This window comes from Carya illinoinensis, chromosome 6 (genome assembly GCF_018687715.1).
Source record: "Carya illinoinensis cultivar Pawnee chromosome 6, C.illinoinensisPawnee_v1, whole genome shotgun sequence".
NCBI classification, from domain to species: Eukaryota; Viridiplantae; Streptophyta; class Magnoliopsida; order Fagales; family Juglandaceae; genus Carya; species Carya illinoinensis.
In genome coordinates this window covers 27,377,762-27,448,904 of record NC_056757.1, presented here as the reverse complement: position 1 = coordinate 27,448,904, position 71,143 = coordinate 27,377,762, and the positions used below count along the sequence as shown (strand labels likewise).

Here is a 71,143-nt window from a genome sequence, read left to right as displayed (position 1 = left end):
GTTTATACAATCGATTTTGAAGAAATTACCTCACAATATGCTATTTGCTTTTCAGATCAAATGAAACTAGTTGGCTATGGCATAGAAGATTAGGTCATGCCAATATGGAACTTATTTCCAAGCTTTCAAAAAATGATCTTGTGAGAGGTTTACCAAAAACAAATTTTCTTAAAGACAAAATTTGTGATGCATGTCAATTTGGTAAACAAACAAAAACTTCTTTTAAAACTAAGAAACATATTTCCACTACTAGACCATTGCAACTGATACACATGGATCTTTTTGGACCAAATAGAGTTGCAAGTCTAGGAGGAAAATATTATGCATTTGTTATTGTTGATGATTTCTCTAGATATACTTGGATCATCTTTCTTGCTCATAAAGATGAGGCACATAATGCCTTTACCAAGTTATGCAAGAGAATTCAAAATGAAAATGGTTATACTATTTCAAGTATCCGAAGTGATAGGGGAAAAGAGTTTGTTAATAAAAATATTGAAACATTTTGTGATGAAAACGGTTTTGTGCATAATTTTTCTGCTCGTCGAACTCCTCAACAAAATGGGGTAGTAGAGAGGAAAAAATAGATCTCTTCAAGAGATGGCAAGAACAATGCTCAATGAGAACAACTTGCCTAGTTATTTTTGGGCCGAAGCGGTAAGTACTGCATGTTATGCTATAAATAGAATTATGCTAAGGTTTAAGTTAGATAAAACCCCCTATGAGTTTTGGAATGAGAAAAAGCCCAATATTGGTTACTTTCATGTATTTGGATGCAAATGTTTTATTTTGAATGACAGAGATAATTTAGGCAAATTTGATGCAAAATCTGATGAATGTATCTTTCTCGGGTATTCTACTAATAGTAAAACTTATAGAGTATTCAATAAAAAGACTTTGACTGTACAAGAATCTATGCATGTAGTATTTGATGAATCTAATTTTTCACTCTCCAAGAAATCTATTGATGAAGAAACAGGAGGTATAAATAATACGGAAAGTCTCAATCTCAACAAAGAGAAAACAATAGAGGAAGTTCAACATGGAGTTATCAGGAAAGATCATCAAAATTTAATACAAGATGCAACCAAACAGTGGAAATTTGTGAAAGATCATCCAGTGGAACAAATTTTGGGAGAACCTTCACAAGGTGTAAGTACTCGATCATCTCTTAGAAATATTTGCAATCATACTGCTTTTCTATCTCAAAATGAACCCAAAAATATTGATGACGCACTTCTTGATGAATCTTGGATTCTAGCTATGCAAGAAGAGTTGAATCAATTTGAAAGAAATGATATTTGGGCACTTGTTCCTAGACCCAAAAATCATACTATTATTGCAACAAAATGGGTTTTTAGAAACAAGAAAGATGAGTCCGGAGTCATTACTAGAAATAAGGCTCGACTTGTAACCCAAGGTTTTAATCAAGAAGAAGGAATCGATTATGATGAGACATATGCACCTGTCGCAAGATTAGAAACTATTCGAATGCTACTTGCATATGCTTGTTATAAAGATTTCAAACTTTTTCAAATGGATGTTAAAAGTGCTTTCTTAAATAGTTTTATAAATGAAGAGGTATATGTTGAGCAACCTCCAGGTTTTGAAAATCATATTTCCCCAAATCATGTTTTCAAACTCACAAAAGCACTATATGGACTTAAACAAGCTCCTAGAGCTTGGTACGAAAGACTTAGTGGTTTCTTGATTGAAAAAGGTTTTTCAAAAGGAAAAATCGACACAACTCTTTTCATTAAATATGAAAATGATGATATTTTTTTTATTCAGATTTATGTTGATGATATAATATTCGGTGCTACTAATGAAAATATGTGTCAAGTTTTTGCTAAGACTATGCAGGAAGAATTTGAGATGAGCATGATGGGAGAACTTACATTCTTTCTCGGATTGCAAATTAAGCAAACAAAAAGTGGGACATTCATCAATCAATCAAAATATATTAAGGAATTACTGAAAAAGTTTGGGATGGAAAATGCTAAGGAAATTGGAACACCAATGAGCCCATCAACTAAACTTGATAAAGATGAATCCGGTAAGTCAGTTGACTCGAAGATATATCGAGGTATAATTGGTAGCTTATTATATTTAACAGCCAGTAGACCAGATATTATGTTTAGTGTGTGCTTATGTGCACGCTTTCAATCATCTTCAAAAGAATCACATTTAATTGCAGTTAAGCGCATTCTTAGATATCTTAGTGGTACAATTAACTTAGGGTTATGGTACCCTAAGCACACATCTTTCGATCTAATCAGCTACACAGATGCAGATTATGTTGGCTGTAAAATAGATCGAAAAAGCACTAGTGGAGCATGCCATTTCTTAGGTCATGCATTAGTTTCCTGGTTTAATAAAAAACAAAATTTTGTTGCACTATCTACTACTGAGGCAGAATATGTTGCTGCGGGTAGTTGTTGTGCTCAAGTTCTCTACATGAAGCAACAACTTGAAGATTTTAAACTCAAGTATAATCACATTCCAATCAAATGTGATAATACAAGTGCTATAAATCTTTCAAAGAACCCAATACAACATTCTAGAACTAAGCATATTGAAATAAGATATCATTTTCTTCGAGATCATGTGCAGAAAGGCGATATAGTACTAGAATTCACAAACACACACGATCAGTTAGCAGATATTTTCACAAAGCCTTTACCAGAAGATAGATTATGTATGATCAGAAGAGAAATAGGTATGATGCATGTTATGAATATCTCTTAAAAGATAGACTAGAGTCAATAAAAATAGAGATAGATTTTTTAATACTTTTACATAAACTTGAGATTCTTAGCCTCATGTTTGAGACGCTCATTCTCTTCATACAATATCATGTCGTTCTTATCCATGGGAACCGGCAAGCGGAATGAAGAATCTAATAAAGATTTCAACTGTTTATTCTTCTGCCGAATGATTCCTTCCCTTGTGTGAGACTCTTGAACAATTTGTTGAAATACAACAATTTGTTCTTTGAGCTTTTCAACTTCGTGATTTTTGGCTTGTAGCCGCTGAGAGAAAGCAACAATAGAGGAAGAGTAGCGAGTCCCAAGACTCACCAAGTCATAAATAGCATCAGAATCTGACTTATTAGTCAGATTATTATTTTCTTGCTGCAACATGGCACCAATGGCAGCTGCAGAAAGGACAGGAGGTTGAGGTGCAGAATGCCTCATGGATGGATCTAGAGAAATGTTAGAAGAATGAGCCATTGAGAAAAGAATAGAAGGCTTAAAACGAGAATGCTGAAAGAATGCAGATGAGTTATAGAGATGAGATGAAAACTTGATGCGGATTGGATAAACTTCATGATTGATTTTATAGATATAGCATAAAGAATAAGACAAACTATTGTCTCTTCAAATCTTATTTAGTCAAAAGAAATACAAGATATGCTGGACACACATTGTCAAAAGTTTTCTTACTAAGCCAGCGAGATTAACAGTAGATTGTCCATATTTTTCTAGTAAACGATGAACCTCTGCTGTTATATGCCGATGTTGACCTTGTATCTGAACCCTTTCTCGTTCCAGCTCCTCTATTCGTGGTTGCAGATCATGAGCATACCAATCTGTAAAATTTTTCAACTCTTGGTTTTCTTGCTTTAGCCTTTTATTCTCACTATCCTTATTAGCAAGCTTCTGTCGTAACTCAAATATTTGCATGTTAAGATGATCAATCTCACTCACCCTCGCCATTAACCTCCGAGACATGATCGTAACAGAGGCAGCATATTGACTACTGAGCATTCTTGATTCTGCAATAATTTCAGAATCAGCCTTACTAGAAAAATGGTTCACTGCTCCTATCATGGTATTGACGGCCTCAGGAGAGAAGATTGATGATTGATGCGTCAATGGTTCCTGATTCAAGTCTGGAACATTAGTGGAAGAGAATTACTCAACCATTCTATCGTTGTGGAAAAACAGAACTCAGGTCAAGAAGCGATTATTTTTTTGGCATCCGATAGATGAAAATGATCATTTTTTATAGAAACTCGGAGCCTTCAATCCCGTTTGTCAACAACATCAGGCGATTGTTTAAATCTTCAGCCGTATTAAATTCATAGAGTTAGGCCTCGAGGCTTTGCAGCACTTGTCGAGTCACGGACGGCTCCATTTTTTCAACTATTTATAGTATCTACTAACGCACCGTTTTATTCAGTCTATTTACTTGTTGCGGATCCTTTTTAATGATGCCAAAAGGGGGAGAAGTTTTAGACTAGAACATTAACGTTGTTTAAATTGTTAAACTTGTTATATATGCTTGAAATTATATTTATATTTTTGCTTGAAAAACTAACGCATATTTTCAGGGGGAGCTTAAGTATTAATACAGGTTTCAAGTTCTATCAAGTATTTGTCATCATCAAAAAGGGGGAGATTGTTGAACTCAAGGTTTCAAGTTTCATGTGATTATAAATCTACACATGGATTTTGATGATAACAAATGAATTCAAAGAATAAAGGAGTTTCAAGCTCAAGTTGTTCACACAATGGAATCAAGCACATCAAAGAACCAAGCATGAGCAAGAAGGAAACAAGTTCACACTAAAGTCATAGAGTAATGTTGTAAATCTCTTAAAATTCGAAATTAGGATTAATGCTCAAAATTAATATTTTATCATAAAGCATTAAAATACATTTTCCACATGTGCATGAATATTTTTGAAAATTAAATTTGAAAATTTTGAAAGATGATTGATTGTCATCTTTTGCATGTGCATGCCTTGATTAAAGGGTTGAACTTTGAAAATATTAAAGATGATTGATTGTCATCTTTCATATGTGCATGTTTTATTTGAATATTTTCAAAAGTGATTGATGCTTTTTTAGACTTATACAAAAGGTAGATGATTTTGTTTGAAATATTTGAAAAGTAAAGTGTGCTCATTTTGTCATATGCAAAAAGTAAAAGATTAGATTTGAATTTTTTGAAAAGGAAAGTGTGCTCATTTTGTCATATGCCAAAAGTAAAAGATTAGGTTTGATTTTTTTGAAAAAGTGAATGATGTTATCTTTGACAATTGAAAAAGAAGAACCTTTTATTTGAATTTTTTGAAAAAGTGAATGATGTTGTCTTTGACAATTGAAAAAGAATAACCTTTTATTTGAATTTTTTTGAAAAGTGAATGATGTTGTCTTTGACATGTGAATCTTTTTAAATTTGAATATGAAGTCTCATATGGCTATAAATAGATCATTTGAGAGCTTCACATTCACAACATCCAGAGCATACAACATTCATTCAAAGCTTTCATTCTCTCTTCTCTAAGCATTGAGCCTTAATCCTTATTCATTTTGAGAGATATAGTTTGTGCTGTATTGTTCTTATTTCACTCATTGAGGAGTGTTTTCTGATAACCTACCCACTATCAGTTTTTGTATCAGAAAAATGGTGTGTATAACCCTTGTACATGTAGAAAGTATTCTATACGGGAAATAGTTGAATCACCACTTGTAAGGTGATTGCAAGTGTAGAGGGTGTTCTACACGGATCCTTTGTAGCGTTGTTGTTCAAAGGTGTAATAGGTTTCTATCTCCACCTAAACGAGGTTGAATAGTGAATTTGGGAATCCTCAAGGGGTAGCTTGAGGCGAGGACGTAGGCAGTGGGGCCGAATCTCGTTAACATACTGAGTTTGCTTCTCTCTTACCCTTACTCTTTATATTTATTGTTATTTCATATTTTGTTTATATTTTATATTATATATTTAATTTATAATTGTTATTTTTTTTAATACAACTCAATTCACCCCCCTCTTGTGTTAGTCATCTGGACAACAAAATATATAGAAAGGTGGATTTTGCGACTATGGAGAGGAAGTGATCAAAGGAATGGGCTAACGTGAGGACTTTCAATCGATTAAAAAGATGCGTGGGGCTCGCTTTGTTGCAGCGTTTTTAATCCTTTTACTTGCAAATTCAGTATTGGAAGAGATATATTTTTATTATATACTTATATCTTAACATTTCTTATCATGTGTGGGTTAAGCTCTTCTTAATGAGTGGGTCCAAAACAAAGAATATTTAATTAAATGTAATAGAGTATAGAGTCAAGATTCGAACAGAAAAAAATTCTACTTTGATACCATATGAAATCACCATTTATTCTAAAAGTAAGAACTGTTAAAAAGAGATAGATTTTTTATTAGTTAAATTATATCTCAACAATATAATCATGGGTCAAGTCTCTAATCTTCTTCTTACAAAGAAAACACATACAATTAGATGACAACAAAAACCCATAAAAGATCTAATAATATGAATCCAAATTCACATTGGCAGGCCTTTAAACAAAATCTAAAGCAATTTATGTCACTTCTTGTGACAATGAATCGGGGATTTCATTTTTACTTTTGTCTTTCCAATCAGCAAATTATATATAGATTATTCTATTTTATGTCTATAAGCAGCGGGCTCCTTCTCCTTTCTTAATTTGCCTCCTATATATATATATTTATATATTTGTCACCTTTATGTAGCATATTGCTGGGTATCGTCTCTGAACACACTACTTCACATGCTATGAATCTATATATGATATTGGCTGGTCTTTTTTTTTTTTCTTTTTTTTTTTATTTGAACGGTACTTTACCATATATGCATCTAATTAACCTACCTCACTATATTTGCACTTCAGTTTAATATATATATATATATATATATATATAAAAGAAGAAAGGAGAAATGAGCTTTAAAACTTACCATGCTATTTCAAATCACATCAATTTATAAATTTATTTTTATGTCATCTCTTTATTTTTAAATTATTTCAGAAAACATATTTTATCAGATATTGTTGAGCAGATGGGTGGGCCCATTGCAGGAAAACTTTACTTTCTCAAAGCCCTAAGTTTTCAAGCACGGCCCAAATCTTCTTGTTTGCGTGCTAGCTAATGAGGGTTACGAATAATATATTATTGAGATTCTGAGAAGCTAGCACAATAATGTACATGAATGGCAATGGGCTACGATGGGCCATATGTGGGCCAATATCTATTTCTGTCCTATTAACTAGACCTTGCCCAATTAATGTTGGATCCAAAAGATATATAGCCGGCTAGCTTTATGCCCTTTGTCAACCAAAGAACGTACATGAATGGCACACAAAATGATGGAAAAGCTAGCTAATAATTTATCCCCTAGTACAAACCTTGTCACGTTGGTTCAATTAATTAAAGTTGTAGAAAGCTGACCCTTTTATTTAAATCCACACTGATCTGATCCAAAAACCTGCGGATTTTCAAATCCAAGTGATTAACATTATATTAATTATGAGAGGCTTAGAGGAATTAAACTATACATTAAATTAATGTTGTTGGTCCATCTTCATTAGTTTGGTGTGTACAAAGACCATTGAATAATAAATCGTGATGGGAAATGGTCCATCCATGAAGTTGCATTTATGTTCCAAGACAGACAACGTTAAAAAACCATTCAACATAATGGGGAGCCGAGCCTTCCAAAGTCTTTTGATATATTATATATAATTATTTTTTAATTTAATTATTTATTTATTTGTGGGACAGAAGGGCCATCAATTAATCCTTGATCCATGCTGAAAGTGAGATTTCGTCAATATTCTTTCAAGTGAACCCACCATGATCTTGCCGCCTTGTCGGCAAGTAGTGCTGGTTGGAGGATTCCTCTATTTTCTTCTTTTTATTTTTCAATTTGTTTTTAAAAAAAAATTTGATTGGGTCATTCAATTTCATCATTAAGCAACTATTTTTTATATTGACTAAATAAATAATCTGGTTGTTGGGGTTGGTGTAATTAGAGTTGAATCTAATTGATCAGCAGTGCTAATTAGTATTTGAATGATATTTATAATCGTGTAATGCATAAATATCACATAATTTTTTTAAAAAAAATGAGTGAATGCAAGACTTATATGATAAAAATTTAATTTTTTAATAACAAATTTTATTCTTTTTTAAAAAAATTACACGGCGCTTACGTACTCTATAACTATATTCAGCATTACTCTTGAGTTGGTTAATTTGTTGTTTTTTTAAAAAACTACTAATTGAGTTTCAACCCATTTTCGAGCTATATTTTATATATACTATAATTTATTTATTTTTAATTTTGAATGAGTTTAAAAGATTTATTCACGAAGTTATTTGATTAATTTATTTTTCTTCAAAATAAAGGAAATATCATTACTGAACAGTGAACACTTATGTCTTTTTGCTAAAATTCGTATTTATAATTAGTTGCTTAATTATGTTAAGATTATGTCATTTAAATCTTTAAACTTGTTTGTATTTGAAGTTACTAAAGTTAAATTGACAAACCTTATATTTATAATCGGTTATTCATGACTTTTTTCATCTTAAAATATAATATTTTTAAGTTATATCTTATGGCTTTATTCATAATTATTTAATTGATATCCATCACACATTATAAGTATGATTTTTCTTTTTCTTTTTTTTTTTTGTGAATGAAGACTTAATTTGTCTATTTCTCGGGCCATCTCAATCCGTTTGAATTAAACTCAAAATAGACATTTGAAGTGAGTCGGTTATATATATAATTTATTAGGTATTTAATGTTTTTTGACAAATTTACTCTGACGCTATAAATAATAAAAAATGATTGATCTATAAAACGAGAGAAAACTTATAAAGTTATAACGGTATCTTGATGAGATACGTCAAATAGTAAAAATGGTAAAATAGATAAATAATCATATTTAGAAGTCTTTACATTACATTCTATGCACGTGACAGAATTTAACGCATCACATTAATACATCAATTTATAAATTTGTTTTTATATAATCTTTTCATATCTCTATATATAATAACTTTTATGTATCTATTTATACCTAAACTCTCTTAAATCTAATTCAAACTATTTAAAAAAAGAAAATTATTAAATTATCTTGAAGTACAATTATATAGTAATTTCAATCTACCATAACATGCTATGATATTAAAATTGTTTGTATAAATATTAATTTTGAATAACATAACACCTTATGATAAGTTAGAGTATCGTGTGTACATGTTCCGAAACGGTTTAAAATTAAGGATAATGTCACGATGCTATTTAAATATGAAAAAGTCTACTTGTACCCGGGGTTGGGGAACCCCGGCGTACTGTCCCTCCAAATATACAATAATAAAACGGTGCGTTTCAAATTTGGACGTGTGGGTGCTTTTTTCTCTCGAGTCCTTCTCAACTCCATCTTTCTCTCTAACCATCTCGTAGCTGTAATTGAGCTTCCCAATTTGGTGCTTCCTCATTAAGAAAGAAACAACTTTGGTGCTTTCCCTCATTTTTCTCGGGAAAGTCTTATATTCCAAACCGTCATTTTTCTCGAGAAAGTCTTATATTCTAAACCATCAAACTTCCTAGACAGAAGAGACGTAGTTATGTTTCGGATACAACTTTCATTATTTTCTTAATGATAATAGAGAGTGTTTGCCTCTCCATCCGATATACCTGGGATAAAGCTATGGATCGATGTTAGTCTTTTTCCTTGTCTTTCCAATCCTTGGGCATAAGCTCTCCAATTATCTGTCATTTTCTTTCCATTTTTCAACAAGACAAGCATATCTTTTGAATCTTCCCCCTAAGGGGGTTCTTTCGTGGATTTTGATATTTGGGAAGTGGGTTTCAGCGCGGAGATCTTCTCTGTATCTGAAATTGGTGATGTTGATGGTGATAGCATATAAAATTGTATCTAGCCCATATGAGCAAAAGAAAAAACTTGTAACTTGCTAAATTGTATGCTTTTCAGTGATTAGTGCTGCCGCTTATCGAAGGGAAAGATATTTATGTTCTGAACTATTCTTACCAAATCTAAAACTTCAAGTTTGAGGAAGTTACTATGAGGTATTTTTGAAGACGTAATACCTTTGGATTGTTGAAGAGGGAACTTCAAGTTTGTGGATTGTTGAAATTTCTTCTAGACCCAAACGACACTCTCTCTCTCAGAAAAAAATCTTCGACACCACTGACGCTAGTTGTTTTCTAGGTTGGGTTTTTTTTTGTTTTTTTTAATATATCTGCTCACATCAGCCGATTCTCCCAAAGGTACACAACTCCAGGTACATGTAGCAATTCTGTTTAAATATGTATTCCAAATATGCACATCAGTAAAAATAGATTTTTTTTTCTTTTAAAAATTTTTAATTATTAAATAAATAAATAAAAAATAAAAATTTATTAATAGTCACCTTTTTTATTACTGAAAAAATTGAAAGACATTGAAATACACAATTGAACCCATTGGATAATCGCACCATCATATTCCTTTAATTAATAGCACTGTATATAGATGGAGCTAACGTCACACAAGCCTCAATAGACCAGACCGCACCATCGTTGCATGCGCCTTCAACCGATCCACCGCAAGCTGAAGTATCCCGGTCAATGAGATCCACGACCCTCCATCACCACGGGCACTGGCCAGTGAGCAGCCCCATGGTCTTTGGGATGGGACCCACACGCAGCGGGGGCTCCCAGCTAAGTCACTCCCATTGCGCGTGGGTCCAGCCGAAACCCAGTTGGGTTGCATTAAGCAGCAGGACGGACATACGCAGTATATATATATATATCATGACTATAAAGGCAACCCATGTTAATTACCTACTTGTCGTGGAACTACGAAAAACGGAGATCCTCGTCTCGTACTGTGTGTCTGTGGGGGTGTCTTCTATGCTTTAATTTACGGTGCATGATCGTAACTGTGAAAAGAGAGAGTGCGTGATCTCTCGTAGACGCTTCCTCCAAATCCATCCACGTACGAAGTTCGTCTGCAATATATTGATTTTTGGAAGCTGTTTATAGGGTTTGCTGGGGTTTTATCAACACGTCCCACAGTCATTGCATCCCCCACTCTTTATCATTGTTGTTGCTCCGCAAAAGCAACCGAAAAAAAGTGGCAGCGAGATTTTGTTTTGTTTTGTTTTGTTTTTTTTTTTTTCCAATCTCCTTCTTTGTCGTCTCTGATAGGTCTGCCAGATCTTTCCCTGCTTTTTCGTCTCTTCATGCTATTGGTAAGAGATCTCCATTTTTATTTTGGCGCCATTTTTTTTGTTTTCCTTTTATGCTGCACTTTCTTTTTGTTGAATAAGAGTCGGATCTACTTCCTGGTGTTATGATATTGTAAAGGGATAGAGAAGCTTCTCTGATTCGTTTTTTTTTTTTCTTTTCATAATTCTATAAATTTGCTAGTTTTGGATGCTAACTCTGAACAAAATTATTTTTGATGTATTGTTAAGCTGAATGGAGTAGAGGGTTTTGGTTCTGTTTTTTTTTTTTTTTTGTTTTTCGGTTCTTCATTGGTGGATAGATTTTTAGAATCGAAACGTTTGAGAATCGTAATTTCCTGTACCATATAATATCCGAAACCAAAAGGTATCTTCATTAATGTAAAACATGGATGTTTATTTTGGAGCCAAAAGGAACGCTAAAACAGAGTATCTAACGTTGCTCAAACAGTCAAACTTGGACCACTTCCCTCTTCTCGTTTATCAGCAACTCAACGATTTTTTATGCTGGTCCTCCCCCTTCATCACAAACCCACACACCCCCCCCCCCCCCCCCGGGGCGGCTTTTTTTTTTTTTTTTTTTTTTTTTTTTTTCTCTTTGCGCCATCTGAGACAGTAGATCTAAAGCTATCTTTTTGTTTCATCTGTTTGTGTTTTTCGGAACACTTGCTTTACACCAATAATTAGGGATGATTAGAAATTATTGATGTTCTCTGAGATATCTGCTGTTTCAAGGTTTATTGCACCTAGCTGACGGTTCACTGATTAAATTGGCAGTTTACTCATCTTTTTTTAGTGCATTGGTCTTGAAATAAGTAGTTTTAATTTCATGGTCATTTCCGTGCTTTTGGGAGTATTATTATTGAATATAAGTCCTCTCTTGTGGATTTTATTTTTACCTGTCAATGGTTTCTAATAGTTCTTAATTCTTTGTGGTAAAAGAAATAATTGCTAGCACACATTTGCAAGCTTTTTGTGTCTGGAAGACATGCATATTTACCTTCATGTGGGTGTCTGGTTGTGCTGTTTCGAATTAGCATTAAACTTTGTGGGGACTTTTCATTTTCTATGGTACTAAAACAATGTGGGCACTGTTTCAGGATCTATATGGCAATGAAAGCAAATTCTACTGATGGTAGGACTAGGAGCTCTATACAGATTTTTATTGTAGTGGGTTTATGCTGTTTTTTCTATATTCTGGGTGCATGGCAGAGGAGTGGTTTCGGGAAGGGAGATGGTATAGCTATGGAAATCACTAAAGGTGGGGCAGATTGCAATATAGTCCCAAATTTAAATTTTGAGACTCATCATGGTGGTGAAGCTGGGAGTGTTGATGAATCTGAATCAAAACTCAAAGTTTTTGAGCCATGTGATCCTCGTCACACTGATTACACGCCCTGCCAAGATCAGATGCGTGCCATGACTTTCCCCAGGGAAAATATGATTTATCGAGAAAGACATTGTCCTCCTGAGCAAGAGAAGTTGCATTGCCTAATCCCAGCACCCAAGGGGTATGTAACTCCATTCCCCTGGCCAAAGAGTCGTGACTATGTACCCTTTGCCAATGCACCGTATAAGAGCTTGACAGTTGAGAAGGCTGTTCAGAACTGGATTCAGTACGAGGGAAATGTATTCAGGTTTCCTGGAGGAGGGACACAGTTCCCCCATGGAGCAGATAAATATATTGATCAGCTAGCTTCTGTAATACCAATTGAGAATGGAACAGTTAGAACTGCATTGGATACTGGTTGTGGGGTATGTTAAGTTCTCAAATTTCTATTCATTGTGTCAACCATTACATCTTTTTCTCTGTTTCCTGGAACGCAGATCAACTTTTCATGTTTAACTGTGTGATTTCTAAGATTCCAGCAATGGTTTATTTTGCTCAGGTTGCCAGTTGGGGGGCATACCTTCTGAGTAGAGATGTTATTGCCATGTCATTTGCACCAAGAGATTCACATGAAGCACAGGTTCAATTTGCTCTTGAAAGGGGTGTACCTGCAGTAATTGGGGTTTTAGGTACCATAAAGCTACCGTATCCATCTAGGGCCTTTGACATGGCTCATTGTTCCCGTTGCTTAATTCCATGGGGGGCAAATGGTGAGAATTATATGTTACAAAAGACTTTATGGAGCATTGAGTTTTACTAGAAATGACTTGCAGTTTTTCCAATTTGTGTTCCCTTTTTCCCTGCATCCTGTCCTACATGGCCACCTCTATAATGTACAGAAGAATGATAGCAGCTGTCTGAAATTGGATCTGATATTTCTCTCTCTCTTTGCAGATGGAATATATTTGATGGAAGTTGATCGAGTTCTTAGGCCTGGTGGTTACTGGGTCCTTTCAGGTCCTCCAATTAATTGGAAGAATAACTATAAAGCATGGCAACGTCCAAAGGAGGAACTTCAGGAGGAACAAAGAAGGATAGAAGAGACTGCCAAACTACTTTGCTGGGAAAAGAAGTATGAGAAGGGTGAAATTGCCATCTGGAGAAAGAGATTAAATGCTTATTCATGTCCTGGCAGACAAGACGATTCACAGGCTACTTTTTGCAAATCTGTTGAAGGAGATGATGTCTGGTAAGCATGTGTTTAGAGAATAAATTTTGCAACGCATCCATGTTAATCTTACAAATAATTTTGGCAGTAACTCAGGTCTCAATATAAGCCAAACTAATGGCCTCAGATTTAAGAAAGAGACATTTATGGTCTCTATAGTTTATGGCTAGTTGGTTCTTAGTCCCCAAGGTTTACAATAATCAAATCCTTAACATTTAAAAATAATTGCAATGTCATCCTTGGGTCAACAAAGCTTACTGATGTGGCATGATTTCTGTTGACACCTCAATAGAAGCTTATGTTGTATGAAAAAATTATGGCTATGTGGCTTTGGCAGTAACTAATGAAAATGTTTTAAATATAAAATGTTACCTAGAACTTATCGTGTGTTTTATACTTACACCTCAAACTATCAAAACTTACACATTATACCCACAAACTATCACCTGTTGTCAAATGGCACCCTTCATTAAGATCCAACAGTCAAGATTGTGTTTCATTGCCCTTTTTCTACTGTTTTGACAGTCAGATTTGCGGGAAAAAAAATAAAAAATTGTCCCAGCCTCAAGTTCAGTGGAGCAAAGCATAACGTTATAATAATTTTTAAATAGAAAGGATTTGATTTTTAAATTTTATGATTTTAGGGACCAACTTGAAACAGACTGAAATTATAAAGATTATACTGCTGAAGTAGATGATGTCTGACATGCATGCCTTCAGAAAAATGCTCAAAAAAAAAAAAAAATGACGGTAACCCAGGTTTCCCATTACCCAAACAATGCTGTCTGGATTATTCCTAGCAAATATCATTTAACTTTTTCTGAAATTAAGTTTCTGAACATTAGTAATTTTGAACTTTTGCTTGGTCATTCGGAAGTTGAACAGAAATCTTTAACCTGAGCCATTCTGATGTTTTTGACATACATACATTATTTTCTAAAACTCTCTTTGGCAATTAATAGGTACAAGAAAATGGAACCATGCATAACTCCATATCCTGATGTCAGTAGTCCAGATGAAGTTGCTGGTGGAGAAATAAAATCTTTTCCAGAAAGGGTTTATTCTGTTCCTCCTAGAATTACTAGTGGATCTATTCCTGGAGTTTCCGTTGAGACATACCAGGAGGAGAATAGTAAATGGAAGAAGCATGTGAATGCTTATAAAAGGATCAATAAACTTATTGACTCTGGAAGGTATCGCAACATTATGGATATGAATGCTGGTTTGGGAGGTTTTGCCGCTGCCCTTGTATCTCCCAAATTGTGGGTCATGAATGTTGTGCCTACTATTGCTGAGAAAAACACATTGGGTGTCATTTATGAGCGAGGATTGATTGGCATATATCACGACTGGTACAACTTTCTCTGCTTTCTGGTCCAGTTCTATCATTTCAGCTGTGAATCATTATTTTAGCCTGCTTACTGATTTTGTAAAAAATGGACGCACTTCTTGTTCTAATATCTTTTCTTTTGCTCTAAAGTAGATTCCTTTTAGAGTACTCACTAGAAACTGCTTAGTCGCTTATGGGGGTTTATTTTACTACGTGTTCATTTTGGGCCATCTTGTGTTGGGATTCTAATCCACTGATATGTACCCAGTGTTGCAGAGTTGTCCAACCACAGCTGAATTTTGTTTCTCTTATTTCTTTATTTTATGTCCTTCTAATGATTACTACTATCTTTTAATCATCATCCTGGTTCAGGTGTGAAGCTTTCTCCACATACCCAAGGACATATGACCTCATTCATGCACATGGCGTCTTCCATTTGTACAAGGACAAGTATGTAATTCTTCACAAATTCTTCACATATTTGTTCATTTGAATCCTATATCCAAGTCTTCTTCTTTTCTTTGTACGCCGTGGGGGGGTGTTCTCTCAAGGTGTCATTCCGACCTTCATTGTGAATGATTCCCCATTATGATAAGGATAGACGATGTATGGGATCCCACATTGCTTGGAAAAGAGAAGTTCTTGCTCTTTATATAATATTTAAATGAAACTCTAATTGTATCATTAATTAGTGTTTTTTAAGTATAGGCCATGTGGTTCAAGCCTTCCATTGGAGTGCTACAAATGGTATCAGAGCCAATTCCAATTAGAAATGTGGAACTTGAGCCGTGCCCACCTACGATAGATTGACCCGATGAGGATATCGAGAATATAAGAGAGAAGATTGTGATACCCCATTCTGATAATAATAGGTGGTGTATGGGATCCCCACATTGTTGGGAAATAAGAAATCCTTGCTCTTTATAATGTTTCAATGGGGTTCCAATTGTATCATTGACTAGTCATTTTGGAGCATAGACCATGTGGTTTGGATTTTCCATTAGACCGTTACATTCATTCTATTAGAATGATGAAATACTTGGCTCATTTATAGTTAGCACAAATGATTTTCCCGTCTAGATGAGTCTCTTAGGCCTCGTTTAGTTACATAAATGAGATGAAAAATTTGTGAATAGTTTGTGAATAATAGTGAAATGGTTTGATTAGTTAAGATGCTTTATGGGGCTTTGGGAAATGAGAGAGGAAAAATTGAATAAAAATATTATAAAGTTAAATATTGTTAAAATATTATTTTTTTAATATTATTTTTGTTTTGAGGGATTTGAAAATTTGAATTGTTTTTATGTTTTGTTTGGAAGTTCAGGAAAGTTGTAAGTAATGATTAGATGAAAAAGTTAAAAATATAAAATTGAAAAGTATTTGTGTTTGAATGATGTTCAGATGTTGAGATGAGATGGGTTAAGACCATCTGTGAAACCAAATGGGACCTTAATTGAGCTGAAGGTGGGCTGCTTCCTAGCAACATTGTGCTTAGTGCATATCTCCAGTTTGGGGCTGTAGTAGTGTTTTTTATAGATGCCATATAGCTCAACATTTTCATCTATGTCTGCGCTTCGATAAAGAACCATTTAAAGAATTAATTATGATGACACTGAATTTTCCTGCTCAACTTCTGGCACCTAAAAAATCTCAATGATGATCATTGATTTCCTTTTTTCCGTATGCAGATGAGTAGTACTTGGTCTTTGTAGAATCAACTATTTTAGTTCCAGATTTGATCTGATCTTAGAGTCACTTATGTAACCTGTATGTACTGCAAAACAAATGCAGATGCAATGCTGAAGACATTCTCCTGGAGATGGACAGGATTTTGCGACCTGAAGGAGCAGTCATATTCCGGGACGAGGTCGACGTGCTGATCAAGGTGAAGAAAATAGTTGGAGGGATGAGATGGGATACTAAAATGGTGGACCATGAGGATGGCCCCCTCGTTCCTGAGAAGATATTGATTGCTGTGAAGCAATATTGGGTTGCAGGTGGAAACTACACATCCACGCAATGAATGAATACTCTGAAGGAAAATCGGACTCATTGGCGAGGTTTATGCCGGCAATGCTCTTTATTATACAAATCCTGACACAAATTTGTTCATTTTACGATGGGCACGCCAGCTGCACAAGATTCATGTTTCACTAATCTTGACCTTGCCCAATGTTTCTTTTGCAGTAATTTATCAACAGACAAGCTACAAAGCTGTGTTTGTAAGGTTTCTGGCATTGTTCCTCTTTTGTCGAATGTTAAAGTAATGTATGATGTTGTCGTACACAATGAATTATTACCATCACCTAATGTCTAACTGAGATAAATGCCCCGTGAGATATTGTGAGCGGCCCTAGGAGTGGTTGTAAACTTTTGTTCGTCAATCACTTCTCTCCCTTATCTTTCTTCAATCACTTCTCTTCCTTTTCTTTACGTTCTCTTCTCCAAGACCACAAATTTTGAAGGGAAACCATGCATGCATCATTGCATCACCAACACCATAGAAGCATACTGTCTACGTACATCCCCCAGCTCCTACCCTGCATGGAAGGAAGGACGAGAAATTGATTAATCGTTTAAACGAATATTTATGGCAGATGTAGAATAATCAGTATATGTTATATATAGCACCTAAGCCAACCAAGGCCTGTCTAGAACAGACCACCTTCTAAGCCATTCACCGACAACTCTTATTTGACACTCAGATCCCACGTACGTACGTCCGACCTACTCAGGTCCCATTGAGTCAGAAAACAAAACCCCATTAACATATATAGTTGAGAGTTGAGCCGCACACTGGGAATGTTGTCGATCCTATTAAACTGATGTGTTTTAATCCATTAATTGCCTGTCTTAAAATTTTGAGAGGCAGCTTGGTTCTGTGCATGCAGGTAGGGTGAGTTTTTTGTGCGGATTAGATTAGATCAATTATCTCTTTAATTAAAAGATGCACAAAGCACAAGCTGGTAGATTTGTGAGATATTGGTCGATCGAGATGGAGATGGGACATTGGAAAGGTTTCAATTATGTGAGCCAGCATGAATTCAATGCATGTCTACTGTAATATTCTCGCCGCCATATTTTTTTATCTACGAGTAATGCTATTTATTATCTTTTTAACTATTTTTTTATTATTTGCTGATTTAATCACATTCTGATTAGAAAATAAGTTGCTATTTTTTTATTTATCTATCAATCATTTGATGCCATATAAAGAAAAAATGATGAAATGATAATAGTCAATATAATTGTAAATAGTATTTTTCTTCTTTATTAATGTCTTTGTTGATATAGGTACTGTGGAACCAGTGTATCTTGCCAAAAAGAGAGGCAATTTAAACACACTCTAGCAGCTTGTCTGTAATCTTTCAATTGGATAAAAAAAGACCGTCGTTGATTAGTCTATATGGGACTACATGGATCTATGAGGATCACATGATTAGCATTTTAAAGTTTTGCTTGTGTAACCAAACCGTATCATATATACAACTCCAACGTTAGAGTAATACTATATAAAGTCGTGAAGTGTTTAAATACCTTATAATTATTTTTTTTTTAAAGTAGGGTCTATTATTAAAAAATTAAATTTTTTTATGTGAATTCTGTATTTACTCATTTTTTTCAAAATGATTGTACAACGCTTACGCACTCCACAATTATAAATATCATTTCTCTAATTAAAAATTCACTTTTTATAATTAAAAGTTATACGAGATTTGCACACCCTAAATTTATATTTGGCATTACTCATATATTATTGGAATTGTGATGGTGACTGCACATACCCCATCTTATATATATCAAAAATTCTATGTACAACCACTTTTGCATACTCCTTACATACTCTATTAATATGATTGACTGCAACATCAGTTATATAACTATGTATATGTATATAAATTACGTAATCTTCAATCCATATGATAATCATCCTTTCATGAAGTTCTGTTTTTTGTGATAACCCATATGAAAATTACCAACCCAATAATATATAATTATTGGTGTTGCGCATGCTATAAGGATGTATGAGACCGATGATTAATGTCCAGGGGGAAATCACGTATTAAATCAATCATGTGGACCATCCATTCCATACTTTCCTCTCCATCAGCTTGTCAAAATAGCAAACTTTAGAATTTACTACAAATATATATTATCCAATCAAGATGGTATTGATGTTGTCAATATCCATACAAATTTTCAATTAGTTTCTTACCACTAGAGATTGAAGAACAAGAAGGTCAAAATGATCTCATATCGGCTAATATGGGGAAAAAAATGCCATATGTAAGGATTGTTATAATTTAAAGTATAAAAGTACTAAAGAAACTTGAATGGAAAATTTCACATCTTTCTTGTTAAGTATCACCAATTTGGTCGGTTTGGCCTCAAAGCATATGGCCCTACATTATTAACATCTTGCATGCTCACATGCCTACTTATAGTACGAGTTATCAATGAGGCAAGAGGCTGTAAGAGCTAATTCTGATCAATTCAAACCCTAATGATCTTCTTCTTTCCAATTCTTCATCTCCCTGATCTTGTTTTGATAACTGCATCAAACCCTTTTCAGGTTTAGTTTCTTTCGTATAGGTATTATAGGGGGACCCTCTGGCTTCTTCGAGTCCAAGTACTTGTCTCAAGGAAGTAGCTCTTTTATATTTTCCCAGGCTCTGCACTTGAATCTTCTGCTACAAAATTTTGTAGCGTTGGTTCTTTCTTCTTTTCTTTTTGCACTTTTGTGGTTTCTTTCTAAGTTTTTCGACCACTTTTGAAACTCTTGTGTGGTCATCTACTCTTCTTGTTGGTTTTGTCCTGCAGAAGTATTTTCTTTAGTGATAGAGCTATGGCTATTTTTACCTTAACCTCAGCTTGCAATACCAGTCTTTCGCAAACTTTGTCATCCGGAAACAACAACGGGAATCTCCGTGACGCCTCGTTTTCTTCATATCTGAACGGTGTAGAGGAAACATTTGTTCGTAAACTTACCGTGTCAAGTGGAAATCTGGGGCCTATCATGACCACTGAAGATCAGAAAACTCACGTTGGAAGAACAAAGGAGGATGAGGAAGAAATTGGAGTATTTGGTGCCGAGAAGTACTTCAAAGGAGGAATGGATGAGGATACCCCAATAACTACCAGCATGAGTGCAAGGAAGTACCAATACAAGAACGATGAACATGTTAATCTAGACACCAAGAAGTGCAGAGTTCAGCCTGGAACTCCGAGTGTTCAGTCTGAATCAAGTTGGAACAGCCAAAGCGCGTTCCTGCAGAGTGGTGTAAGAAATCCTTCAAGGGCTAACACGAACAAGGCACGTGGAAAGAAGATTCTTGCAGGTCTTGGCTGCTCTACATGTTCTGATAAAGATTCTGTCGAAATTAAAGAACGTGTTGGAGAAATCAGCTTCAACAAAAGTGCTACCTCTGATGCAGTCCAAGGCAAAGTACTAAGCAAAAAAGAGCCCAGGAAAACTGGCCTAGACCTTGTTGAAGCAGCTCGAGCACAAAAATCTCTCCTGGACTATAAGGTCAAAGAAGATATTCATTGCCCGAAATTGGATAAGTTGGGAGCTGGATCGAGCAGAGAAAACTGTTTTAGCTTCCCAACTTCAAATTCCGGGGCGAGAACTCTACCTACAAAGTTGCAATTTCCACAAGCAGAAGAAGAAAAGCAGCGAAAGTCAATAGACGTGTTTGGTTCCCCCGTAATGGGAAAGAGAAACAAGTCATTACGCATTGAAAGGAGGCTAACAATGTTGTCTTGGGATGCCACTCCAAGAATGGAAGAAATCGAATTTCCTGCACGATCGGGTGGAACCTTGTACAATGATAGCGAGAGTGATGCAAGTTCAGACTTGTTTGAGCTAGAAAGCATCACAGGAAAAGCCAACCCATTTCTTGCAAGACAACCTTCAGATGCCACGTCGGGCTGTGTCACCCCTACAAACTGTTATGCACCAAGCGAGGCAAGCATAGAGTGGAGTGTAGTCACAGCCAGTGCTGCAGATTTCTCGGCGATGTCAGATTGTGAAGAGCTGAGGTCAACGACCATGAAAAGTCCAAGAAAACCGATTTCAACAGTTCCTAATGCCAAAACTAATGCTAACAAAGAGATACAGCGCCGCCGTTCAGGTATCTTGTCTGGTTGCAAGAGTCACAAAGCTGTGAGAGTTGCTGGAGATGTCTACAGGACAAATCATGAAAATGCAGATCATGTTTACCCACAAATAAGTGGCAGGTCAGATTCCTTCATTCCTGTGACAAGGTTTCAAGCTGAGAGTAAGTCGAACAGTTTTAATTCCAACTCCTAGTCAGGGCAACCTGCCTTTGCGGCACACTCACTCCCCCGGTCACAGTCGCCTCGCGCTTCACATCCTTCGTAGATTCAGTGATCTAGTTCTTCTGTTTTTTCACAAGTATGCTTTAATTATATGTTTTGTACTGTGCACGAATCTCGTACCATTAGTGATAAATTCTGTGGTGTGTGTAGAGGTTTATGGAGTAAACCTTTTTTTTTTTCTTTTCTTTTTTGGTTTTATTATCTTTGTGGATCTAAACGTAAGGATTGCAACAATCTACTCTCATGCCTTTGTCGATATTTTGAGTGCGGGCCATCAGTAGGAAACATGAGAAAAGATCCGGGACTCTTCACTACTTCCATCGAGTTCCCGGCTGAAACGGTGCTTTCAACTCCGATAAAAGTGACCGACACAAAATACATAAATGAATAAAAAAGCACTTTCAGTCAGTAGAGAAATGTTTTGACTTTAGTTTTTACCCTGCAAAATCATGTGAAACTAAATACAAAAAGGCCGCATAACTGTATTTTGTGAAAGGTGAAAACTCTGCTTACTGATTACCGTATTTAGTTCTCTTCTCTTCTGCACTTACATATCACTCACTAATTACAAGACAAGTGCTTCATGCCCATAAGAGGGGTCACAAGAGGTTCCATGTGTCCCTGAATGAATGTCAGACTTTCTACTACGTGTATAAATAAAGGGTGGTGAAGGACCATTTTCTGTCCAGCTGTTTGGTGATGAATTTTCAATTTTCAAGAAAGGAATGTCGGTTGGAGAACATCAAGTTCTATTCAAAAGCACAAGGAATGTCCTGTAAAATGACAACCAACTTGCCAAACTATTCTATACTTCAAACAAATACTGGCTGCTCAAATCAATTTTGATAACCACCTTATAAATAAGGTGGTCCATGATCTTATCCTATTTCATGAAAATCCTAACCCAGTAAATTGTCTAAGCATATTCGCTTTAGTCAGTGCCAGAAATCATTTGGATTTGATACAAATCCTGAACAAGACAATCTTAATGAAGGACAGAGTAATAACTGCTGCTGTTTTACATTAAGAGTAGACTGCAAAATAAGAAGCCAGCGATGCAATATCTCTACTACATTTTAAAACAGCTTCACTACTCCTAATACCAAATGGGAATGGGATCTAATTGTCAAGGGGTTTTGTGGCAGCATACCGTTGAAAATATGTCTGTCTTGTAAAATCAAGGAGCCTAGAATGAAGAGGTTTTCTCAGATATTCTATTTTTGCAACAGTCGCGGTATAGAGCCTATCTTACCAAGAAAATGAAGAACAGTTGGGAGAAACTGGCTGAGAAGGCAGCCCTGCACATGATGGGGTCCAGAAGTAATAATAGAAAACAAAAGTGGGTGAGACTTTAATGATATAAAATGGACAAAATTGATACAAAAAAGAAAATCTATTTCCGCAGAACTGATAGCTAGCTGGGGTAGACCATTTTGTGGTGAAGCCTGGCGGACTATGCAAAGGGTAATCTGAAACCAGAATATTCAGAATAGACGGTAATAAAACTGTTAGGTATCTATCTGCAACATAAGATGAGGTTCATGTGTTGGACCACTGCACAAGACGGCACTTAATGCATCAGTTAGGTTACTAACGCCATACGTGGAGGGAAGATGAGCCATTCAACTACCTAACGATTTGAAGAACATGCATGGAAAATTCGACCAGAGATATATTTACAACCGTCCTCCCAACTTTCTTAACGGATTTGAGAAAAAACCAAAAAAGAAGGAAAATCAAGGCCTGAAACATATTTATAACCGTCATTTCCTAATGTTCGATATCTTCATGACTCAAGAATTAAATTATGTATTCCTCAGAGAAATATGATGGGGACCTAATGGTCCCCACTTGAACTTCTAACAAATCAATTTCTGAATAATTCATTGTTTCAACATGTTCTAGATGAAGAACCATCTAACCTGCCTCTAAACCTGAGAGACGCAGTGGGAGTACTAGTTTAATTTGAAATTTTTTTAAGATATCAATTTTTTTCCATAATTATTACAATTTAGTTTGACGCCTTACTCCATAATTCCAGTCAGAGGGACAAATCTCTTGTAAAATTCAGGACTTGTAATCAGAGCATCTCTAAAGAATGTTGCTAACCTGACATCTCTACCCCAGTTGTGTGCATTGATGTTAATAATGAAAATGTGTTTGCATCGATGCATCTTTAGGAACTTCCGGGCAAGGAAGCATGCTTCTCAGCCTCATGATTAAGGTTATGGATGCCCAAAAAAACCTTGAATTTCAAAATAGATTTATCTGGCGGTACACCGTTCCTTGGATTCATAAGAGCTTCCAAACTATATTAACAAAAAGAAATAGACGTATAAAGCACAATAATATATGTACATACAAATAATAACATAGGAAAGGTGGCTCTTTAAAGGAAAAAATCATAATCGTACAAACGATGAATGTTTATCACTCAACAATTAATCATCCTTGTAGTCTCTAGTAGGCCGTGCCTCAAAGCCACCAGCTGCTCTTTTCTCTAACGAGTAAGGCATATACGTACCAAGAATTCTATCCCACATTATGAAGAATGGCTGTGAGAAGTTGTACTTGTTGCCATAAAGCTGATGGTGGACATCATGATAAGCAGTATTGTTTTGAAAGAACGTGTGAAAGAGATTCCCAGGAAGCCATAATCCGCAATGGTCATCTACCGTTTTGATGGTAGCAAAGGAGAAGAAGAAGATCGAGGCTCGAGGGGACATACCAGAGAGAAGAAAAGATAGGGCCCCACCAATTGTGTCAAGGAGAAGCCCCTCCAACGGGTGATTGTACAGAGCTCCAAATGCATAGGGCACAACAAGACGATGATGTTGAGAATGAATATGCTTGTACAAGAACTTGTTGTGATGCATGTATCTGTGCATAAAGTATTGCCAAGTATCCAAGACCAACATAGCAGTTATGAACTGTCTAGCTAAAACGAATAAGGAAGACCTTGGACCATCAACAGCCCCTACTTCATCTCCTGTCACCTACATAACATCCATACATTATATATTGATAGCAGGGTCTAAGCATATCTACTGTATAAAACATATCAGCTGGGAGTTAGAGCCCAATAGCTGCTAGAAAGATATGGACTTACTGGCTTAACAGTCATCAATATCATAGGAAGAAAAATGACAGGAGAAGGAGAATGATAAAATAGCTCAACGAAAACCAAAAAATATAGACTTGGAAAGGCTGTAAAAAGCAAACACAAATTCCACACAAGCAAAAGTATCCATGTGAGCATAACTTCAACTTTAATCATGGTCTTAGTCACCATATTCCCAACCAATTTCAACGTCAAAATCATCTAAAATATTTCACACTGACGGCAGTTTCCATGATTACTTTGCCCATGTTACTTCATGATATGAATGCCTTCTCCATTTCAATTAATAAAATTTAATTATTACTCATTTATTCACATACCATACAACAACATACGCATAGGGATGCACAACACACTTTTCAACTGGTACTTTATGATCTAAAAGTTACACGGGACAAATCTGGAGGTTAGTTGGACAACAGGGCACCCCCAAAGTGGCCCTACGCCAGATCATGCAATCATGTAGTGACTAGTCAGAAAATTTTGCACCCTCATTAGACAAAACTAGACCAAATGCAATATTTATGACCACATGTAGACCAATGGTAAGCCATAACCATTTTTCTTGTTTGCACTGGATTACACCCATACCCACCCACCATAAATCGATGGTTTGAACTAAATCGTGTCAACATGGAAGCGATGCAACTAAAACTGTCCATCAAAGATATTTCTAAAGAGAGACACATTTCAAATCAAAATTTCACCAAAACCACCTCATGCCAAATGTTTAAAAAAGGAAAGGCACAGATGTATTAGTAATTCCTAACTCAAGGAATTATGGCTGACATATCAAGTTGTGGACATGCCTCAAACAGATGAAAAGGATCTGAAATTGGAAAAAGACCTATACTACCACGTATCACGGTATCAGTGCATTCTGCTCCGGGGACACACATTCATAAAGTCAATAAGTTTTCTTGAAAAGTGAAATTAAGAATATAGGCTTACAATAAAAATAAATAAATAAATAAATAATAAAGAAAGACGAAAAAGGTAGAAAAGATAATAACTCTAACCAAATGTTATATTCAAGATGGCATCAAACCACGCTATAAAATCTTGCAGTTATAAAATATTATAGAAAGCAAAACAACTATTAAAGGAATAAACTAGTATTGTACCACTACATCTGACTGATCAAGCATGACAATCACGGAGTCAAGGATCATGCGTGTAAAATCCGAAACCAAATTGTCTATAAAAAAGGAAACATTAAACACGAATAAAAAAATAACTTTTCAGATAACTGAATCGAATGTCCCATCTATAACCTATCGGTCCCATATTTTTGGCCTAATTGATCCAAAATTCGTTCCTAAAAGAAAAGGGCAAAACTCAATCCAAAGTTAGCCACCCAAAAAATAGACGAACTTCTAAATACACTCACCGTGAACAATAGGATTGCGACAATAGCCTGAACAATCTGTTGAAGAAGGACCCCTTTGACCACGGTACCCTTGGACACCAAGTTCTTTTCGTCCTCGTCTTTCTTAGAGTGCAGCCGGTAATTCTCAAAGTATCCCAACAAAACATATATCCCGGAATAAACCCAATACACCACGATTGGTGCAAAAGTGCCTAACAACTCGTCCGAAATCGAAATACCCATCTTCTAAAACGTGGAGAAGTTTTCAAGTTACAGAAGTATTAGAAAGTGAGCAAAGGTCGCGAAATTTGCATTAGAATCGAAAACCCCACAAGAACAGAACAATCAAATGTCGGAATTGGAAGCCCCACGCCACTATAAGGGGAAAGAGGGAACTGACCTTCCCTGGTTGCTTTTCGGTCTACGTTGGAATTGGTTTTTTGTGAACGATAGTATTCCCGAAAACGATTGGTGGGGAAATATATTCCGAAAAGAAACCAAAATTTATAGATTAATACGGGTGGATGATGGAATCAAATTAGGGTTCGAAAAATAAGGCAACCCGATCCGAAGGGACTCTCTAGAAATTGGAATCATAGGGGGGAGAGAGAGTAGAGAGAAGACCCGTAGGTAGGTTTTACGTATAGAGGATGGAGACCCAAAAAAATCAAAGCGGGTCTCTTCTCCGGATGGCGAAGAAGGGGGCCGGGGGTGGGAGGTAGCTAGCTGGGTGAGGCCGATTTTATATTAAAATTGATGGACTCAGTACGTGGCAATTTGTGGGTTACAGAGACGTAGATGAAGGGTATAGAATGATTGGCAAATAAAGCCATGGAGATTAATCCGTCCTGATTTATTTATTAATTTATTTATTTTCGGCGTGCGTTTTGATTCTGTGGACGATAAAAACGCACTGGTTTTGACTGACAATGACTGACTTTTGAATATCTGAGGGATGGTAGGCAGAAAAAGTAAACAAAGATGCGCGCGGACTTGGCAACGTTGCTTGTAACCCAAGGTAGCCGCCCTCTTTGATTGAGCACACGTGACACACATCAATGGGCTGGAATTCACGATATTCTCGATGGCACTGGGTTTTATATTTATGTGATTTGGAATCAAATCCTAAGAAACATCGACTATTTTTCTTACTATTTTTCCGTATTATTTTTTTAAAAACGCTACAAATTGAAACTATTTACTTATTCTGCCTTTATTTTGCCTTATTTGTGAAAGATATTTTCTAAAATTATTCTGAGAGATTAAAGTCTGGTTGTTTCGGATAAATGAATTAATTGATATAGTATATTTTGAAGGGTAATGTGTGCCCAATAGGTTAAATACTACTTTTTAATTTTTTTTTTCTTTTATCTTCTCCATATTTTTTAAAAATATTTAAATATTTTTAAAAAATAAAAAAATACATCAATATACTAATATTCACTTTTTTAATTATTAAGTATAAAATAATAATAATAATAAAAGTTAAAATACATGAGCCGTTAAAATAAAATAACAAATTCGTGGGACGCACAAGCATTTTCCTATTTTGAAATGAGTTTATATATATCAATAGCTAAAAATATGCTACCTAATAAGTATATTTATAGGTGGATGGTTGTCCACAATTATTTCATCATTAAGTTTGGGTTTTAAAGTCCATTAGGTTGTAATCACTCCGAGCCAAGTTGAGCTTTGGAGTTATTTCGTCGAACTAGACTCAAATAATTCAAGCTCAAGCTTGTCGAGTTGAGCCGACTTCGAGCTCAAGTCGGGTAATTTATCGATCTTTGTTTGTATTCTTTAACGAGCTTGAATCAAGTTGAGCTGAGTCAAGTTATTACTCGAGTTTTGTTTATACTCTTATATATGAATTTTGAATGAACTAAATAATTAAAAATACCAAATTGCAAAATAAAATATTAAATCTAATAAAAGTTTTACAATAAAATTATAACATTTTTATGAATACATTTCTTAGGTGGTTTTACATTGTAGTATATAATGAAACTACCAAGTCCTATATGCTAACTATTGCACATTATAAAATATATATTATAATTGATCACTTAAGTACTTAATTAACTAACATATAATTATGAACTATATTTAATATATAGGTGTAAATGACTATCGATAAGTAATTAGGTTACATACTACATATTTAATTATAAAGGTAACTACGCTTATGTTACTAAATTTAATATATATATATATATAGAAGCATATGTGTGTGTGTAAGAATACTAACATATAGAAATAAATTATATATATATATATATATATATATATTTAATGATTTATGGACTATCTCTAATCAAGTTAAACTAACGAGTCGAGGTGGGTATGAATAAATTATATATATTTATAGTACTTCTCCCATAAATATAAGGAACCAAGGGTGGCTCTAGAGCCACCGTAGGGTTGCTCATTATTACCATCCTCTCATCATCTCATAAAATAATATTAAATAATTGAAAAATTGTTTGTTATATTTTACTTATTAACCAATTATCTAATATTACATCAAGAAATGCTAAAAAGATGATGATTAAAAAAATAATGAATAACATTTTTTTATCATCCAAAAAAAACTTTTAGCTGACTATATAATTATTGTTATTGATATTATTAAAACTACAGTTATTATTATGTCGTTGCTTATAATATAATGTCAATGTTGCTTTGCTTTTTTGCCGTCGTTGTTGTTTTGGTACCAACTTTATTACTACAAGGGATGGCTGTATTTTCTATGGATTTTTTTTCAGCGAACACTCGCAGGGAGATGCCAAATTTTCACTTTGACCTGTTTAATTAGCTTTGTTTGGTTTCTAGGACTGCCGAATGGAGGTTGTCACCAAACAACTATACAAGTATTAAATAAATAAATACATGTTACCTCTGAAATTACATAAATGCCATTCTGTTGCACAATTCAAATTATTTTAAAATTTTGTTATATACAAGTAAAGTCGCGTACTAATCTGCATACTAATATTAATTTATTCGTATTTAAAATTTAAATTAATACTATTTTTAATAAAATCTAATTTTTAACCAATCAAAATAAATTAATGTATATATTAATACATAATTATCCCTGTAATTAGATTTTTTTTTATTATTTTATAGCTCACGTGTTGCGCGCTAACATAATTTTTTTCCCATTTATTGAGGATCGCTTTAAGAGTTATTAAATGAATATATTTGAATGTTTTCAGTTACCCTCTTATGGGTATGAATATATTTGAATATATATATATAATATTCAGAGTGGTACTACACCTACCACACGTTGTCTTGATAAGTGTATTTTACTTTTTTTTTTTTTTTTTACTTTTTTCATGTATTAAAATTATAGAAATGATCTCAGATATTATAAATATGAAATAAAGAAATGATATTTGTAATACTTAAATATGCAGGTTTGGCATATTCATTTTGAAAAAAATAAGTAAATATAAAATTTATATAAAAAATTATTTTTTTAAATAGTGAATTGTATTTTTTTAAGAAATAGTACATAAAGCTTGCATATTCTAAAATTGTATGTAGCATTGTTCTATTAAATAATAGTTAATAGTAGTAAAAAGTAATGAAAAATATGTAAAAAATAATGATAAAATAATAAATAGTAGTAGAGTATTCTCAAAATATTTCATTACCCAAATATTTTTTAGAAAAAAATTCACATAAAAAAAAAAAAATTTAATCATTAAAAAATTCACATTATTAAAAAATATTCCTTAAAAAAAAAAAAATCAGTCGAGACAAATTGTGTAGACCCCCACATCCTAATATTTACCCTAAACCCTAAAAATCTGGGGGGGGGGCCATACAAAAAAGTCAAAATTCATGTTAATCGGGAATCCATTTGGATCAACCATAAACGGATTTGGATTATCATCCATCCAATATTTAATTCTGGCTATAATATTTAAGTTTTTCTTAAGTACATTTAGCATTTTCTTACATTAAAATTCAAAATATTCAGTGGACTGGTTAGAAATTGTAGATTTGCATTTCATATTCCTAGTAAGTATTTCTCCTTGAAATCCCTGCAAATCACCCACACTTTAAGATTAAATTTGTTTATTAATGGACATAAAAATCAACGGTAACCAAACGATCCCAAGACAGCTGGAGATCAACGTTCATGAATGAGCTAAATCCACGGCAAATTTAGGTTAAAAAATGGAGCTACGTATCAGATTCTCTGCAATGGTGTTTTTTCCATGCTCCCTTCCTAGTATTACAAGTTACAAGTAACAACCCTTTTCTGAGGTTCATTGATGCGTTTTGCCATATAGGGTGGCTGCTAGAGTTGGCTTTGTCTATTTCTTTTTTCAGCCAGTCTTTAAGGCCCATTTTTAAAGCAGACAATAATGCTAATGCTTGCCGCTTTGTATAAAATGAGTTGTTGCAATAATGTATGCCAGTCAGTCATTTCCCTTTATGATCCAAACTGATAGGGCACATGAAACGGAATCTCTATGCATTAAAAAAATCTACTATTAAATTATTTTCTTAATATTAATTAATGTGATATCCAATTGTGACGCGCGGTCTGCATGTGTCGCCACTGTTAGTAACGCCCCTCGCCAACGATTCATCACAATTTTCAATTGCTACACTATATTCCCACTTTTCCTAACCAAGGATAGAGTAAAAGTGGATGTGACAATTCCTTCCAGTCAGTCTAGACCAGCACGTTGCAGTACACCCCTTTGTACTTCAGCTTCTAACTACAGTTTTATATTTTGTTCATCAAATTATTTAAAAGTTGTTGCTAAAGAGTCCCCCCTTGTGGAAATTGGGTGGGAGCCAATTTATTTTTACTCCGATTACCCCATTTGTTCTTTTGTTTTTGTGTTGAATGCATGTTAGCTAATTTGTAAATTGTAAATTGTATTCGCTAGTTTATCTATAAATGCCTTATTGGCTAAGAAAAAAAAAAATAATGTGATATTAAGTGATTGGTAGATAAATAAAATTTAATAAATACCCTTCCAATCATTTAATATCACATCATAAAATAATAATTGAGCAGATCATGATTAACACGTATAAGGAACCAAGCTTGACACCTTACATGACCAAAACCATGTCTTGAGCTTTTCTTCCCACGTGAATTTCCATCACAGCATTACCAGAAATTTCTCTTACATAGCCTCCTCCCAACTGTTATGTCTCTGCAACTTTGTAAAGTTAAGAGTCCACTTTGCTTGGTCCGCTTGCAAAGAACTGAAAAATGCAAATAGATAAACAAAATTAGTAAGGGTGACATTCTTTGATGTGTGATGTGGCACTGCAAAAACCGAGAAGGGAAGTGTTTGTCAAAACCTTTGGTGTTGTTTTGGTTGTTAGATGCAACGACAGAAGATTTCCACTACAAATAAGCATGTTTTTCGGTTCTTTTGATCTTCTTGTAACTTGAAAACTGCAGGTGCATTATATCGATTTCATTAGACAGAACATAAAACTTATTTCAGGAGTTTGACTTTAATCGCCATAGCAGATAAATCTTCAAGGTGAACACAACGCTTCACACCATAATATTGGATAAGGCAAGATGACTACGCTATATAGCAAAGCACAATGACAGCCTCAATAAATGGGTGGTAGTGGGATTTTTGCAGTGATTCACTGTCCCCTATTTTCTATCTTGGCTCATACTTGCATATAAAGCTCAATTCAGATGTAAAACACTGACATTTCCAAGAGCATCTATCTGGTCATACAACAAAAAGTGAATCTATTAATTAGAAATCTCGTCTAACACCCTACAAATCAACTAAGGCCAGTGCCAGAGCCTTCTAGAATCGGATCCCAACTACATGTCATCACAGTCCATTGAGCTCGAACTGATCAGTGGGAACACATACTCCCTCTATTTGGTGAAATTTATTATTTACCACTCATTAAGTGCTGATTTCATATTTCGTACATATTATTGTTAAGTTACGATATATGCTAAGCACTCATCTCACTTCTATCCTACTGTGTTGACGTGACAATACCCATCAACCATTTTATATCAATTCTTGATTTTTAAAATGACAAATTGAAGATTTGATGGATAATGCCACATCATTATAGTAAGATAAGAATATGATAAGAGTATAATATATAGTATTTTCATATTATTATGAACTATATTAGTATGCTGCCTCTACACTTTACGACAATAATCTAGCGGTGCCCCGGTGAGATTATTAGGAACATAAGCACGCAAATTTTATACAAGAATTCAGAAAATAACCCAACTCGTACAAATCTGGGAAACTAAAATGTGCTGACTTGAAGCAGAGAAATGCAGGCCTTAACAATCTCTCTAAAAATTGAATAAACTAGAGTTTGCACCCTCTAAAGATGGGTAACCTGCAGCCCTCTAGATAATGTGATCCATTTTAAAAACTGGAGCAAGAGGAAAAACATTGCAGCCATATTAAATTCCAAAACGAGATCAAGAGGTCAATATGAAAGTCAATACAGTAATGCTAAGGCTAATGGCCAAAATGAGTATCAGAGCTGAGAGGACTGGATACATCTCTACATTTGATCTTATCTAGAGCCAAACAAGAGTGACTCACGTTACCTGAAGAAAAGAAAAGAAAAGAAAAAAACTGGACAACAATTTGTCATGCTGTTATAGTACCTCTGGTTCATCATCAGATAAATAACCACCATCCTCCATTTTCCTTTTTCCAGGTAATACGTCCAAAAGTTCTGAAAAGGAAGGAAGATATAAGGTGCTTAGCAACATTGACTGACTCAAACATAACGCTACAAAGTGACAATCTAAGCATCTATAGGGACATACCTCGATTCCCCTTTACATCTCCGGCATCCTTCTTCTCCTTTGCAACTCCAAAAACATCATGGCACAAGTCCTTCATGGATGTAGAAACCTGCAGAAGGAAACACTAATCGTTATCAGACATATTAAAAGCCAAGAACGAAAGTTATAGCTGGCTACACATAACAATCATGCATAATTCGAAGTCGCCTGTCTTACATTAGAGAATTCAGGTTCAAATGCACCACAGAGCTCGATCAACTTGAGCTTGTCTACCTTTAGCTGTAAAATAAGCAGGAAAATATCATAATTAGGTCAAAACACTATAAGGGAACTCATTCCCCTTCCTATGTATGGTGAAGAAGAGACATGAATCATTATTATTTTAATAAGTAGAGATATAGGCTATTAATGAGGTACCTTATGCTTTTTAGCACACAAATAGAACGCCACAGAAGTAAACAAGGGGCGAGTGAAGTCAGCACTCGCCCGCCGAGAAGCTGGCAATGAAGCCAGAAACCGTTCCTTATAACTGAAAAGCAAACATTTTAACAAACGTTCACATATAGCATCTCAACAAAATCGGAAAAGGGCCAGCGACTATAGACTTCAAACACTTTGAAATCCAAAAGAAAAAGAAAAAAACACATTAACCAAAATACCTAAACTAAAATGACCACCAACATTGTGAAACATTTAGCATTTTGCAAAAGTAATAAATTTCATACTCGGAAATGCTGACATTGTGAAAGTAAATGAGTCTTACAGAGATAAGCCCTTTTTCACAAAAGGGATGAGCCTCACACATCCGAACTGAATCGCCAACTCCCTTACATCCAGGTTGTTCCTGCAAATTAAAACATCACAGCATTGCAACACTCCAATCCAATCTAAGCCCCATTTCACCACCCATACCAATAGAATAAAACTCAAACGTTATAAGTAAAACGAGCAAAAAGGCACGCACTTGACGCCAAGTCCGTTCTGCAACGAATTGAAAGACCTGCTATAAGCCTTCTCCGACATGCCACTCAGCCTTATAGCACTTTGCCGATCAAATAAAACCCCTAACCTATAATCATTGAATCCAATAATCGGAACGATAACACCCTTATCCAAAAAGAAAAACGAAGTTTTCATCGATTAAGCAATAAGATCAGTACCTTGTCGCGGCGATTTCTAAGCAGATTATAGCTTTACAAACCTCTCCCTACAAGTAACAACCCAATATTCAATTATCACTAAATATTCATTTGCCCATTTCCATATATTTTTAAAAATGTACTTGAATGAAGATTGTAATGAAACTCACGACGCCGATAATGGAGGAGTCGAACTGGACGTCACAGAGGCGACGGAGCTCTGCGGCTTTCCGGATCAAGTGCTTGGACTCAGACAGGCCCAACTTTTTGACTACCTCCGAGAGGTCCATTTTCAACAAATCGGGGGGTCTACGGGTTTATCGGGTAGGGAGAGGGGAACGGAGGTTTTGCATGTGAAGATAACCGAGAGAGATTAGGCAAACTAACTGTAGGAGTTGGCGGGAATACGTATTTGATCTTCAATTTTTCTTTTCCTATTTTTGAATAATTCCGCGCGCGCAAACTGACAAAAGGTTTCCGCGGGAATTATATGTGGGCCTGCGGCGGATGTTTCCACTAATAATTACACAATTAACAACGAACTTTTAATTTTAAAATTAAAATGGGCTTGGGCTAATCAACAGAACCCGTTTGTTTGTTTTTTCAGCTTACAATAATAATAATAAAACAGTTCTTCTAGGTACCACCGGGGTTGCGTCCCCGGCTGACGTGGCATATGCCACGTCAGCTGAGCAAGTAAAAAAAAAGAAAAGAAAAGAAAAAGAAAAAAAAGCAGAACAGAAAGAGGGGGGAAACGAGTACGAGTGGCATTTTGAGCATTTTGGACCGGAGGAGAGGAGAGAAATCAGTCAACGTTAGAGGAGATCTGAGATTCCCCCGAGTTCGGTCGCCGAGCAAAGCCGTATTTCGTCGCCGTCTTCAGCCGGCTTTGGTCGCCGTGGTTCATGCCGTAAACGCCTCCCAGCTTCTAGATCTGTCGTCGTCGTGTAAGTAACTTAGGTGTTCAACCATCGACGGTCAGCCTTATGTTTTGGTTGTCGGCCTTCTCTGTTTTTGGTTGTCGGCGGCATCTGTGCTTGCCGTTGGTTTGTTCTGTGATTTTGTCTTGAATTCATGGCAATTTTGTTATAGTGATAAGTTCATACAAAGTCCACGTTTGTGGCTGGTGGGTGGCTCTGTTTGTGGTTTTTGTAGTGTTCAATTATTATAACACTAATTTATCACTGCGTTGGATAGACATGTTGGATTTCTATTTACACGAATTTATCAGACCTAGTTGGATTATTGTGTATGTTGTACTGGGTTTGTTTCCTTGTGTTTGAGTTAATTAAGTGTGAATATTCCAAAACAAAAACGCTATGGCCAACAATTTGAGTTAAAACATAAAGACTCCATTTATAGGAAATTCCTATCTGACAATCAGTCAAGTGCATTTACTTTGCCTGGTTGATTTAGTAATGGATTTCCAACTTCAATGAATATGTTGAACCTATTTTAAGAGGTATAATAGTCTGAATTGGCCTAACTCAACGTCCTTCCATTTATAATTTCCTAATGTGGACTTTTTCAGGAGTGTTTGACATCATATGCTGGACCTCTCATGATGAAGAAAGGAGAATGAATTGGTTGCTTTTGAACTGGGGGTTTTGAAAACTCTATTTTACTTAAAAGAAAAAAAAAAAAAAAAACAGATTGGTTAGGAAACTTGAAAAATGAAATTTAATTTCCCAAAGGAATCAAGATATTGATGAAGTATTATTTATGGATAAGTATTTACTGGGTTGGATTATTTTGTTTGAGTTAAGTGTAAATGAGATAATAAATATAAATTAGAATATTTATAGTAATACAATATACGGATGATTTTATTTTATATTTATTACTTTTATAAAATACCCATATGTTAATGGCCAATTTTTTCATATGTACTGATATTTCATATCTAATATCTTGTATGCATATATTTACCAGCCTACCAACATATTTTGTAACAAATATATGTGTGTTACAATTTTTAACTTGTACCAAAATTTATAAAAATTGTATTAATTTTTGTGGCTTGAATGTATTGATACTCTTATTCTATGATAAGATATAAATTGAGTTGCATTTGTCTTCTTTTCAGCATGGGAAACGAGAAAGAACAACCACCCTCCCTTACACCTGGCAGCTCAAACACCTCATTTGCGGTATATATCAATAGAAAAATATTTGGATTTTAATGAGTTTTTATTTATTAGAAAGTTACGTCATTAACAAGATGTTGTATTCATATGTTAGGGCATACCATCAACTAGTCCAAACATTCTAAATGACATGCCTGGGTACTTTGGATCGGTGCCTGCGTGGTCACCGGCTTTTCTACCATATAATGTTGGCAACCAATACCCATTTCAAGATGGCATGGAAAGTTCGACTCCTCACATCAGTACAAGCTTTGCTACAAGCAACTATAAAGGTACAAAGATAATAGCCCTGATGGTGGGGAAACTGAAGTGCAATGTGATTCTCCAAGAGTTGAAGAAAGTACTGAGGATTACCTGAATACACGGGAAACAGAGGTAGATTGTAGTGCTGGGACATCTCATAATGTGGTAATGGATGAGAATGATATGGTTGAGGAGCCAAGCAAGGGGATGGAGTTTAATTCCTTTGAAGATTTATTGAGTTATTATAAGCAATATGGTAAGAAATGTGGCTTTGGGTTAATAGATTTCTTAAGATTGAATGTAATCCATGACGTTTGTATGGGAATGTGGGCAGATTCTTGTGGATGGAAAATATTATGTGGCTTGGATGAGAGAGTTGGATGGAAAACATTTTGTGGATTTAATGCATGTAGGTAGATTGAGTTCATATGTAAACTTAGCCACATGTAAACTCAGGACATTTAGTGGAGTATTTTTAGTTGATGTTATTGAGTTATTAATGTTTTGGTTACAGTTATGCCAAACTGTATCGGGGGATGGAGTTTTTCTAGATATGGTTTTTTGCTATGTCAATATGAAATGTTATGAATATTGTTAATGGCATTATCTTGGAAAAATTCTTGTTAATATTTCAATATGAAATGTTATGAATTAGTTTGGAACATTCATATGGAATATTTCAGGACATTCTCGTTTGAAATTCGTTTAACATACAATTAAGTGTGTGGACCAGTTTGTCAACAATCAGTTCAATGACACAAATAGAAGGGCGATTTATACATTATCTACTAAGTTCTACATCCAATACTTCGGTTGACTACAAACTGACTACAAACACTTCATATTACGTGAAGTGCACGTCCAATACAAGTGCAAAAGTCGAGTACAAAGCCACAAAGCCAACATAAGTGATGGTTTACAAACACTAGTTAATAATTACTTGGATACTACAAGATAGAATGCAACAAAAAATGCAAATGCCCAAACACTAAGGGGAAGCTGTGTGCGTCTGAGCCTGATCTCAGCTTCTCTATTTTCAATCTCAACCACCCTCCCTTCTAGCTCAATCTCCCTCTTCTCGACATCAAGCAATTTCTTCTCAAGTTCTTTCAGCTTCCTTAATAATGCTTGGATGGTCATTGCTCGAAGTTCAAGCTCTCCCATCTGATCTCTATCTACCCATTTGAAAAACTTGCAATATGGTAATCCCTACTCAAATGCAGCAAATGCCCAAAAATGTTAGATGATTCAGTTCAGACAGAATTTCCATGTTAAAAAAATGTATCTTGTGTAGAAATTTAAATGGATTACCTGTGTATTGTACTTTGGACACCCTAAGAAGGGTCGTCCTGGATTTCTTGCAATATTTGCATATCTCATCGTGGCTTCAACCTCACAGTAACATTTAGTAGAGGATGCGGAAGAAATTGATGATGCTGACATTGTTAGATCCCCCAAAATCACAAAGTAGTTAACTTGGAGAGAGTTTTCAAAAGAGTTTTCTGTGCATGTACTTGTCAGTGAGTACATGATGAGAGAAATGCAAAAAACATAGAAACAGAATTAGAAGATTTATACAATCCCAAAAAATCATTTCATAACCCACAACAAAATATAACTCGACAGAAAAAGAGGCCAAAATTGTCAATCTCCCAACCATGTGTTGCTCGAATAATATCTACTTCAACATTAATAGAGGCATTCAATAAGTGATGGTTATACTTCTATTCAAATATGTTTCACAAATTATCAATCAATTGATCTAAATACTAAGTTTATAAAAGCTTTGTCTGAAGTGCTTTAGTTCCTTTTGTTTTCATCCAAGCCTGAGCAGATATATAGAAAGCATACTAAACAATTAACCCAGTCAAGAAAATGGAAATGGGTGTCCATGGTTTTTGTTTACAAAGCCAAACAATTTCTACAAACTCGAATACAGTGAAGACTCGGAACAGGGAGGGTCAATTAGTACAGGGCATCCATTTGAACTAACTAAATTTACTTGGATAAGAAAACAAAATCGAAACAAAATTAGCTACCAGTTTGTTACAATCAGCAATTAGCTACCACTTTCAAGATGCAAACCAGATTACAAACAAACAAAGATAGCATTTAGATGATTTTCACCGAGAATACTGAGGCCCCTGCAAAGCCGGGTTATACTAAACAAGTAAGTTTTATTTTCCTATGCAATAAACAATACAGAACAGAACTCAAGAGGGTACCCTTCGAAAACTATACCCGATAAAATCTAATTTCTAAATATGCAGTATAGAAAAGGGTACCACAGAAATTTATCGAATCTGAGCTTCAAATCTGCCGCTCCCACAAGTTCTTTGGTTCCTTGGTCCCACAGGCCAACGGAAAAAAAGAAAAAAAAAATCGAAACGGGGGGGTGTTCGTGGGTGTTCTAGGGTTCCGGGTTCTGAGAGGGTTCGTGTGTGTTCTAGGGTTTGTGGGTGTTCGATGGGGAGTACATCACAAAGCCGTGGGTGTTCTAGGGTTCCGGGTTCTTCTAGGGTTTGTGGGTGTTCGATGGGGAGTACATCACAAGGCCGTGGGTGTTCTAGGGCTCGTGGGTGTTCGATGGGGAGTACATCACAAGGCCGGGATGGGGGTCTTTCTTGGCTGAACACGACGACTCAGATGAGTGCTCGAAGACGATGGGGCGAAGCATCAAACGGTGACGATGTGTCCGTATGGGTTTTCGAAGGGGAGGAATAGATTGGGGGTTTTGATGGGGAGTAGATTGGGACTGCCGGGATGGGGGTTTTTGTTGGCTGACCACGACGACGACGATTTTTATGGCTCGAAGCCGATGGGGCGAAGCATCAAACGGTGACTCTTCTGTGTCGGTATGGGTTTTCGAATGGGAGAAACAGATTGGGAGTTTCGAAGGTCACGCCGGGGATCATTCCGGGATGGGGGTTTTGGGATTTTGATGGCCCGAAGCCGATGGTGGACGGTGGACTCTGTTTCGTGATGGGGCAAGATGAGGGAAGATGGTGGACGGTGGACAACATTCTGGATGGGGTTTCAAAGGTTCGAAGGAAGAAGAACCTTGTGTTTTCAGGAACTTTTGATCCCATTGTATTCCCTTCCCCCCAAACAAGAAAAGAAAAATTTAATTTTTTAAAATAAATTAAATTAAATTAAATAGGCTGACGTGGCATAAGCCGAGGCCGCGCCGGGGTCCCAGGCCGGTTGCGTATAGCATTTTTTATAATAAAATGTCCCCTATATATCTTGAATAGAGTTTTTCTATTCAACAACTTTATACTACATTTGTTGATGTGAATTTTTATTTTTTTTTCTCAACACGTGTGGTGTAGAACTGCAGCAGCACACCAATGGATGCTAAAAGTATATTTTTCATAATGAATAATGCTAAACAGATCGAGAGATTATACGTAGAGAGTACACCAATGGGTGCATTTCCTGTGTTTTTTTAAATAATAAAAAAAAAAATGACAAAGGAAATGCACTCATGGTACACTCTTCGGTACATCTAGCAGCATGTTCTAATGGCTAAAAGACATGATAGATATCTATCAAACAATAGATTAACTTTTGTTTTTTAAAATAACAAACTCAAAAAAAAAATAGATAGTATTCAATTATCATAATAGGTAAAAATAGAATAATGATATAGTATATAATATCTTTTTTAAGAAAGTGTTGTCAAAGTTAAGGGTGTAAAAATAAACCGAAAAATCGGTCTGGACTTGATTCGATTCAATTTTTGACTGTCTTGATTCGGAAGTGATACCTTCATTTTAAAAACCAGCCAAATCTGATTTGGAATCGATTTTACATTTTCCAATACCGGACCGGTTCACATATTATATATATTTTATTAATTTTTAATATTGTATATAATATATTTTATATTATATATAATTTTTTATATATAATTATGTATGAAATAATATTTTAGAATTTATAATATAACATTTTAATTTTAAACATAAATATTAATTTGATTATATGTTTTAAATATAAAATATATATATCAAATACATTTTATTGCCTAATAAATTCTAATATATTTCTTTTGATAAATATATCAGCAATACTAATATATTTAATATATTAAAATTGAAAAACCGAGCTGAAATGGATCGGAACTAATAAAACCAGAAGTACTGGTTTAAGGAGGTAACCGGTGCGTAATTGATTTTATAAAATGCAAAACCGGTATTACTGGTTCGATCTTAAATTTTGTTCAAAATCAGACCAAATCGGACCAATTACATCCCTAGTCAAAGCGAACTAAATGGTCCTAGCCAATATCCTAGGGTCTTGATTCAATTGTCTATTAAATTTGTACAGCTTGATATGATACTTAGATTGTAAATATAAATTTTTTTATAAAGCACATTCGATATATCATGTTAAACAATATCAATTTATAATTTTTGTAAAATCTCTGCTTTACCTGGTCACTTTTCAAATTGTTTGTTTTTAATGTCATTATGTGCAAAAACGCAAGCAGGTCTCGGATATCAAACTGTCCCTCACTCGAGGGCTGAGCTCAGGTATACAAGTTAATTAGCTATAAACGGTATTGTAACCAGGTGGCATAGCTTGATCAGCTTATTCAATATGAATATCATTATTTTGTTGTTGTTCAAAATATTTATTTAGGATTATCCCATAGAATGATCAGTGCCTTGCCCAAACAAGCCAACCCTAGAAAGAGGTTTCTTAATGAACCAACTAAATGGATCCAATTCAGGGTTTGGATGAAGCAAATGGTTTAATTATTCCCTTTCGGGTACAATTCTTCATACCAATCTGAGCTGTTCAATTGGGGGTAAAAGTTCTGAGGTAAGACGTACATATGGTTGTGAAATGACACATAACAAACCAAATGTCACCCCAGACCAATAAAAATGCACGTGGCTCACAAGCTTTTAAATATTACTGTCTACATTACTCTACAAGCCAAAAAGAACACTGGTCATGGCTTGTACCTTTTAAGCTCTACCTTTGATTTTGAAGGATACAACCAACGAATGCGAAAATTCCTCCCATCCAGCCCTTCGGCCCCAACCTTTTTATGGGATACGATCTAAATTACATGTTGAGAACAACTTTCCCAACTGTTATGCTGAGAAAGTAAACTGGGAATCATGAAACCTACATCCATAAATGAACAAAAGGTATGACTTGCATTGACCTTCAAACCCAGCATTAAATTCATGTGGGATTGAAAGAACACATACAGAACTGCTAACTTGATGTCTCTGTGGATGGTTCCTCTGTGTCACTGTTGTGAATCAGCTGGTAAACAATACGAGAGTTGATATTTGTAGCAAGTTAGCAACAGAGAAATGCACAAGATGAAAGAAGCCACTACAAATTACAATGAAAGAAGGAAAATAATAGGTCAGAAGATGGGTTTTTGCATACCAAGGAGCCAACCCGTTCATATGCTTCCATTACTTTTGTATCTTCCTCAGTCTCATACCCCACTTGAAGTATTCTTGGTCCATTGACAGACCAAAAAGCTCTTTGACCTGCCTCCTGAAAGAATATGGAAGTATGGCTTAAGAAGCAGTATACCATTTTCCAGTTAGGGGTAACAAGCTTGAAGTTGGAAGGATAAATATAATAATAATAATATATATATATATATATTTTTTGAAGCATCCAGATACTCCAAATAAGGAGAACGCCCACAATTATTGGCATAAAGAGAATAATTAATTTATTCTGCTTCTGTCAACAGACATAACATCGTATGAAAACCAATGCACAAATGCACTCTCCATGCAACAGCACAAGTACCCTACTAAATATTATCCACAGCTTTAGGAAAAGTGCTTAGTCTTCCATAGGGCTCAGAAGCCAAGGGTGCTCAAGTCCTCAGTCCAGCTTAGTTGGAAGAGAAAAAACACTAAAATTTTCGACTAATGGAAGGAGTAGGCTACATAACATGGCTAGTCTTCTTCCACCTCAAAGCCCTCTCCTTTCATGAGTTGAACCTGGAACTCCCTCTTTTAAAGAGGGGGGGCATGGCTACAAAGGCTAGTGGTAAATTTCCTTAGTTCACGCACAGATGCAGGGAACAAGCTTGCAACTCTTTGTTGTCTAACAAGAAGAGAAAAGTTCTGCATGTTCTTATAAGACAATTTGTTAAAGAAAGCACATTTTTCTTATAAATGTTCTGAGTTATATTTTTAAAGATGGTCTCAATCAATTTACATGCTGGTAAAGTATAATTAGATTAATCAAAACGGCACAACTAATCTAAAAATGAAAATTTTTGGTACTTATTTGACCTGTAATGAGATCAAGTAAACAGCCTCCAGTGCTTGTACTCGTATTTCAGGATCGGTAACAGGTTCACGCTCAATCGAGAGTGCACTTGCAAGCTCAAGTGGCATTTTTGATGTGTCCTGTTTATTATAAATCTGGACACAAGTCACCCAGTCAACAGAAAAGAATTCCAAACATTACCTTATGCAATTGAGAAAAGAAAGTTGAAATCATATATTGAGATTGCAAGTGAAAAAAACAATGAACACCATATACAGTTTGTAACTGCAAAATGAAGACGTTTTCTGCAAAACTTCAATGAAAATTAAACTTATCAAAAAAGGAAAAAAAAAAAAGAAATTCTAAAAGAACTAACAGCAGCAAATAAAAGAACCTCATTGAATAACCATATTGTTATCATTCCAAATACTATCTTCTCTATGTTTTTTACTACAAAATCTGCAGGTATCTAAACAATCAACCATGATCTTGGTTGATTTTAAATTTTGATTTGAGTAATTAGCATGCCTAAAATACAAAGAATAAAACAGCATTTAGTTACTACGGCCTCCTTTCTGTACCTGCGAATGGAACTAGTTCCATGGAAAATGAATATTTTAATAAGGGAGCAACCTATAACTTTTTTTGATAGGACAGGAGCAACCTATAACGTACCACAGAAAAATTGAACTTAGAAAGTTGGGCCTAATTTTCTGGTAGTTAACTAAAGAGTCAAGCCCTTCCCAACCAATTTAATAAAATACAAATGCTTTAAAGGGTTAAGAAAAGCGAAAAAAGAAAAAGCAAAGTACCTTGTTACCGGCGACTGGTAGAAGTAAAGCTGGCCAAAGAAACTCTGATATCAAAAGCAAATTCTGTAGCTGACTCTCAGCTTCAAAACAACAATTCCGAATTGTTCCAGAAACCTGCATGCCAAAAAAATATCCTCTAACCACACACACACAGAGCTAAGAAGATAACTATAAAGCCTAATTTGGTGGCATTGGTATTGATATTGGCCACTTTAGCATGACCATAGCAACCTTTATTACATATGCTTTTCAAGCTTCAGAAGCTAAACCAAGCTCACTAATTGGCCCATCCAATACACACCTGAAGGTCATACAATTACCTGTCATAACTTAGCAGGTTTATATAATCTGTCAATAATCATTTTTTTAAGAAAGACTATTGCATTGGAATTATCTGTCGCACTGTTAAAAGACCAACCTCTGCTTAAGTTTAGCTTGGTGCATAAGGCTCTTAATAAGCCAGTTCAGGTCATCCAGAAACAGACAGTATGATATGGCTACCCTGCTTCAAAGCCCTCTAGAATCTTTAACTTGGGTCATTAATCATGTTGGTCCAACCAAAGGACAATCTCATGAGAGATGGCTCGGATAAAATTTTACATTTCAGCTCTTTTGTATTAAGTTGTACCAGTTAGACCAAGACTTTGATGTTGCATAAGAAAATGACTCCTAAATCATAGAATTTGTGAGTTCAGCATATCTGTATATAGCTAAACATAGTCTTCTATCATCATAAAATGTTAGGACAATTTCCTCTAATTATTTTAACTCAGAAAGAGTTCTGTAACACTCTGAATTGGCTAAGTCCCATATTATGTGGGTGGACTAGAATAGAGTAATGATATAGGTGCATGAGTGCCAAGTCCCACATTGGTTCTTTAACTCAACTTTATTCCAAGGAGCTCCAATTCTAATTTTAACTGGTATTTTTTGAGTATAAGCACAGATGTAACTACTGTTTTCCTTATCAACGATCCGAGTAGGCAAGATTGTAATACCCTGAATTGTTTAGCTCCACATTGGGTGGGTAAATTATTCTCTACCATGTGAAACAAAGCTTTATAATCATTTCAATGCCCTTCAATTGTAACCTTGACAAGTACTTTTGGAGTATAAACGTAGATATGACTGATGCTTTCCTTGGACCGTTACAAGTTTGATTACACATACAAAATTAAGGGGGCTTTCTCTGCAATATTACTCAAAAAATGCATCGAATTCATTAGTATGCTTTAAAACAACATAGAAGGGATCCATAAAGGGTCCAATTCGACATGACTGAAAGAGGCATAACCAATCCCATGTCTTTCACAAGATATAAAGAAGATAGGTTTGCTTATACAATGTACAATTCTGGGCTATCATTTGCTGCAATTATTATATGCATAGAGAAACCCATGATCCAAGTCTGTCTATTTTTTTTTTTTTATAAGTCATCTGTCTAAAAAACTCAAGGACCTTCACTTCTTGTTTGTGCTTTCTTTTATTAACGGTGAAGAATAACAGAAATTCTTCGAAATATATACATCCCAATACACGGTAGACGGGTAGAGTAAACAACATTCCATTTGAAAATAAGAATATGGTCCTTTTAGGTAATCCAATCTATTGAACATACCCCCCTCTTTCTCAGTGGACTACTTGAATCAAACTGTCTAATAATCTGCTTCAGAAGCCCTCGTTTAGGGTCCAGTAAAAGTTTCCTTCCTGCTTCCAGCTTTGAGATGTTTACAAGTATTGAACCGACATGTTCAAATGGATCATCTGGTAGATGTGTGCGGTAAAGAATCTCAGAACAACATTGTTGGATGAACACACTGAACAAGACATTGGAAAACCAGAATATACAAGAATAATAACATACAAAAAGCATACACTAATGAAAAAGAGCTTTTAAATTAGCAATAGCTGTTTTCCCAATTTTTCAGTCCCAGATTATAAGTTTCTCAGGCAAAAACAATCTATACTCACCAAAAATAAAATTTTAACAATCATGCAGTCTTCAAGTAGAAATATAGTCATGACTCATGACCAATGAAGCCCATTAATTAGGTTAGGAAATTATGCCAAAGATTTTATGACAGTGTAGAGAGAAAATTGGGTTGAATCACCGATCTACAGTGGTCCTGAACAACCTAAATTCCAGTATTGTCATATATTATATGTATGGAAGCAAACTTGAGTTCAACAGAAGAAAAACACACCACTACTTTCACTGGAGGTTCTACAAAATGATCTCACAAGCTTCATAACATACAGTCCGTGCATCTTCTCGTCTTCAGTCTACAACAAGAAAAATTCCACCATAACTAACTGAAGTATCAATACTTTCTTTTTTTTACAGGTAATCAAGAAGTTTTATTCATAAAAGTAGGCAAAGCCCAAGTACACAGAGAGCATACATGAGAAACGCCTAAATTAGCTAACTGAAGTATCAATACGATATGACATAGAACAATAAAATCATGTATTACTAACTTGACCTAACAAATAATAACAAGAAAACTACTTATCAAAATAATAATAATAATAATAACAATAATAACAAGAAAACTTATCTACAATTCAATCAAAAGATAATAGGAAACAAAGAAACCAGAAATGGCTTAATTGATTGCAATTGATATATATATATATATATATATATATGTATATAATATGTGTGTGTGTGCATGCGTTTTGATAGACTGCAAAGAAAACTAATGATTATAGAAAGAAGCAGATTATCACACCTGTAGCAATGAAGCAATCCCAGCATCCAACTGCGTGAGATTGACTAGAAGCATAACGAGTAATCGCCCATTGCCAGAGTCTGGCTTATATAGGTTTTCCATGGCCATTTTGATCATTCCCATCTCAACCATCTTTGCTGCGAGATCCGAATTCTGTGAAAGATTTACAAGAGCTTCCGCTGCAGGTCCTGACACCTCCTATAAACGTTTAACTAACTATTATGCTGCTCCACTTTATACTTGATATAGAATGCTAAAGAGTCAGCAAGTTTGTGTTAAATCATAATCCCAAGTTCAACAGCCGTCGAGCATAATATAAGATTAAAACAATGTCGTATGATAATAGCAATCATGTAAACGGTCCCTTTTCATTTTTATTTTTCCAAGCCCTATCAATTCTTGATTAGTTTTGTTTACATGGATGGTGAATAAGCCTCTTGTCTATTTACACTCAAAAGTTGGGCTAGATTGAATTTGAGGGAGCACCTTTGGTGCCCTTAAGAGTCGAGATAGTGACGGAAGAACGATCTTCGCGTCTTTGGCAAGAGATTGCAAGCCATCCTCAGAGCCCGTTAATCCCCGAACAATATCCACAGCCGCCTGTGTAACCTATAGATTTAAAAAGAGAAAAAAGAACAAAAAGCTAATATCAAATAATCCTCAATAATGTACTCGGTATAGACTCTTTGGTAAGTGAATCCAGAGATTCGTGGAGAGAAATTGAAATCTTTGCAACGGCCAATTTTTGGCAAGTAGCTTTCCTGTAAGTTTCTCAGAAAACAAAAGGAGACTGTTGAGAAAGAGCAGGAAACTCACTTGAGGAGAGGGGGAGGAGAGAAAGCCCACTAATTCCTCCAGTTCGTTCGCCATTGATTTTCTTCTCTGCAGTTCGCGCAGACACGGCGAAGCTCGACCGCCCTAAAATAAGACGCCGTTGCACGCTCTACTTCCCAGTACTGCTACAGGCAACCTTGGCGCGGAACCGTGGGGAAATCGGCTGACGATTATGCCACGTCAGCCGATATATTAAAAATAAATAAATAAATAAATAAAAAGGATGAAAAACCGGAGGAAAAGGAGAAGAGGGAAAATTCAGGTTTCAGTTGCTGATCGCGTGGGTCTGGGAATAAAAACTGCGATTTTGGGTCTAGAAGAAAGAAGAGATCGCCGCCGCCGCCGCCGTCGTCTTCGTGTGGGTGTCTCGTCCATCTCTGCTCGTCTTCGCGGGAACAAGTGGTAGATCTCGTCCATCTACTTTCGATTTTTGATTCCTCTGCATGATTTTAATTTTTACATTCCATATAAAAGATTCCTTTGCATGATTCTTGAATTCCTTAGGGTCCACCTGCCTTGCATTCTGTTTCTCTTTATCATTTGTATTTTGGATGTTTTTGTAAAGATCTGTTATATTTCGTAGTAAGTTACCAATTCCCTGTTTAATATATATAATTTACTGGTGAATATAAGTGTGGTGAGATTTTATTTTCAAGTGCTGGGAAAAGTTCCCTGAGTTCTCCCAAACTATAGAATACCTTCACTGTACCCGAAGAAGAAGTGGAAGAAACCCCATGAGCATTCCGCTCTTTCGACGAATGCAAGAAAATTAAAAATAAAATAAATGAAAGTAGAAATGGGCCAAACCCTTTGAGGTACACGAAAATAGAGTTTCAATTTGGCGAACTCCCATAATACAAAAGAGGGAGCCGGAGAACATGATTCTCTCTTGCCGTTTCGCTCAATCCATTATTTCACTGACTCTACAAAGGGTAGCAGAAATAGGAATAGTTGATAATCAAATTAAAAGAGAGCAATAATAGTTTCATGGGTTGAGCTGCAAACCTAAAAAAATCAGCTTTCTAAACATCAACATTCAACACCCCACTTCTTAGTTAGGCTTCTCCTTCCTATAGTCATCTAACTTCATCTTCAACACCCACTAAATCTTTTGAATATAGAGCCAAAACTATCATGCACAGCAAACTCTGGATGTTGGAAACTATTGAGACAGACAGCAGGTGACGACTCTAAAGTTTGTTGGAGTCATTGAGTTTCCCAGGTAGTATTGTATGAATTTGTTGAGACTTCAATTGGCCTGGGTTATTTCCATTGGGAAGAAAAAAATCTTATTTGTATAGATACTGCATAAAAATCTTATTTGTGGAGATTAAGAACTTTGAAAATTTGGGCCAACAAAGTGAAAATGTCATAGATTTTATTAAACACCTTTATCGCAGACGTGTTTTTGTGAAATAGATAAATGGTGTTTTATATTATATTATTAACAGTTTTTAAACTGTCATAATTTTGCTCTTAGCTCTCCGTTCTAAAACTGTTTTTGGGTTCAAGTTCAACATAATGAGCCATTTATAAAGCCTAAAAAGCACATGAATCAGCACACAAGATTAGATAAGATATTTGTGTGGCAAAATGAGTAGTTATTTAAGACATGTCTACATGTCCGTATGCTCCAGTTACAGGAAAAAAAGTCTATATTTCCTTGCGAGTGCTAAACTCCAATTGTCAGATTCCTTTCCAAACGGCTTCCCACCATCATTTAGGAATTTTTACATTAATCAAACACAATAGTCAGTATATTAATCCATAAATGCACATTAAATTTTTATCACTTTGAACATTTATATTTGAGTCATTGAATGTGTACACCCCCTTTTGCAATATTCCTCAAAGGTCAACTACAGAGAATTTATTTCTTTAGGAGTGAGGTAGGTCGAGAGCAGAGACTGGGCAACATTCCCGTTACCAAAACATGCCCGAAATTTTCCTGACTTTCCAATATTCTCTCTGCCTTTTCTGCTTATCTTTCAACAAAAACCCTTCCCAGAATTTATTTGATGGGTGTGGTTAGAATTTATGTCAGTCTTGTCTTATTTCTTGTTTGAATTGTTTTCTACGTTGTGTTGAATCTATTATTTTTCAGGGTATATCTGTCATCACCAAAATCCACTAGACTTTAGTGAAGCGCGTATATATAGGTCTCCTTAGGATTGTCTACATGGAAAAAGGAAAAGAACACTCATCTCCGCTAACACCATCTAGCTCAAATCTTCCAAGCGCAGTATGTTATATTATTTTAAAAATTTGTTGGAATGTGTTGAGTTGATGTTTATTGGCTGAATACATCAACCTTGTGCTTGCTAATTATCATTATTATTTTTTATGTTAGGACATACCAAAAACTGCTCCAAGTTCGACATGCATACAAGGTTGGCATGGACCAATGCCTGCATGTTCACCGGCTTTTATGCCATATCTAGATGGCAACCAACATCCAAGCAACATTCAGGTGGTGATGCAACTCCATTTGTGTCTTTTATTATTATTATTATTATTATTATTATTATTATTATTATTATTTTATAACTTTGCTTTTTCTGAAAGTTTAATTGCTTTCGTTTTGGTGTTTTAAGCAAAATTTTGGTTACCAATTTCAGTATGGGATGGGACCTCTGATACCTCTTGTCAATACAAGCTCTGCAACGAGCTCAAGAGTTCATATGGAGGATACACCCGATTGTAGGAAAACTAAAGCGTCATGTATTTCTTCTAGAGTTGATGAGGAAAGTAAAGAAGATGGACCAGAGGCACGGGAAACCCAGGATAGCAGTGCTGGGACACCTAATCATGTCCAAATGGATGGTGATGATATGATTGAAGAGCCAAAGTCGGGGATGGAGTTTGATTCTTTTGAAGAATTAATGAGCTATTACAAGCAATATGCTAAGAAATGCGGGTTTGGAGTGATGACAAAAAGGAGTGAGAGGGGAGAGGACGAGACTGTTAGATATATCACCCTTGCATGTGCCCGTGGTGGAAAGGCTCGGAATAGGACGCTGAATGTCGCCAAACCACGTCCGACAGCAAAGACGGAATGTAAGGCAAAGATTAATGCTTTAAAAGTTGAGGGAAAAGTGCGATTGACAACAGTTCATAATATCCATAATCACTGCCTCAGTCCACAGAAATCCCGTTTCTTTCGATGTAATAGAGAAGTGAGTGAGATCGTAAAAAGAGTTCTAGATACAAACGATTTGGCTAACATATGAATGAATAAGAGATTTGAATCTCTTGTTGTTGGCGCTGGTGGATTCGAGAACTTTCCGTATGTGGAAAAGTATTGTCGTAATTACATCGACAATGCAAGACATATATGACTTGGGAAAGGTGGTGCTGGAGCGCTTCGAGAGCATTTTGTTAGGATGTAGTACAAAAATCCTGGGTTTTTTACATTGATGGATTTAGATGATGACGGAAGGTTAAAAAATGTCTTCTGGGCAGACCCTCGTAGTAGGGCAGCTTACCAATATTTCGGTGATGTGGTCACATTCGATACCACATACCTGACAAATAGATATGAGATACCCTTTGCACCATTTGTCGGTGTAAACCACCATGGGCAGTCAATTCTGTTGGGAGCAGGATTGATTTCTAGTGAGGATACTAAGACCTTTGTATGGTTATTTCAGACCTGGTTACAGTGCATGGATGGTGTAGCTCCGAAAGCTATTATCACAGATCAAGACAAAGCGATGAAAAATGCAATTGCTATTGTCTTTCCAGAAAGCCGACATAGATTTTGCCTGTGGCATATATTGAAAAAAGTCCCTGAAAAGCTTGGCTCCCATAGTTCCTACAAAAGTGGATTGAAAAATGCATTGATGAAATGTGTGTATGACACCCAAACTATTGAAGAGTTTGAGAATTGTTGGGACGAGTTAATCACCACGTACAACTTACATGAGAATGCCTGGCTGCAAAGTTTATTCGCTGAGCGTGAGTATTGGGTACCGGCATTCTTGAAAGAGTTTTTTTGGGCTGGCATAAGTACAACCCAGCGGAGTGAGAGCATGAATGCCTTTTTTGACGGTTATGTGCATTCTGAAACAACTTTGAAAGAGTTTGTCGACCAATTTGATAACACGTTGAAAAAGAAAATAGAGAATGAAAATAGGGCAGACTTTAACTCATTCAACTCCACAATTCCCTGCATATCTAGATCTCCAATAGAAAAGAGATTTCAAGAATTGTACACAAATGCAAAATTTAGGGAATTTCAGCAACAACTTACTGGCATTATCGATATGGATCCAGCTTTACTTAAGAGGGATGGTGGAGTAAAGACCTATCTGGTAGAGGATGAAGTTCGTGTGGAAGAATACACTAAGCTGGTTACACATTCTGTGGACTTTAGTGAGGAAGATGCAATTGCAAAGTGTTCATGTGGGTTATTTCAAATGAGGGGGATATTATGTAGACACATTTTGGCTGTATTCAAGTGTAACGGGATAAAATCATTGCCAGATAGGTACATTTTAGACCGATGGCGGAAGGACATCAAAAGGAGATACATGTTAATCCATAGCAGTTATGACGCAGGGGGTCAGCGGGCAGATGCAAATAGATATTCAAGTTTATTGAATATCTGCTATCAGATGATTACTCATGCAGCGGGTTCAAAAGAGCATACTGAGGATGCAACTAAAAAGTTATATGAGATGATTGACTTATATCGTGATAACCAATAACCCCCGTCGATAATCTTAACGGGTTCTAATGTTGGTTGTACGACAAAGGACACAATTACGGTTGGTAGTTCAAAGCAAGTACTTAGTCTATATGTTGTGAGAGGGAAAGGCAAACCCTCATCTTTGAGGAGAGCATTTAGGGAGAAAGACATACAAAAAGTTAAAGCGAAGACGAATAAAACATCAGTTAAGGGGAAACGTAAACAGGTGCACATTTTTAATATTACATGTTTATTTATATTTTATTAATGCAAATATGCCTAATGTGTTTTGTTATTTGTTACTTGATTATTAGCGAGATGCATGAATACACTAGTCGTGGGATACTTGAAGAAATTAATTGGCCATTCAGAGATAGATATGTCCAATGTTGGTAGCGTGTAGGTATATTAACACTTATATATTTATATTTGATCAACAATATTCTCTCGTTTTCTGACGAGTATTTAATATTTATCACCAGTCTGTTCTAGACAGCTTAGCTTTTGACATCAATGGAATCTAGCTCCAAGAAACAGTGATTGTGAGTCAAGAAAGTGTAAGTTCAAATTTAAAGTATTTGAATAGTAATATCGATATCATCATTCATATTTGAATATTATTCGTTACAGATGTAATTTGGATTGGATGGATCACAACCGGCGCAATGAGATAGTTTAATTTTAATTTTTCAAAAATTATTTGCGTGCATTGAATTTAATTCATGGACACATGATAGAACACATTTTTGTGTATTGTGTATTGGAACTTCAAAAGCTATTGGAACCAATGGGTGTATTATATTGGACAATTATTTGTATTTTTGGATGGATAGCTTTTCATTTGTAGTTATTTTTCGATGGTATGAGACTTTTTTATATGTGGAAATAGGATGTTGGTTCCATAATCTCCAAAAGTTTCAGGTTGAACTTTTATAGGATGAACCATAATCTCCAAAAGATTCAGGTTGAACTTCGACTCCCTCAACTTGTTGTAATGGAGGAAAAAGTAATGCAGTCTGTGAGAGTACACAGAAAAGTTGTGGTCTTTTAAGTACAATAATGCTGGAAAAATAGGCAGTCGAGAACTTTTTTTTTTTATTTGTTTCGTGTGGAAGTCCAGAATCTCTCTCTCTCTCTCTCTCTCTCTCTCTCTCTCTCTCTCTCTCTCTCTCTCCTTTCCTCATTTTCTTTCCTCCTTTTCTTTCCTTGCAATTTGAAAAGTCTAGCACCCCGAATTGAAAAAATGGAAAAAAGAAAAAAAGAAAAAAAAAAGTTACACCAAAATTAACTATTTTGAGATGGTAATAGATACCAAAGTTAGGTGAGGTTACACTTAGAACAACAGGGGAAATACACAATTTGACTGACTAAAATTAAAGTACATACACCTATACACAATGCAATATACACAATCTGATTAACTTAAAGTACATACTATCAATGCTAGTTCTAAATCACTTACATACTACCAAGTAACATGAAACAATAATGGCAAAAGTTCAATACATCCAGAGTAACGTACGTGAACGCCTTATTTTAACTTTTTGTTCAAGAAGCACAAACTCCTTCTTCACAACCTCCTCATTTCTTGTAACACTTCAATGGAATGTTTAAATCATATGACCTATACTTTAAAAGGACTAGTCAATAATACAATTAGAGCCCTATTGAAACCTTATAAAGAGCAAGAACTTCTCATTTTCAAGTAATGTTGGATCTCATACGCCATCTACTCGTATCCTTGTCATATGGAGTATCACAATCTACTCCCTTTAAATTCCTGATATCCTCGTCGGGTTAGTCCATCGTAGGTGACACGGCTTAAGTCCCACATTTCTAATTGGGATAGGCTCTTATGTCATTGTAACGCCCCAATGGAAGGTTCTAACCATATAACCTATACTCTAAAAGAACTAGTCAATAATATAATAGGGGCCCATTTGGGACATTATAAAGAGCAAGAACTTCTTAGTTCCAAGCAATGTGGGATCCTATACACCACTTACCCTTATCCTTATCATATGAGATATCACATTTCTATTAGATAACACCATCTCTCTCTTCTCGATCTCATTCAATATCTTTCGGAGCTCAATCTTTTTCTTCTTGATATCATTGAGTAACTTATTGAGCTCTTCCTTCTTCTTTAACAATTCATTTTCCCTTACTTGAAGTTCTTCATCCAGATATTGATTACTATCTGCCTACTTGAAATACTTGCAGTATGGTAATCCCCGATCATTTTATAAATATTTAAAAAATGTTAAATGTACGTAAAGTTAAGTTGTGGGACTATGAACACATATATTAAATATTTTACAAATTAGGAACATTACCTTTGTGTTGTACTTTGGACACTCTAAAAAATGTCGTCCTGGATTTATTGCAGTATTTGAGTATCTCAATGTGGCTTCAATCTCATAGAAGCATAATGGTTGACTCAAAGTACGTTCTGCAAGGGATGGAGAAGACATTGATGATGATGACATTCTAACATAAACCACATTCAAAATGCAGCCACAAAAAATCAAACAACAGAAAAACATAATCTGAACAACAGATTATCAAATACACTCATACACCCATACACACTACAATATATATAATTTGAGCTCGCAAATCTTTGGATCTATATGAATATCTTTCAAACAAATTAAATGTTAGACAACGTGACAAGCTTGTCTTCATGAACCCATTGTGAGAATCAAAGTGAAACAAACATTATTGCAAATTGACACAAATATTGCAGTATACAATGAAAGAATCTAAACAGATTAATAATAAAATAAATATTTGCTATATGACTATCAAATACTCCCATACACATTGCAATATACATAATCTGTGCTAGTAAATCTTTGCATCTATATGAATATCTTTCAAATAGATTAAATGTTAGACAGTGTGACAAGCTTGTCTTTAGGGTTAAGAATCGACTGGTTCGGATCGGAGAAACCGACTGGACCGGTCATATTTTTACCGGACCGGACCAGCCCAATTTTCAAGAGACCGAACTCATTTGGTCTGGTCCCGATATGGAGGTTTTTCACCTTGAACCGGACGAAATGGAAATTAAAAAAAAAATATATTATTTATATAATAGTTGTATATAATTATATATGATATAAAAAATACTAATAGTCTAATATAGACTGTAATTATACTTATACAATTAATTATACTAAATCACTATAACTAATACTAATATATAGCTATACTAATAGTCTACTATTAATACTAATATACTATTATATAATTTATATAGTTATACTAATCACTATAATTAATATTATGTATAGCTATACAATATACTTATCACTATAATTAATACTTATATAGTTATACTAAATCACTGATTCACCATAAATAATATTACTAATATATAGCTATATTAATAGTCTAATGCTATTGTAATTTATATAGTTATACTAATCATAATAAGTTAATAACTAAATCATAGTATGAATGTATTATTATATTCTTTAATGTATAATTATAGTATATAGTGCTGGTGTATATTAATATATTAACATATTAAGAGTTATAGTATAAATTATAATATACTAAATCACTATAATAGTATAACTAATACTAATATAGATATACTAATAGTTTACTATACTATTATATAGTTATACTAATCACTATAATTAATACTAATATATATTATACAATATATTTATACAGTTGTATAAATATATTATACAATATATTTATATTGTTAGGCTATTATATAGTCTAAGACTCACAATTCTAATATAGGCTATATAACTATAATTAATACTAATATTTATATTAATACTAATAATGTAGAATATAGTTATACTAACTGACCGATTCAACACGACTAATATTACTAATATAATAGAACTATACTAAATTACTAATAATCTAATACTAATACTATTATATAGTTATATTAATCATAAATTTATAATAACTAAATCATTATAAGTCTATAACTATATATATTTAGTATCAATGTATTATTATATTCTTTAATGTATAACTATTAACTATAATATATAGTACTAGTATATATTAATATATTAACATATTATAAGAGTTATAGAATACTTTATAATATATCATATATGTAAAAAGTTATAATAGTATTAGTATAATTAATTTAATAAGTAATATGTTAATATTAAATTACTATAACTACATAGAGTATTAGTAATATAGTATTTAATATAATTATATAGAGTATTAGTAATAAGAGTATTATTATTATTATTTAATATAGTATTACATAGAGTATTAATAAATGTGTGAGGTTTGAAGAGATATAGTAATATTAGTATATTACATATAGTTATTAGTTATAGTATTGGTACTAGTGTATTATTAGTTATAGTAAATAAGTTAATAATTATTACTAATTTACTATATTCTAATAGACTAATAGTATTAGTGTATTACTAATATATATAATAGTATACTATATGTATATATATTAAATATATCACAATATAATTACATAAGTATTAAACAAAATACCTTTTGATTAAAACAAAGAAAGAAAAAGAAAGAAGGTTTAGGGTGGACCGAATGGACTGGACTGTCCAGAATGGGACCGGACCTGCCCCATCTTTAGGGAGTTCGGTCTAGTCCAGGGTGAAAAAATCCTAAATCGAATAGGTCCGATCTGGTCCACAAAATCCGCTGGGACAGGACAAGACCAAACTCCCCCTACTTGTCTTCATGAACCCACTGTGAGAATCCAAGTGAAACAAACACTACTCAAATTAACACAAACACTTAAACAGTGTAAGCACCCAATCAATGAGAGCATATATGGCAATCCAACTAATCCAACTAATCATTGATCCAACTATTAAATCATCTAAATAGAACAATCCAACTAATAATTGATCCAAGTATCCAATCATCTAAATAGGATAATCCAACTATGCAAAAAAAGTACTGAAAATCACCAAGGGATCAAAACTTGCATACCTGCCCCCAAATATCTTACCAGATAGAAATTTGTGTTATGATTTATGAGAAAATATTATTACAAACAGCTGCTCACAACTTACATCTCAAAAATGCATAGAGCAATTAAATAATTCACGAAGTTAATGTATGTAAACAAAAGAATTAGTCATTCATTAACTTGGAGCTTGTGTTTTCCTTATGTAAAGTTGCATGATTACTGCTTATTATACATATAAGAAGTTAGGGAACCCAAAAGCAAATGATCTTCCCAAACATATTTCATTAGAGAGAAAAAGGAAATATTTATCAAGCACACAACTACTTTTGACAATCATTGCTTCTAGATTATTCCAAATCTTTTAATTTGCAACCCATATTAATTCTCCCTCCAAGCATCCCGATATAATAAAAAGGAAACAAATTAAAGAATATGATATATATTGATGGAGGTTTGCTTGTTCTTAAGAGATTAATTAATGATGTAGACTTGGGTTTTGGGTTTTTCAACAACATGCCAAATCATATTCAAACTCAATTCCCACATTTCAACCTTTCCAAACAAATTAAGTAATGATATTCAAACTCAATTCCCACATCTGCACCAAGGAATTTTTTTCTTAAAAAAAAATTGTAAAAGTGATGGTTGTAAAATATTGGTACAAGATGCAAAATATAAAGAAATAAAAAATGAGAAAATAATTGTGAGATGAACATACCACGAAGACACCCACGAAGGACCTCTAGGCACCCACGAAGACAACCATGGGCTAGGTTAGAGATTCGGGATAAAGGGGTTAGGGTTAGGATTTCAGAGAAGGGGGAAGGAACCAGATCTTGCAAAGAGAGGAAGGGTGAGAAGGAGCAGGTGAAGGAGCAGGGGATAAGGAGAAGGGGAAATGAAAGGCTTCATGGAAGAAGAGAAGGTCTTTGTAAAGATGCTTACTCTTTGAGGACCGAGGTACAGATCTCTACCATTACGATTTCCTCCACTTTCAATCTCAAGCTCTATTTTACTTTCAAATTTTCTCCTGAGCTCTCTTGGGAAAGACGAAAGAGAAGACTTCGTGAGGATGGAGAAGACGAAGACCAAAATGAACTTTACTTCGTGGGGATGGAGAAGATGAGATACACCATTATGAATTTCAAATTACTTGTCTTTGTTTGAAACACATCAGGGGGATTGGTGTCAAAACCCCAAGGCAGGAGGCCACGGGCCATGCTTTGACTAGCACCCGCCTGGGCCAGGACAGCATGCCAGCAGCACTGTTAGCGTCTCTTGATTGCCCATAGACCGAGCCCTTGGTGAATGCTAGGCCACGGTCACCCTCCATCAGACAACGAACAGTCAGCGCGTGCACGCAAGCGAGGTTGTCACACCACGCTCACTGCACGATTAGACTGTACGCACGCCTACTGCGCTTGCACAGCGGGTACGCATGGGCTATGCGCACACATTGCGCGCATGCATGGGCCGTGCGTAGACACAAGGCCCATGCATGGCCTAAGCACCCGCGCAGCGCATGTATGCACGCCCACATTGGAATTGACGATGCGGCTGCCCAGCAGGCCCACACATGCTAGCATGCCGCTCAACGCCCTGGCCTTGGTTGGGGCCTTGCTGATCAACACCCAGGCCCCACTGGCATGGGCCATGCAGCAGCCTGACATGCTCAAGCCCACCACTATCCAACCCAGCGACTCACCAATGACGCCTAGCCCACACAACCTGGGCCACACATACAAGGACCATAGACCAGCCAAGGCTAGCCCGGCAGGCCAACCTGAAGACCCACTCGCACAAGCATGCAGCCTATGCTGTGAGTCATTCTGGCCACCCATAGACCACTGACAGCATGAGGCCTTCACTAGGAGGCGTGGACCTAGAACCATTTTCCTTTGTAATCATTTTATTTTCTTTCTAGTATAAGTTAGGCACTAGGCCATCAGTTATGTTTATCTTTAAACATTTGGACGAATTTGGTTTGTAAGCCTCATAGACACATTGGTGCTTTGTCAATTAGGCTCCATTGGGTGCAATCCGTGAATCCCAAAGGAGAAGGCTGACCCTGTTCAATTCATGAATCAAGGTAACCTATTCATTTCATTGTTTTCCATTGATTAATGCATTGTTGAGGTATTTCAGTATTTTGAATTGTGTCTATTGCATCGCATTCGCATTTGCTTGCTGATCATTTTGAACTGTTCGAGTGGGGCATCGCGTAAGGCAGCCACGAGTTGCCATTGAAGGGCATCTGGTCTGCACTAGGCCACCCTGGTTGAATCTGGAGCAAGGTCAGGGACAAGCTGACAGTTACCACCCACCAGCCAAGCCACACGCCCAGCCCTTGCTACCTGTCTAGCCATAACCGCTCCCCTAGTTTGTAAGGAGTAACCAACCATCCCTTAAACCGCTCAGCCATCACCCACTCGGTCAACCTACTAAAACCACCCCTAACCACATGTGCTTCATCATCAGAAGACACATGTTCATGACTTGGTCAACCCTCAAGCAAGCGACACATGTGCTTGACTTGGTTAGCCCACCATCAGGAGACACCTGTGTGCCTGACTTGGTCAGCCACCAGCAGGAGCCACATGTGCTTGACTTGGTCAGCCAGCCACTTAACCGCCTGATCCCACTCAAACCGTTTTAGTCCATTCAGCTACTGTACATGCATGCATGCACGCCCAGTCACTAGAATCACGCCCACCATCAGCCACTGAACAATCATACGAACTCAGCCAACACCACCCATAACCATCATGGTCAAGCAAGTGGCAGTTCACATCGGTCATCAAGGAGCAAGAAGGGGCGCGGCAGCTTGGTGTCTAGGATCTCGACCAAGGACCCTATAACCAATTTGGTGCTTTCATTGAGAGCAACCATGTACTTGAAGGTTCAAGAGAGGTTCTCACTTCTCTGTTGAGGTAGGCAACCCATCACTCATCTTTGTGATTTTGTTTGGGGAGGATCCCGACGTTGCTTCATTTTTCTTTTCTGTTGTTATTGTTGCATTGTGAAGTTCAGGGGTTGTGGTAGAGGAAGGAGTAGATAGGTTTGGAGCGGTTGCCACGCTAGAACGTGAACAACCCAAGGTTGGACTCAATTTGGACTCAATTTGTGGTTGGGGTCGGTCACTCTTGAAGATGAAGGACCCAAGGTTGGAACCACGAACCTGCACCATCAGCCCGTTTTTCATCCCTTGTGACTAACAGTTTGCAAGCCTAAACCATCTGTGTGGGTCAGTTTGCAAGCCACTCAACCGTGATATAATATTAAGAGTGAATCAACATGCAAGAGAGACAATATGTGAAGGAGCCCACGGGCATTTCTAATAGAGCCCGACTAGAAGTTCTAGATGATCACACCAACAAGATTACTTCAATTCTTGACGGTGTCACCAACAACTTAGCCGAGCTGCGTGTGGCCATGAAGACCTCTAATAAGGATAACCAGAGGGCCATGAAAAATATAAGGAGAGAGATGAACACAACATTGGAGCGGCTAGAGAGGAGACTAGCTGAGAACCGTCCTAGGACACCACCTCATGGGGCCGATGCCTATGCTGATGGACTGGAAGCCAGTGTGATCGAGTCCATGCATGCGGCCCCAAGGCAAGATTTGAGGCATGGTGGTCGTGTAGAGAACTGCCAGAGTTACCATGAGAGGTGGATTCCGAATGAATTCTTTGAGAGAGAGGAGCCATTGGCTAACTATCCGGTTAGAGCCCTAGTATTCACCATGAGCACCACGAATTTGAGCATGAGCAAGGTTTTGAGGAGCCTTACCAGCTTGAACAACCCAGGGCATGGAGAAGACAACTAGGTCCTGGCTATCATGGGCCACAATTTGAGAGGGACGACTATGAAGATAGAAGGGAAAACTGGCATCAGGATTGGGGACCCAAGCAGCCTAAGGTCGACTTCTCGAAGTATAGCGGTGGTGACCCCTATGAGTGGTTAGATAAGGTCCACCACTATTTTCTGACTTATGATATCCCACGCCATGAGAGGGTGTCGATAGTCTGCTTTTATCATGAAGGTAGGGTTGGAAAATGGTGGCGTTGGATAAGGGACCAGTACGACAAGGATCACATGAGACTGGAGTGGACATCCTTTGAGAAGGAGCTCCTCAGTCAGTTCGGGCCATCACCAGTTGTCAATCACCATGGGCAGCTAGCCAAGCTAAGGCACCTCTGGTTAGGGGCTGGTCGGAGGAAGCCTTGATAGGCATGTTCATCAATGGTTTGAGACCTTGGCTTGCCAAGGAAATCAAACTTAGACAGCCCACAAGGCTACCTGAGGTGATGAAGATGACTGAAATTTTTGAGGAAAGCCATTCTAGTGAGCGGCGCCCAACCAAAGACATGAGGAGCAAGTCTTTCAAGACTGTGCAAACCAAGGTCTCTTGGAAGGGAAGGGACACATCAGCCACCACCTCTAAACAGAGATATGAGATCAAGAAGCTATCTAGTGAAGAGGTGCAAGAGTGCATCAATAGGGGCTATGTTTTAAGTGCGGAGACAAATGGGGCCCCGGTTACAAGTGCAAGGCAGCTCAGGTCTTGTTTATGTTTGAGGACGAGTCAAGTGATTATGAGTCGGAAGGCAGCCAAGAAGAAGCCTGCCAGGAGGAGGAAACCGAATATGGTGGCACACTAGAGGAGGCTGAGCTATCATTGAATGCCATGGCTGGCATTTCTAAGCCCACGTCCATGAGGTTGATGGCATGGGTGGGCAAGCATGAAGTGACTTTGCTGGTAGATAGCAGCTCCACTCACAACTTCATTAATTCCAGCATTGTGGGCAAGGTTGGACTTAAACTGAGCTCTATTTCACCATTTGAAGTAAAGGTAGCAAGTGGAGAAAAGCTGCAATGTGAGGCTCTCACCATGAAGTGAAGATGAATGTTCAGGGGGTCTGGATTATGGCAGGCTTGCATGTGCTGCCCTTGGTCGGCCTTGACTTAGTCTTGGGGAATGCTTGGCTGAAGAGCCTTGGTAGGGTCGTCCATGACTATCACAACATGACGATGAAGTTTAAACTTGGCTCTAAAAAGCGACTGTGGACAGCCATTGCCAGTAAGGAGATCAAATCATGCGAAACTATTATGTTTGAGAAGCTTTGCAAAGCAAAGGCGGGGCACATTGCTTCTCCATAGTAGTGGCCAGAGAGGATGTATTGAGGCAAGTCGAGAACAAGGGTCAGGAGATCACCCATGATGAATTAGAGCTACTACCTAAGGAGGTCAAGCCAGTCTTAGGAGCCCTCAGGGGGTACTCGAGGTGCCCACTGCACTTCCACCTCCTAGAGAGTTTGATCACAGAATTCGACTAGTGGATGAAGCAAAACCGATCAATGTGCCACCCTATAGATACGTCCACTTTCAGAAGGGAGAGATTGAATGGCAGGTAGATGAGATGTTGAAGAGTGGTCTAATCTATCCTAGCACCAATCCCTTTTCTTCACCGGTACTGTTGGTGAGGAAGAAGGATGGCACATGGAGATTCTGTACTGATTACAAGGCTCTGAATGAAGCTACAGTCAAGGACAGATTCCCAATTCCTATAGTCAATGAGATGTTGGATGAGCTGCATGGGGCTACAGTGTTTTCAAAGTTGGATCTAAGGGCTGGCTACCATCAGATTCGGATGAATGAGGAAGACATCCATAAGACAGCCTTTAGGACTCACTTAGGTCATTATGAATACCTGGTGATGCCTTTCGGTTTGTGCAATGCACCCTCAACGTTTCAAGCTGCAATGAATAGCATCTTCAAGCCACTACTTTGGAAGTTTGTGCTTGTCTTCTTCGATGAAATTTTGGTCTACTCTAAGACCATCGAAGAACATAAGCAACACTTGGAAAAGGTGCTAACAATTCTGGAGGAGCATCATTTTTTCAGTAAGGCCACCAAGTGTGCCTTCATGGAGAAGGAGTTGAAGTACTTGGACCACTTTATCTCAGGAGATGGTGTCAAAGTTGATCACAGAAAGATAGAGACCCTGGTGGATTGTCCTCTACCTAAGGACATCTCGGCCTTGAGAGGATTTTTGGGGCTTACGGGTTATTATAGGAGGTTTGTCAAAGGCTATGGGCTCATAGCCAAGCCACTCACAGCAATGCTCAAGAAGGACAGTTTCGAGTGGACAACCAAGGCTAGGGAAGCCTTTGAAGAACTGAAGCGAGCCATGACCAAGACACCTGTGTTGGCAATTCCCAATTTTGAGAGATCGTTTGAAGTTTATACAGATGCAAGCAGCGAGGGCATCAGGGCTGTGTTGGTCCAAGACTGAAAGCCTTTGGCCTTCATTTTCAAGGCACTCGGGCCTATGAAGAAAGCATGGAGTACCTATGCCCGAGAGCTATTGGTAGTAGTGCATGCTGTCAAGGTGTGGCGCCCATATCTCTTGGGGCGCAAGTTTACCATCATCACAAAGCAGCAGGCCTTAAGGCATCTATTGCAGGAGAAAATTGTCACCCCGGAACATGTCAAGTTGCTAGACTTTGAGTACGACATAGTCTATCAACTGGGCAAAGAAAATAAGGTGGCCGATGCCTTAAGCCGAAGGGAAGGCAGCCAACTACTTGAGGTAGTAGGAGAGGACGAAGGGTCATCCAACTTGGCACTAAGCGGGGCAAAATGGCTAGTATGGGACAAGATCAGAGAGGCTACCAAATTGGATGCAAGGGCACTTGAGATCATTGAGCTCTTGGATGCCCAAGGGCAGGGAGTTGTAAGCTACAAAGTGAGAGACGATTGATTTTCTACAAGAACTATGTTTATGTGCCGAACGTTCCGAATCTCAGGAAGGAGATTCTAGATCACTTCCATAACAGCAAGGAAGGTGGTCAATCTGGATGGTTGAGAACATACATCCGGTTGAAGCACTTCTTCCATTGGGAAGGAATCAAGGGTGATGTCAAGAGGCTTGTGGCCAGTTGTGACATCTGTCAAAAGGCTAAGTACGACACTAGGCCAGAAGCGGGACTTCTCCAACCATTGTCAATTCCAAACAGAATTTGGGAGGACTTGGCAATGGATTTCATAGAGGGACTACCCATTAGTGGAGGACATGAAGTGATTATAGTAGTAGTAGACCGACTAAGCAAGTATGCCCACTTTATCCCTCTATATCACCCTTACACAGCCAAGTCAGTGGCTAAAGCCTTTGTCAGCAACATTGCCAAGTTGCATGGATTTCCAAGGACCATAGTATCAGATCGAGACAGGGTCTTTATGAGTTCATTTTGGAGGTAGCTATTTGAATTACAAGGCAGCAAGCTTAAGACGAGTTCCTCCTATCACCCACAAATGGATGACCAATCCGAGGTGGTCAATAGGACTTTGGAACAATATTTGAGGTGCTTCTGTCATGAAGAGCAAAGGAGATGGGCAGATTACCTTCCATGGGCAGAATTTTGGTATAATACCTCTTATCACTTTTCTATTGAAAAAAGCCCTTTTGAAGTTGTATATGGCAGACCACCGCCACTCTTGGTCAGCTATGAAAAGGGCTCAACCAGTAATAATGGAGCAAGAGCTGATTGATAGGGACGAGGTATTGGCCAAAGTTAAAAGAGAGCTCAAGAAGGACCAGACTCGAATGAAGAAGTATCATGATCAGGGGTGACGTGCCGTGTCCTTCAAAGTAGGCGACTATGTCTATTTGAAGCTTAGGCAATTTGGGTAGAAGACCATGAGGAAAAACGCGAGTGCAAAGCTGAACCAGAAGTTCTATAGGCCTTATAGAGTGTTGGAGAAACTGGGCAGTGTGGCATACAAGCTTCAGCTTCCACCAACTTCACAGTTGCACCCAGTATTTCATGTTTCCTTACTCAAGAAGAAGGTTGGAGATCCGAGTCTCATTGGGGAGGAGTTACCCACAGTGGATCAAGAGGGAATGATCCTTATGAAGCTAAAGGAAGTACTCGGATATAGGCTACATCGGAGGGGCCGAGGGAGACCCAGGGTGTGACAAGCATTGATCCTGTGGGAAGGATTATCAAGGGACAAGGCAACGTGGGAGGACTATGATGGGCTGGAGAAGAAGTATCCCCAATTGATCCTTGAGGGAAAGGATATGCTAAAACGGATGGGGAATGTCAAAACCCCAAGGCAGGAGGCCACGGGCTATGCCTTAACTAGCACGCGCACGCAAGCGAGGTTGTCACACCACGCTCACCGCACGGCTAGACTGCACGCATGCCTAGTGCACGTGCACAGCGGGCACACATGGGCTATGCGCACACACTGCGTGCATGCATGGGCCGTGCGTAGGCACAAGGCCCAAGCATGACCTAGGCACCCACGTAGCGCACACATGCACACCCACATTGGAATTAACGGTGCAGCTACCCAGTAGGCCCACGCATGCTGGCATGCCGCTCAATGCCCTAGCCTTGGTCGATGCCTTGCTGCTCAACGCCTTGGTCTTGACCAGGGCCATGCTGATCAACGCCCAGGCCCCACTAGCCTGGGCCATGCAGCAGCCTGCCATGCTCAACCCTACCACAGTCCAATCCAGCGACTCACCAATGACACCCAACCCACACAACCTGGGCCACACATGCAAGGACCATGGACCAGTCAAGGCTAACTCGGCAGGCCAACCTGAAGACCCACTCGCACAAGCATGCAGCCTATGCTGTGAGTCATCCTGGCCACCCATGGGCCATTGACAGCATGAGGCCTTCACCAGGAGGTGTGGACCCAGAACCATTTTCCTTTATAATTATTTTATTTACTTTCTAGTATAAGTTAGGCACTAGGCCATTAGTTATGTTTATCTTTGAACATTTGGAAGAATTTAGCTTATAAGCCCCATAGACACATTGGTGCTTTGTCACTTAGGCTCCATTGAATGCAATTTGTGAATCAGGATAACCTATTCATTTAATTGTTTTCCTTTGATTAATGCATTGTTAAGGTATTTAAGCATTTTGGATTGTGTCTATTGTATCACATTCGCATTTACTTGTTGATCATTTTGAACTGTTCGAGGGGGGCATCGTGTAAGGCAGCCACGAGTTGCCATTGAAGGATATCTGGTCTGCACCAGGCCACCCTGGTCAAATCTAGAGCAAGGTCAGAGACAATCTGACAGTTACCACCCACCAGCCAAGCTACACGCCCAGGCCTTGCCACCTGTCTAGCCATAACCGCTCTCTTACTTTGTAGGGAGTAACCAACCATCCCTTAAACCACTCAGCCATCACCCACTCAGCCAACCTATTAATACCACCCCTAGCCACGTGTGCTTCATCATCAGAAGACACCTGTGCGTGACTTGGTCAGCCTCCAAGTAAGCGACACATGTGCTTGACTTGGTCAGCCCACCATCAAGAGACACCTGTGTGCCTAACTTGGTCAGCCACCAGCAGGAGCCACGTGTACCTGACTTGGTCAGCCAGTCACTTAACTGCCTGATCCTACTCAAATCGTTTTAACCCATTCAGCTACTACATATGCATGCATGCACGCCCAGTCACTAGAATCACGCCCACCATCAGCCACTAAACAATCATACAAATTCAGCCAACACCACCCATAACCATCACGGTCAAGCAAGTGACAGTTCACATCGGTCATCAAGGAGCAAGAAGGGGTGTGGCAGCTTGGTGTCTAGGATCTCGACCGAGGACCCTATCAATTGGTTGGCTGGCAAAATAGAAACAACGATGTTTCTATTTTGCCATGTCAAATGCGATGTCATGGGGTTCCCCACTCCAATTGCAAATAACATTTTTGTCTACTTCCTACCCGTCACCACCCTCGTGAAAATCTAGTTATCATTGTCCTAAATGCCTCGTTTTCATAAAAAAATTCGGTGTATGTGTGACACTATCATATAATAATAAAATCTTTTATCTATATTAAAAATTTTTCATTTTAATTTTTACCCACTGTCTCAGACATAGTTAGACATTTTAAAGCAATCCGAGATTGTTCTACTAAAAAGAAACTTGGAGTAAGTTTTCATATTTCCCAACAAGGATGATGATATATACAAGTTTCAAATGAACAAATCTCGCACAAATCTTTTATTAAAAAGTGGATTCCACTGTAAAAATGTAAAAAACTCACTTTTTTGTGGGGCTCATCTTTTTATAAAAAGTTTATGCACAATTTGTGCATTTGGGATTGAGTAAGTCTACACAGAAGCCGTAAGGCTCTTCACACCGCACACTTATTGCCACTGTGGAATTTTTTTTTTCCTACAATAAAATGTATGTTTTGCTTTTTATCCAATTTATTTTTACACACGTTTTTCTTCTTCATTTTGAATATGCACATTTTCCTTCTTGACCCAATTCTCCTAATCGATTTGTTTCCCTCTCCCACCAACCAGTTACCAGCCACCCACCACATTCTCTCATCCACCACTCTCTAAAGTCGTAGCTCATGAAGGACTAGTTTTGGGTTGAAGATCTGATAAAAAAAGGTCTATGCATCCTCTCCATAGCTTTTTTTGTGTAAACTTTGTGTAGCTTTTAAAAGCTCATTTGCTTGTGGAGCTGTGTTGCGGCTCAGGATGCGTGGAAACAAAGTTGTAAAAAGGTCCAAAAGATGTCCTGCCATAGTGACCTCTTTTTTGATATCTGGTCCTTGCTAGTAGAGAACTTGGATGCTACTGAACTAGAAGATACTGCAGTGGTACTGAAAAGGATTTGGTCTAGAAGAAACGAGATGTATCATGGGAAAGGATTCACCCATCCCACTAAGTTGTATCAACAGGCCATAGAAGAAGTATCCATTTTCAGAGAATCCCTTGTAACAGACCAAGGAACAAAGAAACAGGCTGGATCAGCAGGACTTAGGTGGGCCAAACCAATGTAGAACTCCTACAAGCTCAATTGGGATGCAGCTGTTAGAGCAAAGGAGGGAAGAGTTGGGATAGGTGTGATAGTCAGAGACTTCCAAGGACAGGTAGTTGGCACTGTAAGAGCTCAAAGACCTTTAAGAGGGACTCCTTTCGATGCTGAGGCTTATGGTCTGTTGGTTGCAGCTGATTTTAGCAGAGATCTGGGGTTGCAACAAGTCTGTTTGGAGGGTGATGCAAAGCGGGTGGTGGATGGTTTGCAGAGCAAAGCAATGGACTGGAGCTTAGGGGGGTGCCTGATTGAAGATGCGAAAAGGGTATTGAATTCAAGTGTCAATTGGACAGCCTCCCATGTCCATAGAGAGGCAGATATGGCAGCACACCAACTTGCAAAAAGTGGCTACAGAGATGGTAGAAGATGTCTATGAGCTTGAGAGATGCCCGAGCTGTGTTTTCCATATTGTACACAGGGAGATGATATAGCCGAGTGGACCTATGTCACTTTGGACCATAGAGAGTTGTATCCCATTATTTCATGGTTAATGAGATCAGTATTTCAAAAAAAAAAAAAAAAAAAGCTCATTTGCTTTAGACATTCATACCGTAATTCTTGTTTTCTTGTTGAAGAGATCTACATTTTTTACTTGTCATTTTATTTTCCAGTTTTTGCTTTACTTTTTCTTTTTTGAACGACATGAAAAAAGCTATTATCTTTGTGTAATATTTCTGACTTGGACTGTGTTGACTGTTTTAACATGGAAAAATTCAAGCTTTTTAGTTTTTTCATTATATTTATGTAATATACATGTGTATGATTGTTTTGACCATTTTAACATGGAAAAATCTATTATCTTTTTGTAATATTTCTTACTTGGACTGTGTTGACTATTTTAACATGGAAAAATTTAAGTTTTTTCCATTATATTTATGTAATATACCTGTGTAGGATTGTTTTGACTATTTTAACATGGAAAAAACCAAGTCTTGAACTACTTTAGATTATTTTTACCATAATCTTTACCAATATTACTTTAGATTTCCTTTTATTGGACGTACATGTTTAGGAAATGTTGGAAAACAAAATAAAAAGCTTTGGAGACACTGTTTGGACTTTGTACCATGGTTGCAAATTTCTAAACTATTGCATTTTCAGTTGCAATAACATGATGGACAAAGAGGAAGATAGAACGCCACCCAGGCCTTCTACATTGATGTCATCAAACCAAGTATGATACACATTGGTAATTTGGATGCGTCTTTGTGTTCGATATTTCCATTTAGTTAATGTAGTGTTTATTTGCATATTATAGGGATATCCGGCCATCAATCCATACTACCCACCATTTATGATTCCTTCAAATACATATCCAATGTCATTTCCGTACCCATTGAGTAGCCAGGTAGATGACTTTGTTAAAAAATTTGTGCTTATGTTAATTTGGAAAAATATTCTCATGATGTGTGATTATTATAGCATGCGTCAATGCCAGCTCTTAGACCAACTATACCCTACACTTCGTTCAACAATCCAGAGGAGTTGATAAGATTTGAAGAGACCCCCCAACGCCTAAGTGAGTCATCAACCGTGCGTAATAGTACCAAAAGTGAGAAGAATATTGGAGGTATATCACACAACTGATGAAAGCCCTCATATTATTAACGATATTACACTTTTAACCCGATAATTTCAAAATCAGTGTATACAATCAAAATGCTAATCCCAATCATTTTCTTGCATTTTTAGAAACAACATCCGACATAAATAAAGATGCAGAGGGGACTAATGAAGTATCAGGTGATGATGAACAAGTTGATGAACCAAAATCTAGTATGGAGTTTGCCACTGAGAAAGAGCTTTTAGCTTATTACAAACGATATGCCAAGCAAGCGGCTTTTGGTGTAAGGACACAAAGGACGAAGCGAGAGGTAGATGAGAGTGTGAAGTATGTAACAATTGGGTGTGCATGTGGTGGCAAGTACTATCCTAGCAGTAGTAATGTTGCGAGGCCACGACCAACAATTAAAGCAGACTATAAGCCGAAGGTAAATTCTCACTTGGTTAGTGGAGTGTGGGTTTTGACCATTGTTGAGATTGCTCACAATCATACTGTAAGCCCACAGAAGTCTAGATTTTTTAGATCTCACAAGTGTTTAGATGAATATAGTCAAAGGATGCTTGATTTGAATGACAGAGTAGGTATTCGAATGAACAAGAATTTCAATTCACTTGTTGTTGAAGCAAGGGGGTTTGAGTATCTTGAGTTTGCAAAGAAAGATTGTCAGAATTTTATTGATAAAGCCAGACACTTAAGGCTGGGTAAAGGAGGTGGCGAAGCAATTAGTGACTACTTTGAGAGAATGAGAGAGATTAATGATGGCTTTATTTCTGTCATGGATATGGATGATGAGTTTAGAGTAAGAAATGTGTTTTGGGTTGACGCATGAAGTCGAGCAGCATATGAGTATTTCGGATACAACATATTTAACAAATAGGTACGGTATGCCTTTTGCTTCATTTGTTAGTGTCAATCATCATGGACAGTTCATACTGTTAGGGGCTGGCTTGATTTCAAGCGAGGACACAAGTACTTTTGTGTGGTTATTTCGAGTATGGTTGAAGTGCATAAATGGTCGGGCTCCTAAAGCCATCATAACAAACCAAGATCGGGCAATGAAAGCTGTTATTGCCATTATATTTCCAAACAGTCACCATAGATATTGTTTGTGGCATATCATGTGGAAACTCTCAGAAAAATTGGGGTCCCACTCCCAATTCAATTTAGGGCTGCGGACTTCCATTCAGAGTGCTCTATATGATTCACAGACTTGGGCAAAATTTGAGGAGAAGTGGGGGAAACTACTTCAGAAGTACGAATTTGGTTCTAATGCATGGCTACAAGGGTTGTATGATGAGAGGTCTTTTTGGGTACCAGTTTACTTGAAGAGTGTATTTTGGGCTGGTATGAGCACTACACAACGGTATAAAAGCATGAATGCATTTTTCGACGGGTTTGTGCATTCTGGTACGACGTTAAAAGAATTTGTCGATCGATTTGACAATGCTTTGAGAAAAAAGGTGGAGGTCGAGGCGATAGCTGATTTCAACTCCTCCAACCAAACAATCCCAAGTGTATCCTCATTTGCCATTGAGAAGCAGTTTCAATCGGTGTATACAAATGCAAAATTTAAAGAGGTCCAAAGAGAGGTATTATGGATGATTTTATGTAATTGCACACTTGTCAGCACGCAGGGTTGCATTTCTACTTATGATGTTTTGGATGAAATTTCCATTGATGACCATGTGAAAATGGTTCATTACTTAGTTTACTATAATGAAGAGGAATGTGAAGTTAAATGCATGTGTGCATTATTTGAGATGAGGGGCATTATCTATAGGCATGTTTTCAGAGTATGTCATATGAAAAAACTTAATGTGCTACCTGAAAATAAGTATTGGATCAATGGAGAAAGGATTTAAAGAGGAGATACACACTCGTGAAAAGTAGCTACAATGACTTGCACAACAATGCAGACGCACAGAGGTATGAGGTTGTGGTTTAATGATGTTTGAAATTAGCTACGCGTGTATCCTCAAGTGATGACCATGTCAATGCATTCCTATGCCATTTAGATGACTTTGAGCATAAATTTGAAGGCTTAACACTTGAGTCAAAGTTCGGTTCAACCAAGATGAAAGAAAACGTTTGCAAGAACAAGGGTAAGAAAATATTAAGCCCCCATGTTGTCAGGGGGAAATGGAGACCCCCAATAAAACGAAAGGTTTTGCTTGTAGAGAAGGTTGCAACTAAGAGAAAGAATAAACATGTATTAATTTTTTTGTATTAATTGTATATAGTAAATATGTGTATATTTCTTTCTAATAGATGTGTATTTTTATACTGGAATTTAGACTTGCAGAAAAATCTTTGATGACAAATCACAATTGGCTGAGCTCCTGAAATC

The 71,143-nt window shown here is 36.7% G+C and overlaps 7 protein-coding genes across 20 annotated transcripts; 3 read left to right on the top strand and 4 right to left on the bottom strand.

Moving 5' to 3' along the window:
• The first annotated feature begins 10,611 nt into the window (after positions 1-10,611).
• Positions 10,612-17,224, top strand: LOC122313949 (probable methyltransferase PMT2). Of its 2 annotated transcripts, none has more exons than XM_043129293.1 (7): positions 10,612-11,037; positions 12,132-12,786; positions 12,921-13,131; positions 13,316-13,610; positions 14,552-14,941; positions 15,292-15,369; positions 16,711-17,224. In XM_043129293.1, the coding sequence occupies exons 2-7, from the start codon at positions 12,139-12,141 to the stop codon at positions 16,940-16,942; spliced, it is 1,854 nt and encodes a 617-aa protein (XP_042985227.1). In that variant the 5' UTR covers positions 10,612-11,037; positions 12,132-12,138; the 3' UTR covers positions 16,943-17,224. The 2 variants fall into 2 exon arrangements, with proteins under 2 accessions (XP_042985227.1, XP_042985226.1); XM_043129292.1 differs by lacking the exon at positions 10,612-11,037 and adding an exon at positions 11,655-11,766.
• A 2,073-nt stretch (positions 17,225-19,297) lies between these two features.
• LOC122313329 (protein PHYTOCHROME KINASE SUBSTRATE 1-like) lies at positions 19,298-21,669 on the top strand. The gene has a single exon (XM_043128222.1). It carries the CDS (start codon positions 19,766-19,768, stop codon positions 21,230-21,232), a length of 1,467 nt encoding a protein of 488 aa, XP_042984156.1. The 5' UTR covers positions 19,298-19,765; the 3' UTR covers positions 21,233-21,669.
• A 1,878-nt stretch (positions 21,670-23,547) lies between these two features.
• Positions 23,548-26,468, bottom strand: LOC122313330 (sphinganine C4-monooxygenase 1-like). The gene is made up of 2 exons (XM_043128223.1): positions 25,773-26,468; positions 23,548-24,257 (listed from the first exon to the last, which is right to left on the bottom strand). The coding sequence occupies exons 1-2, from the start codon at positions 25,992-25,994 to the stop codon at positions 23,703-23,705; spliced, it is 777 nt and encodes a 258-aa protein (XP_042984157.1). The 5' UTR covers positions 25,995-26,468; the 3' UTR covers positions 23,548-23,702.
• A 4,202-nt stretch (positions 26,469-30,670) lies between these two features.
• LOC122313864 (origin of replication complex subunit 6-like) lies at positions 30,671-34,086 on the bottom strand. The gene is made up of 10 exons (XM_043129143.1): positions 33,863-34,086; positions 33,714-33,760; positions 33,518-33,622; positions 33,317-33,397; positions 32,971-33,082; positions 32,770-32,832; positions 32,575-32,662; positions 32,410-32,480; positions 31,095-31,191; positions 30,671-30,995 (listed from the first exon to the last, which is right to left on the bottom strand). The coding sequence occupies exons 1-9, from the start codon at positions 33,980-33,982 to the stop codon at positions 31,141-31,143; spliced, it is 738 nt and encodes a 245-aa protein (XP_042985077.1). The 5' UTR covers positions 33,983-34,086; the 3' UTR covers positions 30,671-30,995; positions 31,095-31,140.
• Positions 34,087-36,882: 2,796 nt separating this feature from the next.
• Positions 36,883-39,410, bottom strand: LOC122314208. The gene is made up of 2 exons (XM_043129632.1): positions 37,394-39,410; positions 36,883-37,291 (listed from the first exon to the last, which is right to left on the bottom strand). The coding sequence occupies exons 1-2, from the start codon at positions 37,610-37,612 to the stop codon at positions 37,019-37,021; spliced, it is 492 nt and encodes a 163-aa protein (XP_042985566.1). The 5' UTR covers positions 37,613-39,410; the 3' UTR covers positions 36,883-37,018.
• A 1,427-nt stretch (positions 39,411-40,837) lies between these two features.
• LOC122313050 (protein HGH1 homolog) lies at positions 40,838-46,869 on the bottom strand. Its single transcript, XM_043127760.1, has 10 exons — positions 46,707-46,869; positions 46,377-46,499; positions 45,891-46,088; positions 45,363-45,441; positions 44,777-44,922; positions 43,159-43,272; positions 42,370-42,501; positions 41,498-41,611; positions 41,311-41,368; positions 40,838-41,224 (listed from the first exon to the last, which is right to left on the bottom strand). Exons 1-9 carry the CDS (start codon positions 46,758-46,760, stop codon positions 41,318-41,320), a joined length of 1,011 nt encoding a protein of 336 aa, XP_042983694.1. The 5' UTR covers positions 46,761-46,869; the 3' UTR covers positions 40,838-41,224; positions 41,311-41,317.
• Positions 46,870-46,973: 104 nt separating this feature from the next.
• Positions 46,974-52,300, top strand: LOC122313048 (protein FAR1-RELATED SEQUENCE 5-like). 13 transcript variants are annotated; one of them, XR_006243273.1, is made up of 7 exons: positions 46,978-47,126; positions 48,829-48,966; positions 49,075-49,194; positions 49,343-51,640; positions 51,729-51,813; positions 51,897-51,971; positions 52,045-52,300. XR_006243273.1 is itself a non-coding variant. In XM_043127759.1 (4 exons), the coding sequence occupies exons 2-4, from the start codon at positions 48,904-48,906 to the stop codon at positions 49,952-49,954; spliced, it is 795 nt and encodes a 264-aa protein (XP_042983693.1). In that variant the 5' UTR covers positions 46,976-47,126; positions 48,829-48,903; the 3' UTR covers positions 49,955-52,300. The 13 variants fall into 13 exon arrangements, 3 of the variants coding, with proteins under 3 accessions (XP_042983692.1, XP_042983693.1, XP_042983691.1); XR_006243274.1 differs by having other exon boundaries at positions 51,729-51,817; positions 51,897-52,300; XR_006243271.1 differs by having other exon boundaries at positions 49,343-51,813; positions 51,897-51,956.
• The last annotated feature ends 18,843 nt before the right edge of the window (positions 52,301-71,143 follow it).

Coding starts and splice junctions, on each gene's coding strand:
- LOC122313949 (XM_043129292.1), top strand. CDS start 11,738: ATGTTCTCTGAGATATCTGCTGTTTCAAG. Junction 12,787..12,920: donor CATTGGATACTGGTTGTGGG/GTATGTTAAGTT, acceptor TATTTTGCTCAG/GTTGCCAGTTGGGGGGCATA. Junction 14,942..15,291: donor ATTGGCATATATCACGACTG/GTACAACTTTCT, acceptor ATCCTGGTTCAG/GTGTGAAGCTTTCTCCACAT.
- LOC122313329 (XM_043128222.1), top strand. CDS start 19,766: ATGGCTATTTTTACCTTAACCTCAGCTTGCAATACCAGTCTTTCGCAA.
- LOC122313330 (XM_043128223.1), bottom strand. CDS start 25,994: ATGGGTATTTCGATTTCGGACGAGTTGTTAGGCACTTTTGCACCAATC. Junction 24,258..25,772: donor TCGCAATCCTATTGTTCACG/GTGAGTGTATTT, acceptor GATGTTATGTAG/GTGACAGGAGATGAAGTAGG.
- LOC122313864 (XM_043129143.1), bottom strand. CDS start 33,982: ATGGACCTCTCGGAGGTAGTCAAAAAGTTGGGCCTGTCTGAGTCCAAG. Junction 32,833..32,970: donor TGTGTGCTAAAAAGCATAAG/GTACCTCATTAA, acceptor CTTATTTTACAG/CTAAAGGTAGACAAGCTCAA. Junction 32,663..32,769: donor TTGAACCTGAATTCTCTAAT/GTAAGACAGGCG, acceptor TTCCTTCTGCAG/GTTTCTACATCCATGAAGGA.
- LOC122314208 (XM_043129632.1), bottom strand. CDS start 37,612: ATGTACTCACTGACAAGTACATGCACAGAAAACTCTTTTGAAAACTCT. Junction 37,292..37,393: donor GTCCAAAGTACAATACACAG/GTAATCCATTTA, acceptor GCATTTGAGTAG/GGATTACCATATTGCAAGTT.
- LOC122313050 (XM_043127760.1), bottom strand. CDS start 46,760: ATGGCGAACGAACTGGAGGAATTAGTGGGCTTTCTCTCCTCCCCCTCT. Junction 45,442..45,890: donor GGATTGCTTCATTGCTACAG/GTGTGATAATCT, acceptor TTCTTGTTGTAG/ACTGAAGACGAGAAGATGCA. Junction 41,612..42,369: donor TTTACTTGATCTCATTACAG/GTCAAATAAGTA, acceptor ATATTCTTTCAG/GAGGCAGGTCAAAGAGCTTT.
- LOC122313048 (XM_043127758.1), top strand. CDS start 50,141: ATGGATTTAGATGATGACGGAAGGTTAAAAAATGTCTTCTGGGCAGAC.